Raw genomic sequence first — 60,948 nt, 5'->3', positions numbered from 1 at the left:
TTTTTAAGAATCAATAGAAACTGAATTTAAAAAAAAACACAAATAGAATTTTGGTTCATTTCTGCCATTTTCAAGACTCAACAACTGTCAAATAATATTGATTTAAACATCATAGTGAAGTGCAGTGTGCTGTATTCATACAAACAGATCAGGGCTCTGACTAAATATTCTCTTATGAGAGAGAAAGAAAGAGAAAGAGAGTGCATTCATACAATTAAATTTTGCAGATGGATGTGACTTTAAGATACACATTTTGCAGGAAAAACAAAGTGTCTAGAGGGATTGTATTGTTAGTCATTGTGAGTTCATGATCACAATAAACCTTCACTCTTCTGACCCACCTATTGACTAACACCACAAACACAAATTTCACTCAGAAGCATTTTCAATACACACTTGCCTGCCACTCGATCTGCATGATTGATATCGGCTGTATAGATTTTACTCACCCTCTTTGTTACCAGGTCCTGAGTTGGTTTGTCATACACTTAAACATACTAACTACCCTCTTAAATGGGAGGCCAGTTAATACAGGTACACAAGGACTGTGAGTCTGGTTGTCTCACGGCTTCTCTCTCACAAAGATGTTTTTTGACTGATGTTGCTATTCTCTTCTCACATCAGAAGAGGATCGTACGTGAGTAAGCCTACCTGCTTGTATTCATTATTTCACTTTATTTCATGAAGAATTCTTCTGTGATATCCTGTGCCAAAATATCCAATGCAATATGATATTTACTTATCAAAGCCTCTGGGAACTCCACTGAGCACACCGTCTTGTGGATATTAGAAAAGTGTGATTAATGGGAAATATTTATGAGAGATGGCAGAAAAATCACGATCACTTCTTTCTACACTGACAATGATCTGTTCCGTGTTGCCCGATCATTAGATCGAGCTCCGTCAGCTCGGCCCTCTGTTATCTGGAGATTCAGCACAGCGTCATCAATACATCTTTGGCTGACTCTGATCTGCTTTCTGCTGTGCTAATGAGCAGAAACATCAACAGGGGAAAAACATAAGAGCGCAGGGATCAATTAATCAGTGCTTAGGAGTAATGACGACGCACTCTGCATGTGTCTGTTGATGCATCCAGCAGATATGAGTTGCCAATAAACATCTGTTGATCCACATCTACACAGTGATGTTTCCACTCTTTGATTCCACCTTGAAATGTCAGAGGACCTGATGACTTTTGTGCAGGTGACCAGTTAGTGCCAAAGAGAGTTTTATTCCATCTTTAGGCGGCTCAAAGTCTCCGTGGCAAACAGATTCTTTAATTTTCACATCAGTGCCTGGGTCAAAACACTTATTTTTGCATCTACTGAACTCCACTGAAACTGCACTGGTAAAGTGGGCATTGGCAAGAACAAAAACGGACCAGTTGAGTAGACTTCACATGCTTGTGTAGATCAATGTTCTGTGATTTTTTGTCTTTTCCTTTTAAATGTATTTATTTTTAACCATCCACATTTGCCAAAACAAACAAAACTAAAACCAAACTCCACACCAACACAATGACACACAGTGGCCATCCTACACTGAATGACTCCCTGGGCAAACCTTCCTCGCCAGTGCTGGCGCAAAAAAAAGAAAATGCTCGGCCCCTTTTTTTTTTCTTTTTTTTTTACGTGGCACATACCGCCTCCCCTATAACGCCACTGTGTGGCTGCCCGGTTCACCCGTGCCTAAAACTGTCACTATTACTTGTGATCTTCACTAAGATGGGATTCTTCTAAGAGACTTCTATCGTCCATTGATCATTTGTCGAAAATAAAAGTGTGTAACCCATCTGGGGACAACTCACCAGTGGAGGGCTGTGCATTTTACACATAGGCCTTCAGTCAAGTCAACTAACCAAGTCCATCTGCTCATATCTCCGGAATCCGAACTTCAGTTCCGCCAGCTACGGACTTCAGTCATTATATGGTGTTTCTTCTGGCAGAAAAAACACGCGAAAACCAACATGTTCAAACCCACCTCTTTGATGTTTTCACTTCGTTTTAATACATTTCATCACGTGAGATTTCATCATTAAAAAGAGATCATTAGAAAGAAGGCCACAGTTTACTGAAGAAACATGTCACAATAGAATCACACAGCTGCACCATTGTGCCCCGTTGTTAAAATGTTAAACGTGGACAAAATAAATATCTCAAACGTTAAATTTCTCAACGGGCTTTTGATGCCAGCGAAATGCAGGGGCGGAGAACAGCACAACACGTGCTGGAATGTTACCAAGCATCTGTGGTTTCATCGCTCTGAAGCTAGTTATGAAAATTCCCCCCAAAAAAGCCATAAAAATCCATATATGTTTAATCCTCAGGGTTCCCAGAGCGAGAAAAGAGTAGCAGTTAGTCCTGAAATGACGGTATTAGTATCCAATCACAGGACGCGTACACGTCACGTTCAATATGAGGCCAGCGAGAAGGCCTCGGTGACCCCAACTCATGATCTGATTGGCTATCGCAACTATCCATCAACTATATGTGTCCGTTCCTCTGAGGGCTCCTGCGCCTGCACTGTTGCTGCTGAAGGCCTTGGACATGACGACACAAGCTCGCTGAATTCTGATTGGATGAAAACTCTAACCTGGAAAAACAACACTGAGATATATACGATGACATGAGTATGATTATTATATATACTATATATAATATATTTTGGGAAAATACATGAAAAATGAAATTCACTTTTGTCATAAATATGCTCATGATTTTTCACCATACGTACACTTCAACTATGAGAGAAAATGAGAAAAAAATCCCGAAAATGTAATTGGCTGATCTTTAAAGAAAGTTTTCGCAAATGGGCAGTGGGTAATAAGTATTTGGTCAGATACATGCAAGCAACAATATCTGGCTCTCACAGGCCTGTACCAGCTTCTTAAAGAGGCTCCTCTGTCCTCCACTTATTACCTGTATTAATGGCACCTGAACCTGAACTTGTTATCATCAGTATAAAAGACACCTGTCCACAACCTCAAACAGTCACACTCCAAACTTCACTATGGCCAAGATGAAAGAGCTGTCAAAAGGCACCAGGGTGGAATAAGTGACTCTGCAATTGGTAAGCAGCTTGGTGTGAAAAAAATCAACTGTGGGAGCAATTATTCGAAAATGGAAGAAGTACAAGACCACTGATAACCTCCCTCGATGTGGGGCTCCTCACAAGATCTCATCGTGTGGAGATAAAATGATAAGAGCAGTGAGCAACAGTCTCAGAACCACACAGGGGGACCTAGCGAATGACCTGGAGGGAGCTGGGATCAAGTTATCAAAAAGAAACATCAGCAACACACCACGTCACCAGGGACTCAAATCCTGCAGTGCCAGACGTGTCCCACTGCCCAAGCCAGCACATGTCAAGGGCCCTCTGAAGTTTGCTCGAGACCTTTTTTTGGATGATTCAGAGGGGGATTGGAAGAATGTCAGATGATAGGATGAAACCAAAATAGAGCGTTTTGGTGAAAACTCAACACGTCGTGTTTGGAGGGAAAAGAATGCAGGTTTGCATCCAAAAAACACAATACCTACTGTGAAGCCTAGGGGAGGGAACATCATGCTTTGAGGCTGTTTTTCTGCAAAGGGAACAGGGCAACTGATCCGTGTCTAGGGAAGAATGAATGGGGCAATGCATTGAGAGATTTTCAGTGAAAACCTCCTTCCATCAGCCATCTGTCATTGCCAAAAAAGGCTATATGAGTAATAAGTATTATATCAATATATAAGCATTGACATGGACTTTTGTCAGTCGACAAATACTTGTCGTGATGCGATGATTTTCCGTTTTTTTTTTGTTAATTTTGTCTCTTAGTGCACCCATGGTGAAGATCGTTTTAAGAGGGAGAACATGATGTTTGACTAAATGCTATTTCTCCCCACTGTAGTACATGAGGCTTGATATCCCTGCATCTACAAACACGGTTTTCATGTACATTCAATTTCTTTGGTAGGCTATTATATTTTGTTTCATAAACTCCATACACTGTTTTATTTAACACAGAGTATAGTGAATATATTGAATATTTTATATATAGTTTATTATAAATATATTTACTGTATGCTGAGAAGCCAAAACAAACAAACAAAAACAGAGTAGTACTGCAGCGTGCAAAACTACTTGGGCAGTAAATAGATTTATTTTAATATATTTCCTAAATCTCAATTAATCACACTAAAGCTGAGTTAACTTGTGATTAATGGCAAATTTATCACACATTTTGTTCTTAATGTAACTTAAAGGAAGAAATGTTGTGTGTTTAGCATGTTTTTGAGCCTTTTAAGTGCTTCTGAAGTTATTCTAAAGAATGTTATTGACAGTATCTGTTATTGTTGGCTTGTTGGAGTGAATCAATGTTTGCATGAAGAATGCATTAATGGCCACTCTGGTGTTGATAATGTCTTTATATTTTTTATTTTTAAAGTACTAATGTGTAATGACAGTTGTATTAGTTTTACAAGCGGCAGTACAACACTAAAAATGCTCATGGATTTAATGTCAAACTATGATTTCTGAAGGCATCTTGCAGGTTAACTAAATGTCTCAACATCCTCACAGAAGAATTGAACATTATCATTTTTTTAATCGTAGAATAATTATATTTAAAAATATGGTAGGTTCCAACTGGCTCTCAACAGTCATTGTTAATATACATATATTTATTCACTCTTTTTAAGTGTCGCGTGACTAGAATGTAGTATGCATGTAGGTTCCCACCTTTAGTAGATTAAAATGGATGAACAGCAGTAAAAGAATTACTGTTGGTAATTTCAAAAAGTGATTTCAGATCTTGTTCTCTCTGATATATTCCAATCATGCTCGGGGATGAGAGCGTAAAATGAAAAGGAAGATGTGTTCGTCCCAAATATAAAAGGGATGTGCAAGCAGGACTTGATCAACTAGAAATATGTGCTAATCCGGACGACACACTACATTACCATATTTCAACATCAACTCGATACTGCTGTCACTGAACTGTTGATGTAAGTAACCACTCAGTGGATGACTTTCAAGCCAAAGAGGTGGTGTGTGAAAACAGGATGATAATAAAAAACAGCCTCCAGATATGAAAACAGGGAACAAAAGATGGATTATAAAAGGTGGCACAAGAACACGGCTCAAAGCGACTAATCACAGTGTAGTAAAGATGAAACCTCCGTATTGATGAAGTATAAAAAAATGGAATGAAAGTCCTTGGTTTGATGCTGAAGGTAATCCTTGGAAGATTACCCTTTGCATGCACACGGTAGTGCACCTCACCTGGCTGTGTTCCACCCAAAGAATTATTCATGTACTAATATAATGGCGAGAGCACATCCTCTTGATTGACAAGGCATATGACTTTCATGCATCCGTCTTCTAAAATGTGTGCTTTCTACCATGATCCATTAACAGTGTTTATTTAACAGCAAATCAACAATAAAATAATACAATAAAATCCTAATAAAACGTATACATTTCTCTCATTACCAGGTTAGTTAACCACAGCCTGAATCTCACCTTCAATATCTAGCACTCCTTCCTGGGCTGCTAAGGCAACATTGGAAAAAATGCGCACCTTTTCCCCTAGAGCAGTGGTTCTTAACCTTGTTGGAGGCACCGAACCCCACCAGTTTCATATGCTCATTCACCGAACCCTTCTAACAAATGGTACAACAGGACGCTTTCAATGACTAACTAATGCCCACTAACTGCAGACTAGACTGAGAGGTGGACCTCTGCGGCTCCACCGAACCCCTGAGACCGACCCACCGAACCCATAGGGTTCGATCGAACCCAGGTTAAGAACCACTGCCCTGGAGCCAAGGTATGGCAGCTGTCATATCTCGCCAAACCCAACGGACGACCTGATGTAGTTCCTTGGAATATTCATCGGCCTGCTCACTTCCTTCCGCTTTGAGGTAAGGCCACCCTTTATTTTGAGGCTAATACAGGGACTCACTTTTGGGCACTACACCTGTTTCCAATAACACTTTTTTTTCAATTTCTTGACAAATTTGTCTAGTCATCAGCAATTCGATAGAAGGTAGTCAAGCAAAACTCCAGAATGAAGGATTAAACCGTTCTTTGTCATTCGACGTCTTCTGTGGGGAGTTGCTCACCATCATCATTAGCCTTCTTCCCTGTGATCCTCTTCATGTCCTCCTTTACTGCGTCCATTAAAGAAAGCAACTAAATCGTGGTTGTAAAAAATGCTGTGGGCTGGACTTGTGCTGTGTCTATGCTGCCTGCTGTCACTCATAATTTACTCCCTGAATGATGTGTTACCAAATTATGACTCTACTTTTGTTTTCTTTTGTTTCCACCAATTCAAAAAGATACAAATATAGTCCTTTGTCATCAGTAATATTTTCACTCGAAGGTCTGTGTTCTCAGATGGCCAGTCAATGTGGAGTTAGAGATTGTTTGTCAAGAAAAGCATTGGAAATAAAGCTGATAAATGCAGTCACCAGGTAGATCAGCACACATTTCCATAGCTGCATGACAGGAAGAACAGATCACGTTGCGTCTGGGGTGGAAAAATGTCAGATATTAATCCAACCAAAATGCAGAAAAATAACTAAATTAATGAAGGAGAACTCAAACTTCATATAGCCATCAATGTCTGTTCTTTGTGTTTAGCCAAGTGGTTGTGTTGCACGGCACAGAATGTATTTTAACTTATCCCTTTCTCGTTTTCATGAAAATGTACCACCTGAACACATCTGGAATCTTGACTGGGATGGACTGGAATATGCAGCTGAGGACAAAAAAACCCCCAATATAGCAGTAATAAAACCTGCACAGAGGAGGACAGGACTCAATAAAATGGGTCGTTTAAATATATTCTTACCATGTTTCAAACAAAAGTCATCCGGCTGTAACGTCATCTGACAAAGCATGCGACAAAAACATAGTCCAAACACTCTTGAGTATACTATAACGTTTATTGCACATTCCTGTTTGGTCTTGCAACAAACTTCACCTTTTTGAACTTTTAAGATCCCGGTCTGGACCAAACACTCAAGTCAGCAGTAGGATGAAGCCGCGTATCGTAGGTCAGATGTGCACATTCCCTTAACAAGTGAGATTTGAAGCATCGAGAGGTCACACTGGTTCAGAGTGAACATTTGAACCTTCAGCAAAATACATCAACAAATCAGGGCTCAGTGGGAGGGACAGCAGTGACATCATGAAGGGACTCGTTTCAGGTGAGAAGAGCGACTTTTCGATTGTTAAAGCTCTCGTTTCCTGCTGAGATAGTTCATTAGTGTCTTGAGGCTTTGAAGCTTTTCGTCCCATCAAATAAATAAACCTCCCCCATCTGTGAATTTTTTTTTCCTCACGGCAATACCAGCAACATGCTTCAAACCTTCTTTTTGGCAAACAACAAATAAATTAAAACACAAACATTCATAAAAACACTGACGTTTTTTTTCTTTGCGGACACTCAGAAAAAATAAAATTATAAAGATACATATAGTACAGAACCTTGAAAAAGGAGATCAAAACAAGAAAAGAAGCATTTTGCGTTTTTTTCTTTGTGTCATTTCTTGCTTTTCTTAAAAATAAGATATACAGTAGCTAGCTATCAATCACGTGTCACATGCAGATATAATACAACATAATCAGTTCACCCAGTTAGTGACTGCAACTACCAGTCTAAACTAGATCACAAAATGATTCGCCTGAACGCGGCGAACACAAGTCAGATATTTTTGACTTCACAGTAATCATCTGTTTACAGTTTGATTGGCGGAAAAGCCGAGAAAACACTACACCACCGATCCTGAAATGAGGAGCCAAATTGAAAGCAAACTAACACTTTTGCACATGATCACGTACCAGATGGACTACTCTTTAAAATGGCCACGTTTGTTCACGCACGCACACAGACAGACCTTTTGTTATCGATGGTAAACTTTGGGTTGCAAATCGCAGCACGCCAGCAGCAACGTGTCAGTGGGTCCAACATCCTGCTCTGGGAAAGACTGCTGGTACCTGCTGAGTGCTTCTTGACCCGACCTTCTGCTCACATCCTCCTGTAACCCTCATTGGACAACAGTGTCACAGTGACCGAAAGGTCAGGGCGAAGCAGGAGCTTTGACATCCACCAATCGTTCTGCTTCTCTCTAATGACGCACCACTGAAATGTCAGACCAATTAGCAGCTTTCTCTCCTGACATTTAACTGGCAGACAGCAAACCGTCGTCCGCTGCAATTGGACCGGACACGTAATCATTCACTACTACGGTGCCCATTTCCGACTTCGCAATATTATTTCGTGGTTTTATAAAGGCCATCACTCCAGTACTGCATCTGTACGGAAAAGCAAATAATCTCTATATTCAGCCACTTCAACACAAACCTGACATTTGGAAAAGAGTCAGCCACACATGATCAAAGCTTTCAGCCAAACCCACTTCTCCATCCACCGGCTTTCAACCTTTCGCTTTCAGCGGACATCAATTGAGCAAGCAGCGACGCAGACACCCTTTCAAAGCAACCCTCCGGCATTCTCTGTATCAAGACTTTGCATCCAGACACGGCTTGAAAACATCCCTGTTGGCGCGGCGTTCTTATGAATGCACCCGAAACATACCAGATGCTTTCATCAAAAGAAGACTGAAAGTGACTTGTTTGATTTCCTAGTTAGCACAGTGAGATTTGTACAATGCACTTTTTTTGCCAAGTTTTCTTTTCCCAATTAATCGTACTCCTAAAGTCCTGCGTGCTTCATGGGTGACAATTTAAAGTCTACTATCATAGCCTCATGGCCCAGAATAATTCCACTTTAATTGTACATCACACTGTTATGTGACTGATATTCACTGGCGACTGCTGTGTCCATGACCTGTTCCGACCCTTATATGGGTTGTCCAACTGCTTGGGTGTATTTACAGCAGCAGAATCTAGCAGCATTGTGACAATCACCCCAATATTTACTGAGAAAATACTAGAAACTGAAGGCTGTCTAAATAAGACACTCAATGGAGTTTGACTTCAACTGTTATTAGCAGAAGTCTTGTTTGTTCAGATCATTCACTCTAGAGCTAAAATGCTCAGCAATCGCTGCTGTTTGAATCCAGACAGTGACATTAATTCTGCTAAATTCTTTCGTTGAATCTGCCTGAGTTCACATAACATTTGTGAGGGAGTGAGATTGCACTGACGTATAAAGAACATAAGAACAAGGCCATGTTCGAGTGATGAGGGATGTCACAGAGATTGCTTAAACCAGCGCACGGTCGCATCTGCATGTGGAACTTTTTCTGAGATCAACGAGAATCAAATGTTTTTTGACAAAATCATGTCTTGATTTTGTCCCTTGTGTGGCGTGGTCTGCTTCTGGCTTCACATATTTGGAACGCTCTTAAGGAAATGTGACCATTTGTCTTCTGTCATCAGTCCCAGCCAGACTACTTTAGTCACTTTGCTAGGAGCAGAAATGCATCACAAAAGAAAGCGTTTTTTTTCAGTGGAAAAGCAACTATTACTGCGGCTCCTGTTGATCACCTTCTTCTATCTGTGTTGCATCCATGGCTTCACGTGTAGTAAGAAATGTCCACTCACAGACGCCTTCACTGAAACGCTTGAGTGTTACAGAAGTGCAAATGTACCAACGTCTGGGTTCCTTACAGGTTTTTGGAGTTATAGGTTCAGGTCACAACCGTGAAGTTTTAACAGCAAAATAATAAGTGGTATAAACGCTCCCTTGAGACCTTGAGAGCATTCACAGTTGGACACATTTAGAGGGTCAGTCCCCTTCCTCACACACATATTGGCCTTTGGAAGTACCATCTGGTATCAAAATCATGTGACTTGCGGTCTTCTTTCTCTCCAACACATACATACACACGTGCACACACGCACAACACACTCTCCTCACAATCGTGTCGAGCAGGGAGAAAGAAGAGTAGCGACTGACTGTCATTCTATCATACATCATCACTGCATAAGCAACATGTGCCCTTTCCCTTCCCAAATAATCAATATTCATCTACGCAACACTGAGCGCTAAAATTAGCCACAAGAGACAGCGAGAAAGAAAGAAAAACAAAGTGATGGAGTGAGCTGAAGAACGACAAAAATACAAGGGAGCACAGCTCCATGGAAATTACAATCTTCATGTTGCATTGAACTGTGAGCGTCTGCACAGTCAGAAAGAAAGAGGAAATGAAGGTGGGACGCAGATATGCTGTCGGTGTATGAAACATTAACAGCTTTATATATATGTAAATGACCTGACAGCCATGGGGGGAGACGGCGGGTGATGTGGGTGTAATGGGGAGAACAGGAAGGACAGAGAGGAGAGCTGATTTATCCCCCATCATTCAGTAGTCTTTCACATTGGTGGAAAAGTCCTTTTGCACGTGCATATTGTGCATTCAGGAAATAATACCTAAAAAACAAAGCGCTGTCTGGACGGCAAACTGTGATGCACATGCCTCAGCTCACACTAGACACACACACACACACATATATATCTCCCTCTCTATCCTGTCCTATTTGGAGAGCATCCCAGTTTTTGAAGCAGAACAACCAAAGAAAGCAGTCTGATCAGTGAGTGTGACTGCTCACTGAAAGTCCCAAACTTATCAGCCAGACGTACGTCTGAGTGGAAAAGCAAAACGGTGGACATGGAATCGTTGAGTTAGTGTGGCATGTTGTTTGTAGGGCTAGCTGGGGTTGCTTGGCCAGCGCTGAAGCAGTGTTCTGGCCGACATTCAGCCGTCGGACACGGGCGGCGACACCCAGCCGTATTTCTCGTGGGTCTTCACCAAAGACTTGAACGTAGCCTCGGCTTCCTTGCGACTGAAGGCCTTCTTGGACTTTCCTGCTTTCCGACAAATGCGACCCTGAGAGAAGAAAGAGGCAGAGGAAGAGGAGAGAGACAAAAAGGTTATAAGCTTTCGTAGTAGAACTTTCAAAGAGCTGAAGACATCTAGGCTAGTCGACAAACAACTAGATAAGAGTAAACAAAGAGTATTGCTGTGTGATTTATAGTGCACAATGAGTGGATTATGTTCATCCCTTGATAGCACTGGAAAGTGAATTATGTGGTGGAAACTAAAATAATACGTTTATTTTATTGCATATACACAACAAAGACATTATGATTTTCTTTTACAAGTCTTTATTTTTTGTATATATTTATATTTTAATAATTGCATGATAGTTTTAAATTGTTTTTGTTGTTCTTATTATCACGATAAATGATAATCACATTTTTTTCCTTTTTTAAAATTTTGATTCTGTTACAGACAATGTGACATAAGGATTTCACACGTTGAATGTGTGCCTCTGTTTGTAGCACCAGTCCTATTAGAACATGGCAGACGGAGGAGTCGGCTGTGATGCTGCTGTTCGGCTGGGAGTGGGAGGGTGAACAATAGCCGGAGACAAACCCCTTCACATCAGAAAGCCCAAGACTGAGTCAACCCAGAAGAAGACACCGTGAGTCATGCTTGTGTCACTTAAGTAGCTCCTTTACAAAATCATGGCATAAGAAAGGTGAGTTGAAAAGTCAGAAGACGGCCAGCGTGTACTGTCAGATGAATGGGCGTCTGTGGACTGAATAGATGCTGTTGTGCATCACTATCTCTCTATTTTATTTTAAGAAGAAAAACATGTTTGTGACAAATCATGCACTGTACTCTTACAAAGTTGAAATAAATTGTGTAACTTTAGACCACCAGAAAGACTTAATATCCTGACTTAAACACTGAGGCATGTAGGAAATAAACAGTATCTCTTCTGCTTATTATTTTCTGCCTGTTGACTGTAAAATTGAATCCACATCTAATGGCACCCCCGTAAAAGACATGTTCATAGCCTTGACTGAAGCCTGCTTCATGCTGCAAAGACGGTACCCAAGAGGTGCAATGTTCAGACCGTTGGGAATGAACCACCAGTGGCAACCTGTTTTCTACCCTCAGGTGAGTCTTTATGTCCAGCCACATACAGCAGCATCCAAGTTATAATTCTAAATATGAATAATTGACATTGACTGTGCATTGATGCATTGATGACTGTTGAATGGAACTGATACTACTGTTTGATTAATGCGCAGTGTACATTGACCAAACTGTGTATTTGGACCAAACTATCTGATGTACATTGCAACAGTTTCTTTTTTAGGGGCCTGAGGTTTGGGATTGCTTGATGAGCAGGTGACGTGGTGTGTGTGGATCTATGTGCGCAAGATTGATTTTTTAGTATCAAGGTTTATTTGAGCTTTTGCTGAAGATGCAATGTGCCCTTGTAAGATCGGTACTGGAGCTGACTTTGCAGGTCAGCCTGTCTTACTGTGACTTCATATACTCATTTCATGAACACGAAAAATAATACACAATAATGATATAAAAATAATGATTTGGGGTGGTTTAAGGAGAGAAAAAACATAAAGGAATGATTCTGATGCTTAGGAAAAGAGGGAAACAAGAGGGAAATGACTTTGTGCTCCCAGTCATCAGGGAGAATAGTGGCGCCGAACGCACTCAAGGCTTCATGGCAGAGAGGAAAGAACATTTTTGTCACGAGAGCAGGAGAAAGACGCCTGCAGGCCACACCAGCGCTGTGTGGCTGGCAAGTCTGCTCCATGAGCGGCGTACACTCGTGTAAAGTGGCTCCTGGATACGTGTGTGAATGCACATCAGTCAGCGAAGAGAGAGCAGGGGGCCCTAGTGCATGCTGGGTATTGGCTGTGAAGACCCAGGCCTGGGGGATTGCATAATAAAAAGAGGTCAGGAAAAAGCAGCAGAGATCAATGAGTTTGTCATCACCATCCTCAGCAGATCACTAACCAATCCCCCCTCCCCCGAACGACAGTGGGGGTCATGAAAGGATAATTATACTTGCATTAAGCTTGAATGGACTGTTTCGGTTTCCTGTTTTAAAAATAGCAACACAGGAGATCCTGTGTAATTAGTGAACTAGTTCACCGTTGGTGGTGATTCTGACACGTCACCACAGGAGTCAGAGCTGAAACTAAGGTGTGCAAGCTAATCAGACTGGGCTTCCTACGGATCCCTTTGTCTTCCTGTAAAAGTCAGATAACTCACCTGGCTTTAGAGGTCACGTGAGTTTTGCAGTGGAAGTGGGACACAGCTGCATCCACCCTTTCTCATGCACTATACACTAGAGGGAATAGGTTTTGTCATGACTTCTTCTATACATTCTCCATACAAAACACAAGATGTGCGACAGAGGAGATGAGGTGCCACACAGGACAGGAACACCTTCCCAACCCTTCTACTCTAGGAGACCGTGGCTGGTTTAAAAAATGGACGTCAACCAGCAAGTAGCAAGATGAATGCCAAATTTAATTTTGCGTTAAAGGTAATAATAAACATTGTAGTGATTGGTAGATATAATAAATGCATTGCCCCCATCAGAAAATTCTAACTTGCATACTCAGTGCAGCAAATATATACACATGCCATTTTGCCCTTTTGAATGATGCAAACCATTGTGCTGTTTCGATGAATCACTTAGTTCTTTTTTAGTACCAGGGAGCACACTGCTAGTAATTCTGCGCAACAGAAGTCTATATGTCAGCAGGCAAAGCAATAGGTGAGACATTTGCAGTTACATGTATATCTTAATTTAATTGATGTACATTTCATGTATATTTCATTTGAAAATGGACCATTCCACTCTCCATTTCATTTATTACAAGTGTTCCATTCCCTTTTATAACTAAACCACAGGTTTTGGTCGATTATTGACGTCTCCCATTCATTCTTATTTTCATTATTTTGCTACTTCCCAGCTTGTTTGCTCCATGCTATTGTCAATTATATTTTTTCACAGTGATAAACTCTGGGTTTATCACTAGATGCGCAAAATGATGAAAGAAAAATCGATTTTCGCTAGTATGTGGCCGTCTTGTCTTTCATTTAAAGAGGTAAGGTTCTTCAGAGACACAAAATAACTCATGCAGAATGTTGTTTAAAGAAGCTTGGGATGTTCACAGGATTCCCAAAAGTGGTTAGGTCTGTCATTTTAACTTTGCTCTTTGTAGGAATTACTTGTGACTTTACAGTACAACTATTGTTTACACCATGCTTCCATTTGCAATAAAAAATGGTTTGTTATGAGATAACCAAAACCTCACAATCTGAGTGTGAATGAGAGTGAAAAAAATGTCATTGATAAAATGAATTTACTACTTCAGTTAAGTTAAGATTCCTAAATGTGAAGAGAACATGTCTCTAGACTGGTATGGGAATGCATGCATGCAGGATTCAATTCATACTGTCATTTCCATCAATCCACCGCACAAATAAAATCTTGGGAAATCAAAAAGGACAATGTTTTTTTGCAGACATTTGTCTTCAACCAGATGTGCTTACAGACTGAAAGATGTCAGACGACAATCCAGATAACTAAAATAAAAACAATCATATTATTGTGAAGACAGAAAATATCATCCACTCCAACACCCATGTGTCCGTGCCAACTCTAAACACAGTAATTTAATAATATGAGTAAAAAGAGCTCAAGTCTTCAAAAAAAAAAAAAAAAAAACAGCAATAAAATCAGTCCATTCAAGTCCATTCCTTCAGTCTCCAAAAGTTCGACACCAGTGAGCTTCTTATCACACCTCCACTGACCAGCCAGATATTCAATGTGAACTAGTTAAAAGACAGACAGGATGCATTGACCTTTTGTGAGGGCACAAGCAAGACCGTCGCACTGCTGCAGACAAAGATAACACTTTGTTTTTCCCTCACAAACGTTTTCTGGCCACCACCGATGAAAACGGTCAATACCAACAACACAACATTACTCAAGATCTGTGCATAAAATTAATATCATACCATTTGTGTCCATCAAAATTAATTTCTTTGTATCATCAGTCAGAAAAGAGCCAATGGTCATTGCATCGGTTCCAACACCTACAAAGTAGACGGTAATGAGTGAGATGAAAACTATATTCATACATTTTTGAGTTGAAAATGGCTGGTTCCTTCACCCAAATATGTTTCCAATCTATCCATCAAAACAGGCCAAGTATTGTTAGGGACACATGAAACATTGGTCAAGAGGTGGTGACATGTGTTTTATGATATTGTTTTCAAATGAATATAAACAGTTGCGGTCTCTGTTGAGGCACTTAAAAGCTAGTTTTTTAAGTGCCTCAACAATAGACTAAGGGATAACAGCTAGTTTTACCATGTTTTAAAAGATGGGTGATTTAAGGAATGGGGTTAAAGCAACAGCAACTGGAGAACCTTCTCTAGAGACGTTTCCAAGAAAGGGATGTGCTGCAGGACTGTTTTCTACTTTTTACATTTAATTATGACTCAAATAGACAGGTCTGCTAAATAAAGGACCTCATATTAAAGGGAGGTGCAAGCAGCGTGGAACAGGTCTGACACAAAGGCAGGCCGCAGAAGTTGTAACCGCTCAGGTTTTCATTGGGAGCGACTAGGAAGGACAAGAAGTGGGAGGCCAGACTCAACCAAGGGGGTTCATGGATGCAGTAATGCTGATCGGAGGAAGATAGGTGCGATCAGAGAGGAAGATCAAGACAGGGCGAGGGCGAAAGAAGGAAACAAAGATTCAGGTTTTGAGATCAATCATTCTTCTGATTGAATCAGTGACTTCAGTGATACATTCCTCACTCAACAATATTGTTTCAAAATTCTACAGGTAGCACATTTTACATCCCCATTTAACTAAAAACAAAACAAAACAAAAAGGCATTCACCTCTCCAATGTAAAGTAATTTTCAGACTAAAAAAAAAAGAACAACCTAATACCATGGTCATGATGAAAGTTGCAAATGTGTGTGTGTGAGTGTATGTTTGAGAGAGGAGAGACAGAGCGTGTGGGTACATGGTGTCACCCTTACACTAAAAATAGAAGGCCTCTAAACAATCCAAATGATGAACGTGAAAGTGGCACTGATGGATGAACAACACTCTAGTGGAGGACTAAAAATAGTTATGTGCATTAATCGGTTGTATCATGAGACAAGCTCTTCAAAAGTCTAGAGATTATGGAGTAACTATTGTTTCCATGACCAGCGCAGCAGGGTCATCATTAGGGAGTCGACTCAACTGTCTAACGTTGGTTACAGATAATTAATGGCCGTAGATGACTGAGAACTAATGTGCCGTTACATCACCAATGACAAAAACGCTGCACACTGGGGGGATGGGCGGGAGTCTCCACACAGTTTACATAAGCGACAAACCGTCACAGGCTGACGTCACGACGCAGCTCATCGATAACAGGGAGTCACTGGTGAAATGTCTGGAGGAAGATATGTTGACATGGGTTTTCTGTGAGCGAGAGACGGAATGTGACGCGCGATCGGCAGTGGAAGTGCGGAGCTGCTGCTGATGCTGCAGTGCACTGAGGATGGGAAAACAGATTTGTCAGGATTACATAATCCAGACCGTCTAAATCACCCAGGACAACCAGGCTAGCTGCTATCTTCCATCATCACATGGATGTTGGATAAACACTGATCATACAAATACAACAGTTCCACAGCTCAGGGCGAGCTGCAAATGTGCCGTAACTCATGTCGTTCTTTGTTGTCACTGGATGTGGATTAATGGAGGTGATGTGACAGAGGAGGCCTGGACTGCCAGGAAGCCTCATGGAAATACTGAATGCAGCATGAAATGGCAGCTAGGAAGACACTCACGGTGATAACAATTACAACATTACCAAAAACTGTGTGGCCGCTTTAAGGAAAGGCATCATTCTGTCTTGTCTCAAGAAGACATCTAGGCTTTGATTCAGTACAACAGTGTTGTCCTCATTCATATGTAGCTGACTCTAACATGCTTACAATCACATTTTCCTCTTTCCTACATTATTTTTATGAGTACAATTTAGCTTCATTAGAACTGAATTAGTTACTGGGCAGCAAACATGGTGTCACATGTAACAACGCTATCTTTTTCAGAAATATGAACCGATTTCCTTTACATGAGGTGACGTCCAAGACCTTATGCTAAAGCTCACCTTATCAGCCATTAATGTTTAATCATAACGAAATGAATTAAAAATTTAATCTAATGGGGGCTAAAAGCCGTTTCAACAAAGTGAAATCAACAGGAGAGGCTTCCTTTACAGAAACAACGAGCTGTGTTGCTTGAAATGAGAAAAGCGAATTGGTTATGCCAATCGCCAGTGTTTGATTTGAGAGATTTAAAAAAGTACATCCAGTGGCTGGAAGTGAGAGGGGCAACACAGCGAACCCGGATTTGTCAGCTGGTGGCCAGACATGCGTGAACGCTGCGTTAATTACGCATGACGCGTGGATGCACAGATGGATGGCTCACGGTTTGACATTTAAATGTGAAATGATTAATACGGCGTGACGATGATAGCGATATAGCAAGCATGAACGCAAGCCCACCCCCTCCATCCTCACCTGTCCTTTGACGAGGCTGGCCGCGAACTGCCTCATGACCGCCTCCACTGTGTAAGCGCTGGACCATCCTCGGGGGGTCAACAGCTCCATGCAGATGGCTCCGCCGTCCAGCACGTAGCCGTTCTCCAACCTCGGAGTCAGCACGCGCATGAAGGGGGGCGAGAAGGGGAAATTGTCGGGAAAGGTGACATTGAGCAGGATGAACTCGGTGCTGGTCTCCTTCATGTCCTGCCACAGCGCCGAGTCCTTGTCCACCTGGTGCAGCTTGACGTTCCAGTCAAACAGGTTGTCCTCCACTAGCTCCACGGTGATGAAGTTGTCCCCGAGCCTTCGGATCTCCTGCAGCTCTTTCATCAGCCGTCGCGTCCGGACTTGGGTGCAGTGTTGCCGGTGAGGCGCCAGCGGCGGGATGGAGGAGGTCGCTTTACTCCCCCCGACACCTCCTCCTCCTCCGCCGGTCTGCTGCTTCTCCTTCGCATCCTTGCCTTGTTTATCCTTCCCGGACGGCTTGTCCTTGCCGAGCTGGTCCAGTTTCCTGGCCTTGATCTCCGGGGTGCTCAGAATGTTGCTGTCGTTCGCGGTCTGGCAGTGTTTGTTGTTCTTCTGGTTCCCCTTGGTGCTCTTCAACGAGCCCTGGTGGTGGTGCTTGGGGTCCTCGGTGTCTCGATCGTGCAGGCGGATCAGACCGATTTTCCGCAGTAGTGTTGCCATAGTTTCTCTCGAACGCTCTGTTTCTCCTCCAACCCCCTTCCCCAGAACCGGGGCGAGTTCTGCTCTTCTGGCCGGTTCCGCTCGGTTAATGATGCTGCGGGTTGTTGTCGATCACTGCAGCCTCAGGATGTGCGGCTCTCTCCACTGTGCACCATCTCGATTCAGCCCGTCTGCGGCTGTAAAAGCGCACAAAACAATGAACAAATGTCTCTCGTTTCCACATTAAATATCGCTCATTTGGACCCCGGTGACTGCAGCTGTCAGACAGTAAAGCCACAAAAAAATACATAGATAGCGATTATAAAATATGGATTCAATAGAATAGAAGGTACATATATGACACACACACACGCCACTCCACACTATGATAGTATATACGTACAGAGCGTTTTCACCTTCCACACACATCAAGCAGAATCTTACCGAATCCAACGAATACGCGGCTTAAATGTACGTCCTGTCTCTCTGAAGAAAAGAAAGAAAGAAAGAAATGGATCCGGAATCCAGTAGAAAGGACGAGAGACGTTCCTTTGATGCGTGCGCAGATGCAGCTCGTCCGGCGTTAATGCAGGCGAGGACGAGTCAGCCAGTAATCCTTCTTCTTACGCACCCCGCTGTCACAGGGCTGCGGACGCGCTTTTCAAAATAAAAGCGCATCCTACACGCGCAATGACGCAAGAATATCCGTTATAGACGGAATGCAAATCCGAAGAAGTTGTCAGAGTGACGTGAGGAAGCGCAGAGGCGACAAAATAGTCAACTTGAAATTAAAGTACGTTCATTCAATGTCTGATACCTGCAAGGAAATATGGGGTGCATTAAAAAATGTTTGACCTAAGGCGTCGATTACCACTGAGTGCAAAAGAAAAAAAAACCCTTGTTTTGAAGTGACTTCGTAATATATATTCCTTAAATGGTACAGAGACTGTATGGGCTGCATGAATACTCATGCAGACAACACAAAACATATCACCAACCAAATGAACCCCCATGTGGCTCCTTCACTGCCCTTTGCATACTGCATCAAATAGTAGCTTGCATTTGTATGTTTCGAATGTCATTTTCCATCAATAGATTGCTGTTATATACAACTCCTACTTCTTCTTCTTCTACTACTACTACTACAACTACTAATCATCACAATCATAATACATAAACATAAACATTTTGAGTAGCCTATGATTGTGACTATGACCTTGTGAGAGGATGAGTCTGAGACCACCATGTCATGCATACATGGTGGGACAATCTACTTTCACAGTATAACTGCAGGCATATCTCTTGCCTTTTTCATCTGCTTCAAGAATGTGTGTTACAGAGTACAGAATGGATAGGTGTGGTGTTAACCCTGGAGTTTCCTCCAAGCTGGACAATCCTGGATAACCTCCAAATGGAGCATGGACAGGTGGCATCTTTAGCACTTTAATTGGCTTCTATCTGAGAAGTGAATCCATCCCTCTCTGGGGAAGGACAAAAACTCATCCATTCATCCCAGCCAACAAGATCAATTTTCAGACATATAAGACGAGGTTCGCATTTTATATTTTAGTCGTATTTTTTGGACAACAGAACTACTTTTCAAGAGCAGAAGTCATTTCCAGTAGGAAGGGAAAAAAATCATCACTCACCTTAAGGACACATCATTGAAATACATTTTAAGAACAAAAAAATCAGGAATAAATATTAAATTATTTATTTTTTATTATTAAATTAAATTTAAAATTACATTAAAATTAAATTAAAATTTAATTAAAATTATAAAATTTTACTGTCGCTTCGAGCAGCCATATTGCTCCAACACCTCAGTGGTCTCTCCACCCCTATTGTTCCACCTTAGTGTAAAGAACTATGCTGTCTCTTAGTGACACAACTAAGACGAACGATGTCACTGAGACAGCAAAGATGATCACAGTCACTTTTGATGAGCCAACCCGTCCCCTCACCCCTCTTTCTCTTGACATCATGGAGCAGGACGTGCTCACTCAGTTCAGGAAGCTGAACCTTCGGAAGGCTGCAGGTCCGGACAGTTTCCCCTGCCATCCTGAAGCATTGTGCTGCTGAGCTGGCTCCAGTGTTCACGAACATCTTCAATGCTTCTTTGGAGTCCTGTCATGTTCCTGCCTGCTTTAAGTCCTCTATCATTCCTGTTCCCAAGAAGGCCAGGCTCACAGGACTGAATGACTACTACACTACTGGTGGCACTGACGCAAGGTGCCTGGTTCTCTCTCACCTGAAATCTATCACTGCTTCTCACCTGGACTCATTGCAGTTTGCCGACAGAGCCAACAGATCTGTGGACGATGCAGTGAACCAGGCCCTTCATTTCGTTCTGGAGCATCTGGACTCCCCAGGAACCAATGCCAGGATCCTGTTTGTAGACCCCAGCTCTGCTTGAAGACAAGCTTCGCGAGCTCAACGTGCCTGACTCCCTCTGCAGATGGATTACAGACTTCCTGACCAGCCGGAGTCAGCGTGTGCGGCTGGGGACGACTGTCACCGACACTCGGACCCTCAACATCGGGTCTCCTCAGGGCTGTGTTCTCTCTCCATGGCTCTTGTCCCTCTACACCAACTGCTACACCAGTTCGTGAAGCTGATCAAGTTTGCGGATGACACCTCCATCATCGGGCTCATCTCAGATGGAGATGAGTCGGCTTACAGGAGGGAGGTGGAGCGGCTGGTGTCCTGGTGCAGCCACAACAACCTGGAGCTGTACGTTCTGCTGAGGTGATCGGTTGCAGCCGGCCAGCTCTTTAGGACCTGTATGTCTCCAGGACTCAGAGACGTGCAGGTCAGATCAGAGCCGACCCTTCTCACCCTGGACATGGACTGTTTGTTCCTCTTCCCTCTGGCAGGAGGCTACGGTCCATCCAGACCAGAACCTCCCGTCACAGGAACAGCCCCTTAGCCATCAGACTGTTAAATTTGTGATCAACCTTTGTTTTATTTTATTTTATTTTATTTTATTTCGAAGCACTTTCCTAGTTGGTGGGACCCCTACTCACCATCTATTCTGATTCAGAAATAAAATATTAAATATGAAATAAATACATTTTGTGACATGCTGTTTCATGAGCATCGACGAAAGTTACCAACTCATTCAAGAAAAAGCAAAACAAAAACGAAACATACATTGATTTTTAGGTCCCAACTAATGAGATTTACTTATAATCAATGATGTATTAAGATAAACTCAAGCTAATGTGTTTTGAATATTACATATTATGTTGTTTAACACTCAGACAAACACAGAGGGGTACACATAGAAGAAAGAGCAATGGCCCTAGATCGCATTTTGAGCAACAATATGAGCAATTATTATCATTCAATGCGTCACGTCGTACTCACAAAGAACAGTAGCCGAAGCACGACATCCAGAGTCGAATTACGTCTTCTCCTGTCGGAGGTTGTCAAGACAACGGGGGAGGCTCAACAGCGATTGGCGTATCTAGTGCCGTAAACCTGTGTGGTGCCGTGGAGAATGAGCTATCGTCAAGTAGCAACAAACATATGTATGAAGACGAGTTGTTCTTAAAATTCCCCTTTACCAATTCCTGCACTTGTATACATACGACTTAAAATGGCGGACAAGTTCGACAACCTCGAGGAGCACCTGGAGAAGTTTGTGGAGAACATTCGACAATTAGGAATCATCGTGAGTGATTTTCAGCCCAGCAGCCAGACAGGACTGAACCAGAAGCTGTGAGTTACATTTGGCTCTGACGTCCTTACTACACCGGCGGGTGTGTCAATCGAACTGGGGACAATTTACTTCTTTTTGTTTCAGAAACTCGATGATAACTGGGCTTCAAGACATCGAGAAGTGCCGTCAGCAGCTCCATGAGATCAATGTTCCGCTAGAGGTGTTCGAGTGAGTCACTTGCTCTCAAAAGTCTCTTTGTGCTTCTGTTGAGCTGATAATGCTTTCAGTTTGATTCAAATATAACCATACACATCTCAGAACCTGTCGTTCACGGTCACGGAGTGTAGCGTAGCATAGCAAACAACTTTGGTTTGGTTGGAGCACTGCTTTGCTGAACCGTGTTTTGTGACAAATGCAAGTGTTGGGAAACCTATGTGGTTGTCCGTTAAAACTACACCACACTCTGGGATGCATGTATTTTTTACATGATTGGCATAGTTTTGATACTTTAAAATTATTGTGACAAAGTCGACCAGAATGTTTTGGTTATTGCAAGGGTATATGCAGCATATTGTGCGTACGTAATTATATACCCTGTTTAAGAAGCAGAAATCCATCCTGGATGAGACTGAATACACACGTTCACCAAGTTAGAACACATATTTTGTACACACATAAGCTGTCAGCAACAAGATCCAGCATTGAGGGTGGTTAATGATGAAAACAGACTGCAGTATTCTGATCATGCATCATGCTGCGGCAACAATTAGGCTTGTCACGTCTTGCCAGGCATAATATTGAAGTGCACCTGTGACGTGTCGATGATTGCCATCATATAATTTATTTCTTCTGCATATTGTCAGATAGCCACTAAAACACAACATAACTGAACCAAACCCTTCTGCATTACTTCCACCGTTGTATAAGTCGTCACTTTGGTCTTGAACTCACCCTGGTTGACAGTGATCCATGTCCACAAGTTGCAATGAGATATTACTGATCACATGCAAAAGTAAACATGTACCATCTCAATGAATATTTAAGTTTGTGAGTAAAGGAGATGGACCAAAGGAATCAAAGAAACCAGTTATGCTTGAATAAACCAAAACCAATATACCAATTACAACTGAGATTCTAAGATTCCATCAATCCAATTCTGCAACTGTATTAGCTGCTCACGTTTTTGCAAACTAGTCTTGCCTTCTTGGTAAAGCAGCTTTTTGGACACACAAATCACACGTTTACAGACTAGGGCTCATTGTGCCTTTGTTCACCCTGTGCCGCATTACACATGTACTGTTTAACCTGTTCACCTTATCACATACACATCTCATCCAAGACACAAGTTTGACCCACACTGGATTTTCGATATCTTAAGCAATTTTTTTTCCCTTTTTAATCTGTCGGTGACCCCACACATAAAGACGAATAGTCTGCTGTTTGTTTGTGGTGTACCCTGATAGTCCCGTCATCGCACCAATTGAGAATCTCGTCCGCCAAAAATCTGGCGAGATCACCTGAGATTAAACAAAGTGGAAACATCACATCAAACGGAAAGTGCAGCTTGCAACGTGAAAGGGCATCAGATATTAGTGGTGTTGTTTTTATCACCAGTAAGACCCACAAAATGTCGCTTTGGGGGTGGCTCAGCCAGATGAGCATTTCACCTTAAATCCGAAAAAAGCTATTTTTTTAGGTAATACTGCAGCAATTTACAAGAGACAGCATGTGTATGATAAAATGAATTTTATAGGTACTAAAGCTATTTTGTTTAAACAACCTCAAGTCTTCCAGAGTTTCTTGTTGCACTTATATTATAATATATATATTGTTAAAATACTAATAAATATAGCAACTTTCTCCTAATAAGGCCATCATGCCATCTGATGTGATCTAATCTAAACAAGTCCGATTCAGTAACATTTTCAACTGACCAATCAAATGATGAAGATGATGATAATCCCAAAATTTCGCCCGAAAACACACATGGCGCCAGCGATCACAAAGCTTCTGTCCTCAAAGCTGTGAGAACCGCTGAATTTCGATCTCGTGAAGTTACTGGGGAGAAACACCCTTTTCATGGAAACCATTATGCTGGCACTATACAGGCACTAATGATCAGAGGTTTAGATGCCCCTCCAGCTAAAAGCCTGTTCTTGTTTGGCTTTTACGATTGTCAGTTGCCAGCCGTTTTCTGAGTTTTGAGTGTCTGGAACGAGTTCATGCTTAAAACACCACAGACCTACAGATTCTCTCATTGGTTGATCTTATTAGAGGCACCATAATGATGTGCTTACCTTCCTTGATCGTGAAAAATTGTCACAAAAACAGCCCTATTGTTGTTGTGTGTGGCACTCTTTACTCCTCATCTTACCTTAAGTATGTATCCCTGTTTTGGTGTCAGTAAATGAATGAACTGAATATTCTTAATGCTGTTTTTTTTTGTCTGACTCTTTTCTATTCTGATTAATGTTGTCAATAATCAAATGAACACAAAGAATGTAATATTTCTTATTTTTTCATAGAACATGCTCCAACAGGACAATGTGGACTGTTTTACTCACTGAAGCAGCAGTAGTGATTTTGTTCTATTTTAAGGTACATTGACCAAGGCAGAAACCCACAGCTGTACACCAAAGAGTGTCTGGAGCGAGCACTGGCCCGCAACGAGCAGGTCAAAGGAAAGATAGACACAATGATGGTGAGTGAGTTCCCATCTATCTGGAAAAAAAACCCAACAACAGTGTTTTTGTCAGTGTTCTGATGCAGTCCCTGCTCTGTCTTTGTGCCCCATTTCAGAAATTCAAAAGTCTTCTCATCTCTGAGCTGAGCAAAGTTTTTCCAGAGGATATGGCGAAGTACAAGGCTATACATGGTGATGATGCCCCTTCCTTGTGACTGCAGCACTGTGACCATTCTAACCAGAGACCCTTAAACTAGAAGTCATATCAGGGTTTGTCCAAGATGGATGTCCTTTCATTGGCAGCAGTGATAAACTGCCATGTTCCAAGACAGTTTTAGTGATGGGTTGGACGTAGTACTGTCCTGGACGGATGACTCTACGCCAAACAAGGTTACTACCCACGATTGGACCTTATATAACGGATTGCTGTGGTCCAGCAGTTACTTTTTTAATGCCACAAAATCTGTCCAAAATGATTCTTGATACGAAATTTAGCATGTTATATCAAAATAAAATGGTCATGTTAACGTAGCCTTGAATGGCAACAGTCCAAGAATCAGTGCTCTTAAGAAGTGACCTAGTTGATTCAACTTGATTCCACTCTCCAACTGTCTCTCTAGAAATATTTGCTTTTGAGCCTGGATTTAAGTATTTGGATGGGAAATGTCTTTGTACTGCCATATTTTTAATAAATTATTCTTATTCTGCACATGTTGGTCTGCTTTGCTGCGTTTTTTTAGTACATTTATTCAATGGACAGTATATAATTGTATAAGTATAGCTCCGAACACCAAGCACTGCCATGCAGCCTAATGTGTAACCAGCTTGTATGTGATGTGGTGTTGCCTTTCACAAACCATTCTGATGACTGTTTTGTAGCAAAAGACGGACAAGATGTTTTGTGCTTGTGTACATACCTTACCTTACTATGCATGTTTAGTACTAGTTCAGGTTACGCCTGATACTGGGGTAAATGTTTCAGTGTGTACTGTAATGAGGTCATTGAGTTTGGATGACTCGACTTTCATTGCTAGAGTGATCTGGTTGCCTTGAATCCTTCCTGTGTATGTTGTGTTCAGGTCTTTGTCAAAGCCCAAGATGTCTCAAGTTAAACCACTCAGATGGCACTCCTCTGTGGCTCTGCATTTTGATGCAGCTAATCCAGCATAGGTACTGGATTAGAAAATCAAAAAACTGTTCTATTTATAGTCGCTCTTTTCAGAAACCCATTTGTTTTATAGATTTGTTAAACAAAATGATGATTTAGCAGTGCACCTGTGAAGATATGTCTATTTTTTTATCACTTTCTTTAACTGTCTCTCTATTTATAATATTTTTGTTTTCATGTAGTTTTATATTGTTTTGGTGTTTTTTTCCTGCTTTTATTTGTCCTGTGGTTTTGCTCTATTTATTCTTCTTACCTGGTGGCTTTTCTGATCCTCACTAATTTTATGTTTTTTCATTTTGGTAAACGCAATTCCTTCACCATTTTCCATGACAGGTTTCCTTAGCATGTCAGCCACTTTCACCTCAACCTGTCTTGATCATCCTCCCTGGTCACACCTGTATCACCTCCATGCATCTATGAAGCTCAGTCATTGTCTTTGTCTTCTTCTTTTGCCTGGTTCCTCCATTTCTGACATTCTTCGTCCAATGTGTCTCTCCCTGTCCCTCAAATATATTGGATTATAGTGTTGTCCTTCCCATTCACTCCCAACGAAAACCGATTTTATCTTTGACATGTCTAACTTGATTACTCCAAATATGTATTATTGTTAAATGCTGAATCTCATAAGCAATCTCAGTCTGAAATGGCCGCTCCATCTGTACATGCTACATCATGACACCTTTTGAAAAACACGACCTCCACTGACTCAACAGCTGCTTCCTTTAGTCCTGGTTCCAGTCAAGGACACATTAGGAATCTAATAAGAACCTGATTCCCACCAATCCTATTAAAAAATATATTCATCCAGTTGATGTGGGGTAGTCTTTTCCACAGACTGCCAAGACGTGAGAGTGTTTTATTGTTCACAAGACGCGAGTTGGATGATTCATTCAAGGTCGCATCTCCGCTATAATTGTGCTCGGCAGGCAGGCAGGTTTACGTCTTCGCTTCAGCTTAATATGCTGAGGTGTGTCAGGGGTGTCAGCAGTTGTTGAAGTGACTCATGCGGAGGTGTTCTTCTTAATCAGTCATTTTCAAAACCACAACAGAAAGAAAGTCTTCGTCACCAACTTACTTCAAGTTTCCATGGAAATATTGTGGTGGAGTTGATGGCTGACCCTCATGCTGATGCACGTGGATGGAATGTTTTCTATGACCTCACATTAGCACAACAAACAACCAAGTTGAGAATGACTGACATCCAAAATCGATCCATTAGAAGAGATACAGGCCTTGTGTTTGAACAATCAGCTGTCCTCACCACGTAAATAACCATAAAAAAAGGTTGAATTTGGGAGCCAAATCCGAGGCTATAAGCTGAGCCATGGAGGCTTGTGTGCACAACATGAATTCACTTACTTACTTTCATGTTTTACAAGTGTGTCAGGAATAGTTATGCAATCTGGATTGGCCTCCCGCTGCTCTGATGCACCTCCGTCAGAATTAAAACATCTATTTTCGCAAACATCAGGTCCATAGACTGTGATACCACTTGTCACCTTTCACTGTGTTACACCATTTCTCTCTCTGCCTTTGAACCTCTGGCCTGTTCTCAGCTTCGGTATTTGTAAGACTTTCCCCACTTTAATACTGATGGGGAAAGGTTCAGAGTGAGAATGTAAAATTCTTCCCTGCCCTTCGGCTCGAGCAGGAAGCACAAAGGCGAGGAAGAAAGCCTTTGATGCTATTAGCATAATGTCTTTTTCATGCTAATGCTAGGCGCTGAAGACTGACCGTGCTAGTTCTACCAACCCACATTCGGTGTGTGAGATGGTCTTACATGGCCGATGATCACCCTTCCCCTCTCTCGGCCAACATTATCGTGACCACCTCCTTAGCTTAGCGACATCCTTTCACCATCTCAATAAGGGTCAGGAGGCGGACCCCTACTTCCTTCTGCCACGCTGGTCTCCATGGAAACACCCCTCCCTGTCCTCACCGTCAACCCTCTCGTGCTCCTCTTTGGACAATGGTCTTTGTGCATGGCGATGATATTAAAGCTGTCATTGACCTCCAGCACTGATTTTTGGCAAAGTCCTGCCCACCCTCCAGAGCTTGGCCACCATATCTGTCAACCCAACACGCACACTCACATGATCGACTGACAGAAAGTTGACCACTTTGCCAGCCACACCCTGATCATGAACATCTCTGATTTTATATGTTTATCTTGTTGGTTTTTAAATTATCGTCTGTAAATGTTTTCTTCTGCTTCAAAATCTTCACTCTAGAACCACTAGCGTAAAGATGGACGTGGCAGGACCCAAATTCTTTTGACTTAAAGTCATTTTAATGAGAGGCTTCATTTGTTGCGGAAGTCATGATGGTCAGTCAGACAAAAAGTCATAAGTGAGGCAAGTTTTCAGGACGAAAGTTTTCAGTGCTATAGCTCGCAGGCTGGACAAACAATTGCAGGTGCAGAACCATAACAGATCGCACTGCTTGGGTGCCTTGGTCCTTCCTAACCATGATCACAGTGTGCAGTGCCACTTCAAGTGCGTAACGTTCCTCTCAACCAGGAAACCCATTCTATGATATGATCACTTCTCTCCTATTTGGGATGTGCATAATGATGATCCACTGAGAAATTCCAACTCACTTTTCATCCGAATTTAAGAATGCTACTTTAACTGCTTGTATTTGTGTGTGTCAGCCATGACCAGCGAGAACTGTTAACCAACGTGTGTGTCGGAAGCAAGCCATTTCCACATCTGTAACCACAGAAATGATGAATACAGCACTACAAGAACACAGCAGATGGATGTAAACGCTTGGAAAAATGGAACTTTTCATCTCTCACTTAGGGCTCATGTCCCCGCTCTTCCTCTCCCTCTTTGGTTAAAAAAGAGTGGGAGTGAACAAGACAGACAGAACAAAAAGCTCGATGTAGTGGTAGCCGTGGTGGGGGATGTTATAATTTCCCTCTGGTTTAATTATCTCAGTCTTCTGCTTTCTCTCTGGCCGTTAAATATGAGAGAGTGAGTGTGTAAGAGAAATTCCCTGCATGCGCTACAATGCAAAAGCAAGAAAAAGACTTGTAAACGGTGTTGTACTGGAATCATACTTCACCGCTGTGATTTCAAAAAGGCCTATTGTTTCTGGCAGTGTGAAGGAAATCATGTCAGAATCACGTCCGCCACATCAGAGAGCCACCAGTCACTGAGACGATGATGCACACTTTAGGGAATATCCACTGTAACGTCCTCACCCGCAATAGAGTCATCTGATGTTGCTCTAATAAATAACATGGGAAGACCCGCTGTGGTGATTCTCACAATTTATGTCGAGCTGATGTTTGCCGAAGGCTGTTTTGGCCTGAGGCTGTGTGATCTTGGGCAAAATAAAGAGACTCCAGGGCACAACAGCTTTATTATAAATGAACCGCAGTTTAAGTCTTTCTCCAGTGAACAGTTGAACAGCCCTGCTCAGCAATGATGGGATTGCGAGATAATGTTTCACAGTGCCCGGATAGTCTCCATAAAGTCAATCTAAATGTTCACTCATTGAAGAATTAGAAGTTTACAAACCAATTTTCTTCTTTGCTCCTGAGCTCTGCACATTGTTCTCACTCAAAATGTAATAAAGAAAATAAAGCCTTGGTGTTTTATTTATTTTAAGCAGATGCCATTGTCCCCCTGAATGTGAAAAAAAAAGATAATAGCATTCATGAATATTTTTTGACTGTGCTTGCAGGTGCGTTATTTAAATCAGGGCTTGATCTCGGGGCCCACCTTTCCCCGAACAAATGTGCCTGGGGTTCAACTGACTCTTGGTTTCATCTGTGATCAATAACCATATTTAACCTACTTGCACGTTAGCAAACAAAACCTTGTGAAATGACATGAAACCATGTGATCATCGCAAAGATATTTGTCATCAAAAAGTCCAACCAGCAGCAGAACCAGGTGCAAGTCATATTCATCAAATTTACTAAAAAAAAAAAAAGAAAAAATATACAAACCTTTGAGAACATTGAAAAAACGGAATAAAATTCTGAATAAAATAAATAGAATAAAACCATGTCTAAATATCAGAAAATAAAATATATTTTATTTGAACTCCAAAGAAGATACGAGTGAAGTGTTAATGACACTATCACCATAAAATGTTCTAATTAATTTTCAAAACTGCTTCAACAGGTGCTTTCATGAACAGTTTTTTGGGGTGGCATCTCTTTCTTTAGCATTTTTTCACGAACCTCTCCATAGTTGTTAACTATCACAGATTTTCAGCTCAATTCAGTGACGCACTACTGCCACCATATATGTCTAATGTATTAAAACTGAGCGTCTCGCCGCTCTCACAGACCAAAGGTGTAAAACAAAAAAACTTTAAGCGGCCCTTTAGGAGGCCCCCGCGGCCCAACCATGAGCCCCAGCCCTATGGTGAAGAATCACTGATTTAAATCACTTTGAATGTGTTTATTTGAGTAAGCCATTTGATTTTGGATTGAAAAATGAATCGCAGAAAAGGAAATTGTGAAGACATATCCATGAATGAATTCTAAATTATCAATTCAGGAAAAAGGGGAAGTATTGTCGCAGCAGCCAATAAAAGTAGGAAAGCACTCACAGTGCGGCCCTCAGACAAGCACCGTGGTGGTCTACAGTCAAATGCAGTCATAGTGTGCCGTGTGAGCGAGTCAGGGACCTTCCTTTATAAATCTAAGCGTCACGTGACAATTGCGTCTGACATTTATTTACCAAACCTGCCTGTATTAGGATTATTCCTCCTGAGGTCAGTGGCGCCACTACCCTTTGTCCTTTGCAGCCCCCACTCCACCAACTTCATACGCGCACTGCCGAAATAAAGGAAGGCCCCACTTATACATCAGCGTTTGCTATCAAGCGCTGTCCTCCAGCGTGACCCTATCAATGGCTGCCCCTCCCATCTCTTGCTGCCCTCCACATCCAAACACAAGGTGTACTGAGAGGTTGATATTTTATTTTTCAGCCTTATGCTCTGCTAGTGTGCGCTGTGTCAAAAGGACTGAGGACAAGGCATTTCATGGTTCTCAAAGTGGATGCATGTTTCAAGTCAGGGGAAGAGGAAAAGAGTTCGCCACAGCACAATGAGAGTGGTAATGTGTTTGTGAGTCTGTGTGTGTGGGCGGCACCCTCTCAGTGTGACTGGTCACGATACAATAGGTTGAGTTGCCCGTACCGTTTATGGCTCGTGCTGAATGCCCCACGGCAGCAGATGTGGCGTTACCAAGCAATAACCCCAGCTCATTAATCACTGTCTACTCTCCGCTGTGTGCCTTCTTTCCACACCCAGAGGCACATCACCCGCTGCTCTTGTGGGCTTGTGTTCGTCATAACGCCTGCTTATATTTGGACTTCAAGTTACACTATTTTCCTTCAACACTGAGCGAGACCTCTGTCTAGCAACCTCATGGTGCTTGAGGGGTCTGAGAGTGCACCCAAGGATCCAGGGATCCATGTTGTCGTGTCTCATTTGTTACCACAGAACGTATGACATATGAGATTAACCTTTCTCTGACCTGGATCGCTGGGGTGCCACACTGAAGCGGGGCCTACAGACAGGTGGGTAGTGCTTCGGTCGACAAGGCACACTTTGTTTCTGACATTGACATGAGCTTTTGGCTAATGACAGAAATATTGTGCAGGTCCCACAATTCTATTGTTATCATATATTACCATTTGTGATAAAGTGAGAAACTAAGTTGTCCAGTGTAGAACTCCACCACATTAGGAGAAGCCAGTTGAGCTAGCTGAGAGGAGGCCCAGACACCACTGGATCAGCATAGCAAATTTAGCAAATTAAAGTAGCAGTGTGATAGGGAAAGTCAACTAAATGATTCAACTTTTTCCTAGTGATGTGCAGACCGATACTGAAATATCGATACCTCCGATACCAGATCTTGACTCTCTAAAATCGATTCTCAAACCAAAATATCGATACTGAAGTACACATCGATGAGGTCGAGGGAGGACTATTCAGCGGAGACATTTCGTGCAGCAAGCAGGTAATATCCAGGTAAAGTAAAGTGATAAATAACAATATAATAAATAATAATTATCAAGCAATAGTATGTGTATCGCTGAAATAATCTCACCCATCCTAACTTTTTGTAAGGATATGTAAGGATTCCTAGGTAGATCACCATATAAAGTGGATCTTTTAAATTATACGGTGCAATAACAATAAAACAGCCTTGCTGAAAAATGTACTGGAAAAGATGAATGAAACACACGTTTAGCTACCAAATATTATTATTTTCAATCAAACGTTATATATTATAACTTAAATTAATACTTTATATAAATTTAACAGTGCAATCGTTGTGGTATTATTTGTTTGAATATTTTACTAGCAGTTTCAGTGTTGAGTTGCCAGTATAATAATTGTTTGTACCCCCTTTTTGTGGATAGTTGAACCTGATAACATTAAGTATTCAGTGCTGAGTAGTCCCACAATTTGTTTTTCAGTGAGATACCTGGGAATTACTGCCACTTCTGTATCGGCAGAGAGAGCCTTTTCAAAGGCAGGAGAGTTCTGTGCAAAAAACGGACCAGACTAAAGGGGGAGACAGTAAATATGCTATTGTTCCTGAATAAAAACCTGTGAGTGAGGGAACAGTGATAATGTTGGCTGCTGTGTCTATGTTTTCAGTGTGTTCATGTTGAATTACATTTATAGTTAATAATTAAAGACATTAAAAATAATGTTTTATTTTTCAGAGTAAATAAATAAATAAACAAGTTACTCATCCGTGTATTCAAGGAAGCGATGAGCTATAAGTTTAGTCACATACACGTAGGTATCGGTATCGTTATTGACGAAACCAGCCTGAATATTACTCAGTATCGAATCGGAAAGGAAATCCGTGGAATTGAACATCACTACTTTTTCCACGATGCGTCTTTATACAATGTGCTGTCTATACAAGCACATGATCATCCCATAATATTCTCTGTCACTGCTTCCTACACTTCCTGGTAGGGTATGCAGCATGTGCGCTCACCCACAGGGCAGCCTAACCTCCCCCTCAGTCTCCCTTCGGGAGTGGGACATGAGGTTGACTGCCGCCAGCTGGTTGTGTGGGCAAGAGCCTGCAGTGTTAATTTGTGTCTGTTTTCCAACTGATAGTCCTGAACCTTTGTGAAGGGCCACAACATGGAGGAAATGCCCCCACTGTCCAGATTATGCTTAATGGGATAGAGATATTATGGCTATCCTGTCAGTGCCTGCGCGCTGTTTGCCTTCTGCTGTTCCAGTACAAACAATTTGGGTGAATTGTCAATTTCTTTGTTGTAAGCGATTGTCACTTTCATGAATAAAAGTAGCCGCATTGTTAATTTCTCGAACATCTGTCTCCCAAAAGCATATTGGAGAGATCAACAATCATAAATAAGCATTAACAAAGCCATGAAGAAAAACAGGCAACAACAGCAGAGCCACATGTCCGTGGCATATATGAGGCTTGTTCAATGTCACTTGCATTTAAGAGTCCACGGATTGTGAAATGTTTGAGATAATCTAACCTAAACACAGCAAAGAGCAACGGAACACTGCATTCCCAGGATGAATGCCTGCAGTCCCTACCAATGTCTCGGTACCACAATTTGCATAAAGACTGATGAACTTGTGCAGCACTCCTGATGTATTCATCAATTATTCCCATGTTCTTGTGTCACACTCCAGCTGCTGTGCGTATATGTGCATGTAGCGCTTCAGTTGCCCACTGAAAAGGTGTCTCTACTGAGAGTCTGTTTCCGGATGACGTGCAACGAAGCACAACAAATTTAAATCTGCACATGCACATTTATTGATTATCCCTATTGTTCAGTTTACTCAATCAGAAGATGAAGATCTGAGGAAACACGGTCAAAATATGACATGAAAAATACATTAATGGTGACATAAATTAATGATATTTTACTGGTCATTATTCTTCCTTTATTAGACATTTTCCAACATCAATGTAAAGTTAAGATTTACATTGGATTATTTATAGGGTTTGTTGGTCTGTTCCTTTTATTTTACGTACCTTCAATTATGCTGCTACCAACACGATATTACAGTAGATAACGTCTGACCCCTTAAACAATCAGGGCGAATCAAATGTAGACATTGTTTGTCTCTCTGTCAAACCATGAGTCAGCGTCTTTTATTACTAATCCATCTAAGTGTCTGAGTCAAGATGTGTGCTGCAGCATGGAGAAGGTTATGTTGACCTGACCACTGGAAAAAAAACTCCCCGCGGAACAAAATGCCCAGGGATCTCTTATGTAACAATGCAAAGTCATCATTCACTGGTGAGTCTCTCCCTAAATGGTCAGAGTCTGAAGATGACACAGCAAAAACTTTCCCCTTGTTAGGTCATTGGTTTGCTATTTAAAGATGGCACCCAAGAAGGTAAGCAACGCTTACGTGACCTTATGTGGGGGCCACATAAGGGATTATTAAAGAGGAACTGACAACCAGTCTCTGTCCGTGTCTTCCCGTCTCCCTGCGATGCTCCCTGTGGTCGTGCATTACTGCACCGCCACGTGTGCTGCTCCTCGCGCTCCGCTATGCCTGATCCACTGACTGATCTGGTCCGACGGAAATTACGGTGCTGGAACCCGGAAGTTAGTGACGCACATGCGTGAGTTTTACTGACTGACTGGTGAACGCATGCACTCATGGTCATATCGTGCAACTTTCTGACTTTATTTATTTAAGTTGAGCAGTGCATGTGCTTACCAGTACACGTCAGTTGGCAGAGCTCGTGCATGCACGTTACCAACTTTAGGTTCCAGCACCAGAATTTCTGGACTACATCAGGCAGGTGGACCAGATCAGGCAGTGGCATCCACACTTTTTTTTTCTCTCCCATTATATGCCCACGCGCGATGCTCCATGCAACCCTACGCATCGCATAATGCACTGCAGAAGGAAACCGTTCTCTCAATCCATTGAAACAACTTGTGCGTGACATTTTATGCTGACGGCTGCCAGAATAGTATGCAAAAATCCACTTTCCCAATGTCAATATATGACGCCACGGCAGTGAGGGTGGGTTGACCTAGCAGTGACTGAGACAAATGAGAATCCTATATGCCAAGTACGATGCAGGGTCCTAGGGTCTTTTTGGTTATACTTCCAGCATATTGTGACATTGCTGCACAGTCGATGAATGTGTCATTTCTCTTCTCCATTCACCATTTAGTTTAATTTATTTCCTTTCAGTCACAGAGTAAAATACTGCATGACTTGCACTCCACCTCATTAACATGCTGTTCGGTGCATCTCCTGTTGTCACTCCAGCAATCATTCGGGGCGACATAATAACTGGAAGAAATTCATTTTTTTCAGTGAAATTTGCTCTTACAAAGATCTCATCACTATACCGAAGAACATTATTGTCAGTAGTTAGAAGTTCCGACCTCTAATCATGATGGGAATGATCTGCAGTGCATTTCTCCACAGCAGGCATGTTGACATGTCGCGCAATTCACGTTCAATTCATGGCGTTTGCCAGTGTATTGTTGTTACTCAAGCAGCATTTTCCGTTACTTTGTTACTTACGTCACTTGACTGGCATAGAGTTAGATATGGTCAAAGAGAATTATTTTTAATGAGCACCTGCTCTATATCAGAGTCTGGAGGCCACGATGAACAAAAACCATTAAAACAGCGCCATGAATTATTACCTGTTTTTATGTGCACATCGCCGCAGACCCAACATGGGGAATACGCTGAATTCTGCAGTTTTTAAAGGCGAACATGTCGGGATCTATTCATAGACTCTAGCCATAGCCCCAAGCCAGAATGAAAATGATATTAAATTACCATGTACCACCTTCATATGTCTGCAATTAACATACATCAGATCACACGACGGAGACCCCTCAGTGATTATGGATCAGGATGCATGTTCAGTTTCACCACCAATTATCATATCATTACCATGAGAGGCGTTCCTCGCCTGCTGCGGAGCTAATTTAGCACACACTGCACTCAGGGGAGCGTGAGGCCCCGTGTTTGCCAGACTAACTGTCTGCTGACTTTATTATTCCGTCAGTCTGTACACTTTCTATCTCTGTGCCCTTCAACACATCACTTGCATCACTTGACTCACCCACTTCCAGTAGCGCTTGGGTGAGAGGCTCTACCACTGCTGCAGCTCCCCCACCTAGAGAGAAGCCAGTTGAGTTGGCTCATGCCTTCAGGATGCCTCCTTGTTGCAGTATTATGTCCAGCTAGGAGGAGGACCGCCGAGCTGCTTCCCCGGAAGATGTGCCGTAGGTAGCTGGGGGTGGGAAGCATAACCAGCTCTCATGTCATCATTGATACCAGGTGAGAAAGCTAGTTGGAGAATCAGGTGGCTGCAGTGGCTTCTCTCTGGTTGTGTCCACTTCTCAAGGCCTGCTGGGAGAGTACTGGACAGATACCCCATTGCCTGTGAAGTTTGTCAAAAGGAGTCCTTGTCTGTGGGTGGATGCTACTCACTCTAAGTTGAACAGCGTATGTACCATAACAAACCCAGCCTTGTTGTCTGGCTAAAGATAAAGGAAGGTCCATATTAGAACATGGGTAACAATAGATTGAGAAAGCTAAAAAAAATGACCAGACAAAATAATTCTATAAACAAATAAATAAAAAATAAATAAATAAATAAAAATGTAGAAAAAAACTAAAATTGTTGACTAGAATTTTGTGCTACATGATTTGGCATGGATGGTTTTATGTCAGATACACACCCCCACTGTGGTGACATGAAACATGAGTGCAATAGAAAATAGACTTTGGCAACTCTAACACATCTTATCTGGTATTGATGGCTCAAATCAAAGCATTCCTCTGCAGAGTTTATGCTCAGATCCCCTTGAGATTGCATCAGTGCGATGGATGGAGCAGGGGAAGAGTACAGAGCTCTATAACGCTATTCATCCAAGCGTGTCCATAGAGTTCTAGGTGAGCAGCAGGAACCCAGAATTCAATAAAAAGTTTGGTGACACTTTAGATTAGGTGCATATATTACCATAAATAAGCTGCTGTTTCAAACATGTACAGCATATTAGCTGGTAAAGCTATGAAGTACAGTTGCTGAAGATTCTGAAATGATTCATTTCTGAATTTAGTGTTTTCTGAATTTTGAGGAGTGAGTGTTTATGCATTTTTATGGTATATTACTTTAGGTCTCCGTAACTCAATCAATTCTAATTCCTTCTCAATCACCAAAACCTGTGTTTGTCATCATAAGGTTTGTTTACACTTCATTTGGGGCAAAAGGTGGATTGCGTTCCAACTTGATCCGTTCATCTTGAAGAGTCACCAACATGGCAGTGGAACTCTGAATAAATATGCACTATAAAATAAACAACTAAAGTGTCACTGAACTGGGAGAAATAAAAAGAAAACCGAATCCAAAGCGTCACCGAATAAGTCAATGGAATAAGTCCAACAAAGGGTGTCACAGAACCTGGAGAAACGAATGCAAGCAGAGTCTGTAAAAAGCGAGAACAAGCACAATGAATAATAAAACAAAAACTATCAAGATTGTCAAAACGAATTCACGAGCTAGGAGAATGACAAGGAGAAAACCAGGAGGCCACAGGGAGCAGACAGACAAAGAAAAGGCAAAATACAAAACTCAGAGCACCTTGGTTGACTTCATGTCGGTGACCCATGGTCAGATATTTGAACTTGTTGCCATGTCTCACAAGAGCCAATGAGATTTCTTTAACCTTTTGACCACTTCTTATGCTTATTCTGACAACAAAACTAAACTTCCTCCACCTTAGATAATTCATTACCTTTCTCAAATCACTTTGGTTTTGATTCTCAACCTGACCTTGAAAATATTTCCACTTTTCTTAGCATTGAAGCACCTCAATTCAACAACTCCATTGCAGAGTGTAATAATGAATGCCTCCTAAGAAACATTGGAAACACAACTGACGCCTTTGTTCATCTCACCGTTCTGAGCTGCTCATTCATCTGTTCATTGAGCTAATGAAACTCACCATGAGATCCAAGCTATTTAAGGATCACTGAGATAAAACTGAGAAACCTGTTACAGAGGCTTTCTTTCAACATCTGTGTGTGATTGTTTGGTGCAGGACAAACAATCTGCTGTATGTCAAGTCATGTCATCAGTTATCAGAGCTTGTACAATTGCATTATTCATATGCTTTTGTTCCGTTCCCCTTCCCCCTCTCTGCAGGAATAACAAATGCGGGCAAGTCTGTTAAAGAAAATCTTGGAGGTCATAAAGGAAGGGAAGGTTAATGAAAGATTCTTATCTCCTTATCGACTTTTCCGATGGTCTCTGTGATAACAATGCAGTATGGGCTCTCTGGCTGAAATGACAAATCTGCACACACTCTTGAAGCTGATTCAGAGCTGCTCGATTTCCATGACTCCGAATAAGATGATCACGAGGTTTAGCAAAGTGGACGTGATACATCTGCCGTGGACCTCATACACACACAACATGACTGTTCCTCCAGGGGAGAACTTTTCAATTTGATTTTGTTGAATTCAGTGAATGCAATACACACGTCTTTTGATAGCGGCAAAGAGCTCACAGCATCCAGGGTGTTTTATACCTCCTCAGGTGTCTGTTGAGCCGTTAGCAGTTTCAATTTTGCTATAACTACATTTTTCTTACTCGGTGGATGTTTTGACAACCCCATGTTGTTTTGCGTGTCTGAAAAAAGCAGTATTAGATTTTGTCAACCTCGTACTTGTGGTCGAGATGCGGAGCGGAACCCAATTGCAGTAATGCAGGAGTCAAAATTCAATGATTTAATAAATCATACAAAATACACAACAAAAGGCGAAATAAATGCGAGCAGAGTCTGTAAAAAGAGAGAACAAACACAATGAACAATAAAACACAAAATAAACGAACGCACAAGCTACGAGAAGCAATAACAAGGAGACAACCAGGATGCCACACGGAGCAGATAGACAAAGAAAAGGCAAAACTCAGAGCACCAGGTTTTAGAAGGAGAGAACAAGAGGTTGTCGGTGTATATCAATATGTCGGTTATAGGAGTCGCAGGAGTCAGACAGCTGGTCAAAATACAACAATTTAATAAATAAAAAAATAACAACAAAAGTATCACAGAACCAGGAGAAACGAATGCAAGCAGAGTCTGTAAAAAGCGAGAACAAACACAATGAATAATAAAACAAAAACTATCAAGGTCGTCAAAACGAATGCACAAGCTAGGAAAAGCAATAACAAGGAGAAAACCAGGAGATCACAAAGAAACAACAAACAAACAAAGAAAAGGCAAAACTCAGAGCACCAGGGTTTAGAAGGAGAGAACAAGAGGTTATTTGCATCTATTTATAACTTTTATTTCCTTGTCATAAAGCAATCAAAAATGAATGTCTTAAAATCCCAGTCCCGATGTCAAAAAGGTTGGCATTAAACCAAATATATTCTTGTACCTATTCCTGGCTGCTGAGAATATATATTTTCTTTTCAATTTGAGCTTTTATCCTCCTATTCACATATGATGCCACTTTTTATGGCTTTAATAAAAAAGCACAATATTACTTCGCAATATAAATTTTCTTTCAAGACCTTCAATATCCACCACCACACTCTGACATGTAGGTGTACATAGAAAAAAAAAAACAACTCATCACCTCTCTGCCCACAACCACTCCACTGACAATCACCGTAAGTCTCTTTGAGACAAACACACACAGTGTTTCGTTCACTGAATCGTGATCGCTGTTTCTATGGCAACACAATTTGGTGTATGGGCAGAGGAGGGCAGATAAATGAGGTGTCCCAACAACTCGTGACCCCATGATCCATGCCTGCTCGTGGAAATGCAGAATAAAATGGAAGCATGGGTTTGGACTAGACATCCCTCCGATTTGCAACTCACAGCTGGCTGCTTAACACACATGGGAACATAGCTGGACTCGGGTGTTTGTGGCTTCTCCAGGTGGCTTCCTGATGACAGAACCATCATCTATCTGGCCAGTGTCATCAGTGAGGACAGCAGGGTAACAAAAGACATCCAAGCAGGCTGGGAGAGGCAGGCTTCTCCCAATGGAGGGGTGGAGCTGAGAGAAGGCAACTTCGGGGTACCATTAAAACAATACAATGCTGTGTGTTTGAGACAGTGGGTGAGTAGTCCGGGCAGTCATTACTCGGCCATGTGTTGAAACAGGATCACGACCGCCTCACAAAAATCTCTCTCAGGTGGACACCATCAGGTAAAAGAAAGCCTGGGATGGCCAGGACCATCTGGTGCAAAACTGTGACACCAGTCTGGAACAGATGAGCCTGCCATGGGGGGAAGACCAATGTGCTGCCAGGGACTGAATGCAAGTGCTCACTGAAGCTTTTGAGGAGTCACTATGAGCAATCAACTGCCCTCAACCTCACCTTTTACCCAACAGGGGACTCCATCTCAAACTTTGAAAGCTACTGAGATCACTCTATGTTGTGAAAATGTTTTTTTGTTTCACATCAGTGCCATTCGCACAGCTGGACTGGGGACAGGCAGGAGTTGCCAAAATGTCTGGAGAGCTGAAGTCCCTTACACTAGTCTGAGGAATACTGGGTGTCGACACAACATAATGGCAGTGATTCCAAATATCTGGGATCCTCTGGAACCATCTCTATTTCTTCATGCCAAAAAAAGTATAAATGAGAGAACTTACTGAGAGGCTGGCAGCTGATGGAACTCACTGTGACTTTGGTGATAAAATGGGAATCACACATTCCAGGTGTGACTTTATGTCCTACTTCTGTCATAACACTGTGAAAACACAGTTTTAGCACAAACTATGTTTATAAGCAAAAAATAAACCTTGACTGTGTGGACGATTTTCCAGTCATTTTAAACTCTGTTTTGCTGTCACAGAGCCAAGAGATCAAAGTAACTGGTCAGGAACGATGCATCCAATCCCCCAATGAAGAATAGGATCCCAGTGTTCCGAGTAACATTTAATGTACTGTCATTTTAAAATATCCAAGTTTAAGGATGCATCTGGGAACTCATTCAAAAAGGAGCAGCTTTGATGTAGACAGCTTTTATAGCAAGTACTGAGACATGCAAATACATGTCCAGCCAAGTTTGCAAAGATGTGACAGGCAGACCTGGACAAAGAAGGTGAATTCATGTTGAACAGAACAGCGTTGCTGACCTGAAAAGGGGACAGCGTCCCTTCAGGTCGTGATACACGCACACCCAGAAGCTTTGATTAATAACCAGAGTGATTTTTGTTCCTTTTATGTGGAAGCTGGTTCCCCTGCTTCCTCCCTGCCCCCATCGCTCTCTCAGCTTCCAAATCTAGGTCAGCAAGATACCCAAACAGTGGAGCAAGAAGTGTTCCAACTGTTGAAACTTGTCTCTACAGCATCAGTCATAGATTGGACCTTTCACATACATATCTAACACCTGAAAATGAATGTCATGCTTTTTAACAGCTATGGAAATTTACATTTTTGTGAAAGAAAAGAAAGAAAATCAAGCAATTGTGGATTGTATTTGTTTGTAGTCACAGAAGACCATGTATTCATTTATTTTATTACTATTACCTTTTTGTTGTTGTATTCAAATATATGATCTGAAAGGGAACTTCCATGGTGCCCGCATCCTTCACTTGTATGCACGCTAGCCCCAACAAATGCATCCTATTTTCCACATATTCTCGCTCCCAAGGCTGTTTACCTTGAGCTGTCTTCCCATGGAAACAAATGTCTGGGTATAGTGAATTGTTTGTAATGGTGTCTGTGTTGGCACATATTTGTGTTGGACACACAGCCGTCCACTTCCTGTTGCTTCTTTATGAGAAGCTTAACAGTTTAAATCTTCCTCAGACTCCATGATCATAATGGAATCCAATGGAGTGCTGCATTCTCACCTTTTGCTCTTCCACCACAACAAGAACACTCAAGCGCTCAAAAACTCACTCGAGTTTTTGGGACGACGCTGACTTCATTGGAGTTGGATTGCCGATGGATTAGCGTTCACCTACAGATCCAATATGGATTAACTGTTTCACGCTCTGAAGACAGTGAAAATGACTGTGTACTGTCGGAGAGCACCAACCAAACCCCAACAGCCTGAGCGGGTTATACTAATGTGTAGGTCAGTCCATGTCTTCCCGACCTGAAGAGGGAGATGAACCGAGGATCCCTTGGGAAGTGGGTCAAGAAGACATGTCATATCACCATAGGAGGCTTTACCGTCCTCATTTGATGTCAATACTTTTCTTCACTGGACTAGCCTTTCTTTGGAGAATATGAATGAGTGCCTGCTTTCACCCCTGCTTGTCCTCCACATTTCCAGAACATGATGGATGCTGGTTGAACTGAACTATATGACCCTTTGTGACCTGGACACCATACCTTTGAACTGGTTCTCTCAGGCAGGTCACTGAGAAGATAAATGGGCAGATAAATGAGGTGTCCCAACAACTCGTGACCCCATGATCCATGCCTGCTCGTGGAAATGCAGAATAAAATGGAAGCATGGATTTGGACTAGTCATCCCTCCGATTTGCAACTCACAGCTGGCTGCTTAACACACATGGGAACATCGCTGGTCTTGGGTGTTTGTGGCTTCTCCAGGTGGCTTCCTGATGACAGAACCACCATCACAGAACTGGTTCTCTCAGGCAGGTCACTGAGATCATTACGGATCAAAACCTCATGTCAATGTAAGGATAATTTTACCTCTGTGGTCTCCTTTCCTACACAGCTGTTGTTCCATTAATACTTTATTTATTCATATATAATTCATGTGTCGAAACGTATAATTGCTGTACCATTGATAACCAGCATATCTTTAACAGGATATGAGCGGTGCCATTTACACGGTGTGAGAAACAGCCCCCTAAATCTGACAGCTTTTGAAAATGGAACTTGGTGACAATGCCAGATTCATTGCCGTGTGAACGCTCCACTGAAAACGATACAGGAGCCACAGTCCCAACAAGCTGTTTTAATCGTCCTCTTCATGTGTATCATTGCTTCATTTGTCTGAACATACAGGGAGGCTGGCAGGGCTTTTCTTCCTCTTACTTATAGACCAATCAATGTCAAGGCCTGGTTACTACACCACCTAATTCTGCTGCGATGACCAGCACCATCACTGTGACATGGTTCCACTGGTAGTGAAGATTTCAGTGGTGTCAGCGGCATGTAAAGGTAGCCAGAGTCTGATAGTGACATCAGTCTGATGCGCAGTCTGACTTAATGTCTTCCTCCACCAAACACCCACCTCATAATGCAAAAGGCTGTTGAAGTTTTTCTTTGTGTCTTTCTTTTATTTGTGTGTTCGTCATATCTTTATTTTGTTTTCTGTTTTCTATAGCCAGTGGTTTTGCATGAATTTTTGTTTGCATAAGCAATTTTGAAACAAAAAAAAAAAAAGAAAAATGACAGAAGGGTTCGGTCCTGATGTTAAAATTGATATTCTATTCTATTAAAACCCCTTGATGGTGGATCTGCTTCCAAAGCAATAAGCCTGATGATACCGTAACACAGTGAAAGCAATAACAAACAATTCTCAACGTGCAGCTGCCAAAGCAGATGGCGGCTCACTTGATGATTCAGCTCTTTCAAAAGTCTCATGCTTTCAATTCTCCTCTACCATGCTGCTCAGTGGTGTGTTGCATTATGCTGATGTTGCCTAGCGAAATATGATTGACATCCTGCCCAGCACACGGTGCTGTGGAAATCGTCCAGTTCGTACACTGACGCATGTACTTAAAGAGAAGGTTTTGGTCTTTACTGTTCCTTTACTTTACTACTCCATCAAATAGAGGATCCATTGGTGGTTTGATGCTGCAGGCCCATTGAGTGTAAGGTTTTAATGCTCAGGAATGCTGGGAGGTGAGTACACATCTGGACAGAGAAAGGAGCTAAAGGGCATGTCTTGCTTCTGTTCCCACTGGAGGTTATCATCTCTGTGCGACGACAGAAAAAATTGTCGATACAATTGAGCTGATGTTATTTTCCTCAGGCATGTGGCTGGCGTCTCCTTAAGATATACACATGACAATTGCTGTCATTCATCTGAGACAAGAGTAGAGAGATGACCGGCTCATGCACTGTAGAAAGAAGATAATAGAGATGGTTCTTGTGACTCCTTCTTCAGATTTTTCAGTGACAGCTGGCACAGATGATCTCTGATAGGTTGTATAGACTCAAAGTGTCCACTGTAGGGTTTAGTCCTGGAAAGAATCACTAAGAAACAATCTGCAAAAGTGTCCTGAACTACTGATGTGTAGATCTGTCTCAATAAAATCTCCAAATCCTGGAGGAAAAGATAACTCAGGTTATACTTTTAAGCATTGTTCTCCTGGAGACCTACCATGGACCAGGTGGGACATTGAATCCCTTGACCACGTAGAACCAAGTTTCTTCCATGCACATGAATGACGAACACATCTCATCAATGCATCATTCTAATTGCATTCTTTCTAAATATTCTCGTGATGTCCGGTCTGCTGGTGAGTCACGGCTTCTTGGTCACGCTCTGCATTATTGATTTCAGAGTCTGGTGACACACACACACACACACACACGCACACACTCCCTCCCCTCTCCCTCCCTCCCAGTACATTTATTTAACAGCAGTTGTGCAGTAGAACACATCCTAATGGCACTGAGTGACATCATCCCATCACGTCATCTGAGTTGAGTCACACATAAAGGTCGATAATAAGCTATTTGAGTTACATTAAAATGCCAGGCATCTTTCTATTTTTCTATATGCATGTAGTGTAGTGCTGTCAGATAAGGATATTGACTATGGCTTGGGCATGCGGGAACACTGAGTCAAATCACGATGAAATCACAACATGTATTCTTTTGGGTGCATTTATGCTGAGCGAGGGATATTTTCACATTTAAACCCATATATGCACTCAGCATTCGTTTTTGTGCAGTTGGTGTAACGCTGACACAGTAAAAGACATCTGCTAGTAGCATTTGATTCGTCGTATTTCGCTGACCCAATTCATTATCGGGGCTCATCCCAAACAACATCTCCCAACTGTAAACACTTTGAGCATAGTTTCCAAATGCATAACAATTCCAGGAAATTCATCACAAATCATCCAGTCATCATACCGAAACTTACACAATCATCACTTCAATTATTGTTGAATGAACTCAAAGCATGCATTTCTTTGATCAGGAAAATTCTGTGAACCACGTTGGGTCCAATCCCATTGTTCCAGTACGCCATCTTTGCTTATACCCCTGTTTATTTGCACCTTGGTTTTTGGTATTGTTTCGGTTCATGTCCAGGAACGTATTCCTTGGCATGTGAAATGTCATAAATGGAATATGTTTTTAAATAGTAAAAGTACATCACGGTTTTCTTCAGAGTATTTCAACTTTCTCCCGATTGTTTCCATTTTCCCATTGTTCCTGTTATCTCCTGATTCCTGTTCCTGGATCTTTTCTTCCATTTTTTTAATCGCCTTATTTGGGTTTCACCAAAACCTTTGAGGAATTCTTGTCAAGTCAAACACAGCGACTTCATCTCTCTGCTGCCTGTTTGTCCACCAGTTATTGTTAACAGTCAACTATATTCATGACTGTTGATGCTGCAGAGAGTATGCCTCCTGTCAAGGGTTCTTTTGCCTCACTGTTTAAAATGCTTGATATTGTCACCTGTTTTTTTTTTGCAGACCAAGGCGATGGCTTTTGTGATGATATTTCTGTGGTGCCACCGTCTTTGGCGAAAATGTTGCTACTTGGACAGTGATGTGCTGCGCTTTAAGGTGATAATAATCATGTAATGATTTACGTAAGGGTCCGGGCGCCCTCCCCAGAGGCCAGAACGGGAGTGATTTATGGAGCAGGATTGTGCGATCAAGTGAGCAGTTTCGGCACCTGCTGCAGTCTATGGACAAACATTAAGCCAAATAATGAATATAGCATGGAACCAGAGCGTCACCCAGCATGGCTGAGGACCAGGGTTTGTGGGGAGGTGGTTAGTAACGTTTGTCATAAGACACACAGACGTTATTTGTGTGTGTTCCCAAAACTGTGGCCCTCTCATTGAGTGCAGACTGTCGTGTCTGAGTAGTACATCTGCACATAATGCAATCACGTTCACATTCACAGCATTAATGGTTTGGAAGAGGTCTGTGCGACTGTCAAGGGACCCCCGATCCATGTGGGGGAGGTGCCTGGCTTCAGAGACAATTTGGACACAGATGTGCTCACAATGGTTATTAAGCAGCATTCAAAGCCATGTTCCCACTTAACCCGCTCGCACATGTGACAGAGCCCGGCAGGTTACTGGAAATCTCTCATTCCACATTGCATCTCTTCCATTTGTGTATGACACATTGTGCCATTGTAACTGAATCAGTGATTCAGTTTGTTGGTCTTCAGATAAAAACACCAAACTGTTGTCCACCTGGAGGCTCTAACATTTTCAGAGCCCATCTTTTAAATACAGCACCAGCATCCACCCCCTCACACCACTCTGGGAGACATAAATCCCCTCACCCATCACCACTTCCTTGTGCCCCACTGCCCCCTCTCCACTCCCTGCTGGGAGCTGACATCACACACATGCACACTTCCAGGACATGGACACTCATCTCCGAGGGGGTGCCAGACATCCACATGTCTTGCTGAGATACCGATCTGCTCACAAAGGTGAGGGGTCTTCCATCCGTCTCCCGTCACTGTGCCCATTCATATGTGAAGTTCTGACAGAGGAGGAAGTGTACCGACCAGGATGGGTGCGGCTGTTGATTGGATATTTTAAAGACAGAATCTGCGATGTTGATTTGGGGCCACAAAATGTGAATCATAGTCATTTTAAAATTCTCAACCAAAGGGGCGATCATTTATCTCAGAGTTGTGGAGGTGCAGCGTTTTAATAACAGGCTTTCTCCATTAACACCTATGCAGATGACACTCAATACATTTCTTCATATCCCTGCTCCGAAACATTTGCGGCAGTACACAGCTTGTTTCTCTTACAGTCAATCTTTAGATGACTGAGATGCTGTTCCTTCTAAATAAGGACTCCAAAGGTTTAATGCATATGAGCATTGATCTGAACTCATCAGAGTGATATGTCTGTCAAAGCACGCCTTTTGATGCTTAACTACATTTATTTCCAGATCCTCATGTCGTCGGTATTAATAGTAACGTTCATCACTCACTTATTTGGACGCCTGCATTTAAATGTGCATCATCAACATCAGATGTAATTGACTTGATAACAAATGCTGTACTGGAAGCCAGCAGGGCACCGTAGTAGGTTTCTCTTCATAAAATGCACCACACTTCTCAAACTATGAACAACACAACAAAACTGCTTCAACTCACACTTTGAACAGAAGAATAAATGATGACGTGTGTTGTCATCCTCCCAACCATCCGCTTATCCGTTGCCGGGTCGCGGGGGCAGCAGCTTCAGAAGGTTGCGGCAAACACCTTTCTCCCAGACAATATCCACCAGCAGGAGCAGGATCCCGAGACACACCTAGGCTGGAGAGGAGATACAATCCCTCCACCTGGTCCCGGGTCGACCCTTGGTCTCCTGCCAGCTGGCCGTGCCTCAACCCAACTCCAAAGGGAGGAATCTTGAGATGCTCGAACCACCTCCACTGAGCTTTTAACACGGAGAAGCAGCAGCTCTACTCCGAGTCTCTCCTGAGTGACAGAACTCCTCAACATATCTCCAATGGAAACGCCTGCCACCCGTCGAAGGAGACTCATTTCAGCCGCTTGTATCCGGCATCTCGTTCTGTCTGCTGTCATGGCCCAAGCTCATGTCCATAGACGAGGGTCTGGATGAAGATTAATACAGGCTCAAATATGATATGTGAATATGCATCAGAAAATCAAACAAATTTAGGAGCAATATCAAAAGATTCCCTTCACTAGAAAGTGCAACATGAGGAAATAGGAGCAGGAAGCTGTGCACAAGGACACTGTAAATGATGAACAGGCAGAATGAAGAATGAGTCTGGTTTTATTCACAAGTTAATGTTTTGCTCATCTAACACCCCACAGTTGTTTATTCAAAACAAATCTGTGTACAAATGAAGCCGTACAGTCCACGGTTTTGTAAAGGAAGAAGTGGAGCTAAAGTGCCTCTTGCCTGCCAAAATGACATGTTTGTGGCGTGTTAAACCTTTATTGCTGCTGCTGTCATGATGATTTGAGCAAAGTGATTGGCTCTTATTCAAGGTTTCAGGGGTAATAGCCCTCAAATGATGAAGCCGTCAGGATTGTGCTTGGATTCAAGCCTCAGACCATTCAGTGCTTCTCTGATAACAATAGACTATAATGAAAAGCCTGCTTCTTCTCTCCGTCCCAGCCTCTCCCAGTCAAAGTCAACAGCATTTATCCCTCCTTCGCTTTCATTATGACTGTTTAGTTCAGCACCACTTACTACGGCGCTCGCTGATTATGTCCTCTCAGTTTCCATAGTGACGCTGCACTGAATTATGGTCATAAATGGGACACAAGAGAGAGGAAATCTCTCTGCCCTCATCGTATGAATCATACTCGCCAACCCTTTTCACTTAATTGTCCATCAACAGTCCAAATACGCTTGTGTTGCCGCGACCGAATATGTGGGTTGGAATTAAATAGGGACCACTGCAGGGACGCTGGCTCAGAATGATGTCACCATCCTTGTGTCCCATATCTGGAATTACTTCTCTTCAATTTCCCTTATTGAGGTTTAAGGGTCAAGGTGCATGTGACAGTGTCATATGTTAATATCTACAGTGTATGAGTCAAAGTGTGATAGTACCAAGCATAATCACATCAGCAATACTCCACATCATGCACATAACTTCAGTACCAAACGTGACACTCTGGCGAAGTGAATTGAAAGGCAAACAACACATTTTACTGAGGAAATTTTGCGCTGATCCTTCATAAACTTGAAGAATTATTCTTCACTGTTTCTTGCAAGTCTATCTTTAATAGATGATTGAAGGTGCATGTTGTGCATGAGAAAGGAGAATGGCTTCATGCACAGTGGATGGGATGAACTAAACTATGACGGCGTGTCGACAGTATTGTAATCAGGTAGCATGTGTACTTCATTACACAGGCTCTCATAACAAATCCTCATACGCCTTAAAGCCGCAACACTTGATTGATGTGCTCCATTAGTGAGCCACAGTCAGACAATCCACTGCACCTGCTCGCACCACGCTGGTTAAAATGAACATGATGAATTTATTTATTTTGCTGCCTCGGCTGGAAAAGAGTTCTTGAGTTATTTTCCCTCAGATCATGTTATTTGTGTTTTATGTATTTTAGGGAGTGGCCTTTACTGTAAGTAGATACACCATCAAGAAATGAAAGCACCTGACCTTGAAAATGAAGACACCTCACTACAAAGCTTGCATTTACTCATTCCACGTAAGTTAATCCCATATTGTAAAAAGCATCCTCACAGTAGTTCAGCCCATGTCAGAGCTGAAAAATCTCTCGGGTTAATGGAAATGCAGGGAGGAAAAACACATTTTCATTCATCCATTTTTGTGTTACAAATTTATTTCAAGCCACTACACACACACACAACAAATAAATTCTTTAAAAAAATGCAGAAAATATGTAGTATCAGCTGAAAACAAAGACAGAAAAACAATTTAAAAAAATGGCTGTAGCATCACACACTGCCTCTGTATTTTTAATAAGCCAGACAGAGTTATTATGGTGGAACTTTCTCCAGTCACTTTTAAGCAAAATGGATGAGTTGTGGGGGAGCTAGTGCCTTCGACCAACCGGGAGGTGCGTTCACACCAGACATGATTTAGCGACAGTTGCTTGCACCAGAGTGGTTGTTCATTTCTGGCAACAAGAACAACCTCCTGCTGTTTCTGAAGTCAAAAAAGTGGTTCAGTATGCCGTGCATGTCCCAGTGACCTTTCAATTTTGTACCTGCACCACCAAGAACAATGGTCAGGAAATTAACATAAGAATTGGACAACTTACCAGGAACGTCCACTGTTTCGATTACAGTCAGATATATTCGACCTTTCCTGGTAGAAGGGACTTTCCAGGGTGTTGAACTGATGTCTCCTAAAACATGTTGCCATAAACGCATCAGAGCTTCAACCCTTTCCCGCCAAAAGTGGTCGCATGCCTTTTGTCCGTATTGCTGCGCAACAGTTTGTTACATGTAATAGAACATTTACGTCGACTTCAGTCGCATCTAAAAAAATCTAACTATAATTAGTTAGCTATAAAGAGTTAAGTGTGTCATGGATGCGTATGTTGCTCTTTCCCAGTTGGTGGAGCGTGTATTTTACAAAGTCTCAGGTTCAGCGAAGACATAAATTAACAAGTGCTTGAGTCATAGGTTGACGCTTGTTTTGGTTGTGAGTGTGTCAGATGTTCTCTCTAGTTTCGATCTCACATGTCGTCATGCCTGTCGTGTCCGGTTGCACCACAGCGTCTGGAAAGTAGCTCATCAGTTGCTCCTTTGTGTCTAAGCTGAAAATAGCACACACTAGATACGTGCTAAAAGAGATGATGAGGTGCAAACACACTGCCATGTGATGTAACATCAGTTGTCATCTGAAATGCAACGGTTTGACAGGTTGAAAAGGAGATGCATGTGGGAACAGTCAGGGTGACATATGGTGGTGGAGAGACATTCTCAGCTGGACATGTTCGCTAGTGGGGAAAAGATCTGTGTGCTTGAATTTCTGCTCATGCACTGTGAAAAATGGCCCCATCTGTAATCCACTCTTCTTTCAGACGGGGCACCCAAGGGTCATGCTTTGTTTGAAGGGCCTTGTTAGCGCTCGAGATGAAGTAGCTAATTGTGTCTGTGATTCTGTTATGTTCAGTCATCGGGACAGGAATCATGACTCGGCTTGTCGTTTTTCTGAAATGTTTGACCTGTCTACTATGTAAAATATTTATACTGTATCAAATTGTTTAGATAAAAGGAGGCTTTTTTTTATGAGGGAAATGTGTGGTGTAATTATTAATAAATAACCTAAGAATAAAACATTTTAAAGGTAAACTGACTGTATATGAAGATTTTTAAATATTATTAGACAGATCAATTCAGAAGCTTTCAAATAAAATAATTATCAAAAATACATTTTAGAATTGTGAAAACAACATGTACAGCAGTAATTGTTACATTGCGTATAACTCAACATTTCTTCTTACATGATACATAGACTGACTTTTAAAGACTTTTAAATAAATAAATTTATCAAACAATAGCAAATATATATATATATATTTGCTATTGTTTGATAAATGTATTTTATATATGTATATATATATATATATATATATATATATATATATATATATATATATATATATATATATATATATATATATATATATATATATATATATATATATATATATATATACACTATACTTTCAGTTCAACCTGTGTACCTGCTGCGAGGAGCTGCCAGTATACACTCCATCTGAGCCTGCTGAACATGGTTCCACCTCCCACTTCCATCTTCTCTTTTGTACTCGGCAGTGACTTGGAAGCTCCGCGAGTGTACATGTCTTCCTCTTGTGATTATCACGACTCACAGCAGTCTGGGCTCCAGATGGACGAGCATCACTCATCTCTCCTGTGTTTTTGCATGTCTGTTACCTCATGTGTGGGTGGGAGACCATGTGTGCTTTTTTACATTTTGTGCGTGTGTGTAATCTTTTTTTAGATATATTTTTTTCGAATTCCAAAACGCTGACGCAAGTGACACTTTGAATGAGATAATCTGTCATCACAGAAGCCCAAATTTATTCTACTTCTTAAATGTTATTTCATCATTGCCTTGCTGAAGTGGCAGAGATGGGTGATATTAAAGTCATCGATCTTGTACAGTATGTGTTGCCATGGTGCTGTGAGAGCCTGTCTCAGTACCTGCGCATGGCTTCATGGTTTTACGTTGAAAACACGCAGGGGCTCACTGTTTGCACCTGCTTAAAGGTTCTTGATTGCATTTTTTTCCTTTTTCACAATAATGTCAATGTTAGTAGTCATTCACTTATATTTACTTTAAGATTTCAATCTGTATGCCTCGCCGAAAATGACATTTAAAATGGGAAGAAGGTCTACAAATGTGGCTAATGCACTGTCCTAACAAGCCCTTCAATCACTTGCCAATTTGTAGCAACTCTTCCAGTTTTAAGTCATCCAAAAATATTCAAGCATTTAGATCTGCTTAACTGAACCTGTTATGAAAACAAATCTGACCCATATGTCGTGTCGGTAAGATGTCGGTTGCTGCAGTTCAAGGTGATCTTGAAAACCATGTGATGAAACATCGACTCTGATTTTAGGACATTGTTCTTTCACATTACACTGTGTGGAAAATCACTTAATATAGTCATAGCAACTAAGGAAGATGAAAAAGGGTTCATCTTATTCTGGATATCAAGTACAATTATGACATCATATATTTTATTATTGTTATTATTATATATTATTATAGTATTAATGATAATATATTGTTATTATTATTTTATTATTGTTGCTGTTAGTAGTTAGTAGTAGTAGTTAGTAGTGTATCATTATTATTATTTAATGTTTTACCATTTAAATTGCAAAACAACTCTGGCCAGGACATGTATATGTAATGTGAATTATAATGTGTTAAAAAAAAATTACAATTTCAATTTGTTTTGAGGGCCAACTCATAATCAAAAATCGAAACAAGACAAAAGTAATTCTGAACAGAACACCAGAAGCTCACACATCAACAGAAGCACATTGGCCTAGAATGATCACATGACATTTTCTTTGTCATGAATGCACTGCTTGCTTTACAGCAGAATAGCGCCGTGTTTCAATGAACTGAAAATTGAAAAGAGATACTGAACTGATCTGATCTGGGGACTGTGATGCCGAAAATGCCTGTATGGACGCACACATTAAACATTGACATATATGACTATGTCTGTCATGATGAGTTTCTGTGTCCACTGAAGGAAGGCTTGCATCACAGTTTGTTTCTGCTTGTAATGTCTCCACAGTGTGTGAGGTTGATTTGACGGACAAGTCAATTGTAGATAAGACAGGATTTGGTTCTCCAGTGAAATAGCCTGTGGTTAATGGATTACTGTGGAGATTTGAGTCTTCAGTTGCTGATAAAAAAGTAATTTCCTACAAGGTGTAATAATAATAAGTTTTCTGAAGTTTATAATGGTGAAGTTTGTGCTGGCCTTTTTTTAGCTAGCCAGGGTTTTACCGTACATCGGGTCTTCCTTCTCTGACGATGAGATTTGCATGACTAGATGCCATCAGCAGATGCTCATATCTGTCTTGAATCCATTTCATACTGAAAATTCTCACCTTCCTTCGTGCAGCATTTGGACGCGTTACCTGCCAGAAAGCCTGGGTCTTTGCCACCGTCGAGATGCTGCTTGCCTCTCACCCCCATCTTGTCTCCATCCTTGTATGTCTTCAGTGTGATGGCATGAATTTGAGTGAAATGTGTGGGTGAAGACAGGATGAACCGAGGAGGCCGACTGGGAACCTATTTGGTTTGACCTGGAAGCAAGTCCCAGATCAACCTAAGGTTTTTGCCCAGTATTAGTGTGGCTTTCGATTTCAGATCAGGAGAAGGAGATTGGTTTTCCTAATGCCTCTTATCTACACCCCAGTGGTGCTGGAAATTTGTTTTAGTCAGGAGATGTCACAGCATATTGAAGAAGTGTGAGGACATGAGCTCCACACATCCATCTAGCACATTAATGCGGCGGGACTCACCTCTGCAACAGAACATGTCACTGCATGTCAATGAGTGACACGTGGCGAGGTAGAGGACCGAACACATGAGTGAAGAGCCGACATGTGCGGTGATCAAACCAGACGGAGAGGCTCTGGAGAAGAAGCGAAGGGAAGGAATGAAATTACCGTCCTCCTTTAGATCCCTCAGGGTAAAAAGGCCTGAAATGAATGGGTGAATAATGAGAAGGAGGCAGGGGGACTAGACTTTGGGGGAGGTGAAAGAAAAGAGAGGGTTCATGATCCTTCTTCTAGCACCTGACACCAGATCAATAGTCAGGGAACCACGGCAAAGCGCCCCACATCTCTCACCGGTTCCCCTGCCTGCTCTCTATCTCTCCATCTCTCCCCAGAGTCGATGCCTCTGACCTCCCTCACATCCCTCTTTCAAACCAGACAGTCTGATTGCTTTCCTTTTTTGTGAAGTTCCTAAAAGCCGGCACTAATAGATATCAAGGACGGCCTTTCTTACCTAAGAGCTTTTCAAAAGAAGAGAAGGAAAGAAGAAGAAGCTCTTTCTTGTACCCCAAAAAATAAATCCCTCCCTTCACATAAAGAAAGGCTGCATGCTTGACAGCAACAGCCAGAATATTGCCTTTATTATGCAATTTCTCACAGTGGATGGTGAACAAATATAAACTGGGGTTCCTGGGTGAAATTTCAATGTTTTCTTGTCTATATTTAAATGCAATGAATGATTCATTCTTCTCATTACAAATTCCTCTGGCGAATACAACAATTAATTGAATGGTCTGATGACATAAAGCATAATCATGATGCTCTTTTCTCCAAAGATATTTCTACTTACCAAAGCAGTCAGAGTGTTTCAGCACAGATGACAAATATCTTCTGTCAGTTACAAAGACTTCATGGCGAAGAACACTTCTCTCGGTAGGTCTGAATAAAAAGGTAACCTTTACATGTTGCTGTTGAAGATCTCAAGTCTTTCTGATTTTGATCCATTTCTGATTCTGGAGGTGAAACGTCTGTTTTTGCAGGTCATTTTCCACAGCATAAGATCAAGTAAATATCAAATTTTTACATATGCTTATCATGTTCTTTGTTTCGTTGCTCACGTGTAAATAGTGATCACTGAATAAATCAAAACTGAATATGTTTAAATGCACTCGAGGGCGTGCATATTCAATTTTTCTCTTTTCCTCAAACACCTTCACACAGTGTTTCAACAAACACTGGTTTATGGAAGTCTTTTAGTCACGATATTGAATCTCAACCTCCATCTACTTGTAACCCAGGTCCATTTCTGGTAGGCACATTCGAGTTTTCCTGAAGGCATCAGCGTCTCTCTGAGCTGATATTGAACTGCAGCTCAAAGTGTGACTCTGCACCTGAACCAGACACAGCTCTAAATATATTTTTGCTGTTTTTCCCCCACATACTCTACTGCACTGCTGTGCTAGCTCCAGTTGGTGGGTTAATATTGAGCAGACCATTCAGATTCCCAAGAACTTCCTTGATGGACACTGTTATAACACTGTATCTTGGACGCTAATGTCAGTTATGGTTACATGGTGAATCACTGAGGATTGAATGGCTTCAAAAAGCAGGAGCTGTTTTAAGGACTCAGAATGGAGTTTGCCTCTAATTCCACTTTTACTAATCCCTTATGCAACCAGTCTTTTGCATTTCAACAAAACACACTAGTTCTTCTTCCAGTGAAGCTGACGCCCGAAAACAAATGCCGTTCACTCAACACTGTCCTCAAGTGGCCTTGGAACAGCCTAGCAAAGACAGAATTTTGGGAGCCGGATTGAACATAGTGAAGAAACGGCCCATGGTGTTTCATAAAGCACCAGATGCGCCATCAAATTCAATTAAGAACCTCGCCTTTGCCAAATGACAGGGGCTTAGCTTGCAAGCAGGCGCATGAAGGAAAAAGATGTTTATTAATGAAAATCCTGGAAATGTTTCCACTCACCCCAGAGTGACACCAGCTTCCGCCCTGCCCCACTTCCATTCCAGATATCGCTGGAGTAATGGACTTTTAAGAATTGATTATGAACCCCGACTGCAAAGGCTCATTCGATTAGCAGGGGCAAGCCTCCCTGCACAAACACCATTATTCGAAACCCATGGGAGACACCGCGCAGCCTGTTAACCTAATCTCCAGTCATCATTTGCCAGTCAGTATTTTGGAAATTGTACTGCCATGGTCTAATCCCACAGTAACTCCATCACGCCCACGGAAATCAATGCTCTCGCCATTCACCCACTTCAACCAACCAGCCAGCAGTTCGGAGCTTTAGTTTTTGGTGGACTGTGAATGTGTTGATGGTCTAGACCCTTCGAAAAGTAAACAGGATACTATAAAAAAAAAATTATATTATTAACATTGCAAAACATCCAGCAGGAAGAGCCATCCACGGGTGTTTCTTTCTCACTCCCAAGGTGTCACACATTGACTACATGCAAGTGAACCTCTACATCCAATTCTGCCGCCAATGTTTGTCTCCTGCTGTAAGGATATATCCACCAGGGGGCGCATTCCAAAACCAACATGGCAAATGTGGAAGTATTAGTCATGCACCTCTTGCACAAAAGAGGAATATGGAGGCAGCATTGTACAGTAACAGGCGGTGGCTGGTGAATATATCATGACAGGAGGACGGAGAATGTGTTGTGCCCATTGTTATGTCTTCTCCGTATCCCATTAGAGCTATGTATCATGTTGGAACAGCAACACTGACCCCACAGTTTCCAGTGATACCAGTCCGTTTGGTCCATATCTGTAAGCTTTGTGGAAGCGTGCAGAAATCTGGACAAAATTAACGCAGAGCATTGACAAAAGAACCGTATGGAACATTGAGCATGAAAGGTCCGTAATGCGTCAACATGCAATGCAGACAACTGTCTTATGCATCATTCAAAAAAAGTCCATTTGCAGATAGTGGCTATTGTAGAGACAAGGTGGGAGAATGTATTGCATTTGATCCCATTTACATGCTCCTCCTCCTGCGGCATCTGGTCCTACTTATTCTGATTTCGGTAAGACCCAGCTCACATGCCCATGCCCAAGTTTGGCCAACTGCCCCGAGACACCAAACCCACTGCCAGAAATCTCTGTGCACTCTTCGACTTGGCGTTATCAATTGACCCCCCGGCACACACACAGAAGAGCTGACTCATCACATTCCCCCGTGCAACTCCAGTGTGGGTGGATATAAGTAATGCTCTCAAATCAAGTGTCATATTGACTCACAGACCACAATATATCATGAGCCAAATCGGAATATTATGTCCTTTTTGCCTCAGTCTTTGTTGACATTGGCTTCATCATTCACCTGTACTATGAAGTAAAAATCTACCAATCACCATGTGAACTCAATTCTGGCTGCAGAGTTGTCACTTGTAAAGACTGTACACCACAGACATATGCAAATGAAATGTTTCAGGGACCACATCAGCGGTCTGTGTCCTCAGTAAGACGGTCAACTGTGACACTATTTCAGGTTTAGCTTCGGACACAGGCACATTCATTTAGGAACAAGTCTGGACCATCCCTCTCCCTGAATAAAGACATTTCCTGTGACTGTCTGCTGTAAGCTTATAGACAGCAGCAAGACAGCGGTCTATCACTTCATTTATAGCCCAGACACTTTCTTCAGAAAAGCTTTGGTCTTAAGCATTGAAAGCATTGAAATGCCTCAACAACATGGGTGCAGATTACAAAGGAAGGCGTGAGTCAAATGTATACTACAAGTAAAACCCTCAGATGAAGATCAGGTAGCTCACACGACGGAGCTGAAGGCGAGGGCCCTCCTGTTACGCAACAGAGGAAAGGTGAGGTGGTAAGAACACATCAGCCATTTCTTAACTAGAAAACATGTCATGACTGTTGACATTGTAGCCATTGTATGTATCGTGGACACCATTATGACTCTATGACATCATGAAACTATAAATTCAGACAGGAATTTAAAGATAGTTGACCTAAAATAGTTTATATGGGATGATTTGGAGTGTTCTTGTGACACGTTTTGGAAACCATCATGTTAAAAGTTCTAACTATCCAGGAGCCATGACATTTCGTTTTGAAACTCCTGATGAAATATCGTCTGCTGTCTCAACAAGGGGCTCTTTTACGGTCCGTTCACCTTGGTGGGACATTTTGTGCTTCATTATAGTAAGACTCATGCGGAACAACGACCCAGAGCCTGCCTTTGATTTTCAGCTCAGCGCAGACTGCTGTCCGAGTGCAAAATGTACTTCCCTTGACTTTATCTTTCAGAAGGAAATCTGCCAAGCTTATTTGATGAAATGTCTACTTTCTGACAGGTCGAAGAGGAATTGTGGGGAAAGGCTGGTGGCTCTATTTGGTCTGTCTTTCACTGGCATTTTCCGTTTCCTTCAGATGTTATTTCAGATTTTCTTCATATGATCTTGACAGGTTTAAATCCAGTGAGGTGCATGAGCTAACTAACAGTTGTCATGGTGGCAATATCTCTGCCTTTATTCTGCTGTGCTGCACACAGATGGACCCTGCTCTCTGCAAGTCATGATATAATGTAGAGTGCTCAGTGGAATTCAGAACAGATAAATTGGCACCTGGATGATGGAGGATGGACAGCAATTGATGACATGTACTCGGGATGGAAGTCTTTTGGACAATCTGTGTGGTCACTTCACTGGACATAGGTGCTGTACATCTTTGCAAAGATGTAATGTCAAATCAAATGATGGACCCATATGTACATTTAAACAACAAAATATTGTTTATTTTGCATCAGTTTGACAATAGCACAATAAATCATGATGGTTACTATAGTCACGTTTTTATATCACCTTATTTAAAGTAAAGCTCTTTCAATGTCGTGAAAATATTTGTGTAAGAATATCAATTTTATAAGAATTCCAAGTACATTCAGAGTGGTGGAAACCCTGGCTATTGTGTAGCGAAAAACATCTCTGAACAAATGCAAACAGATGCTTTTGTTTGCTTTGGTTCAGGGATTCCTCCATGTTTGTTGTAGTTGTTATCATCCTAGCTGCCACGTGTCTTGTGCATCAGTGTGATCAGTGGACCAGGAACTCCTGCACTTACAAAGGTTCCCTGTTGCCTGGAGAGCAAACTGTGTGTGTGGTAGATGCAGGATACACTGGAATATTGAAGAGGCTTACTCACAAACAAACATTCCAAGTTTGAGGAGTCTGACCACCAAGGTCCTGTTAATAGCATAAATCTGCCTGTTCATTGGCTTGATGACGTCTGACGTTCCTTATATGAACGGTGTGAAATGTTTGTGGGGTCTTGTATGAACGTGGGGAAACTGTTGTCGTCCATCTGTGAGGCTGACAGCTTCACTGAAATTACAGCCTTGCTGTCGTTTGCTGGTAAAGCTTTTATGGGATGTGCAAGGAGTCACCAGAACCTTCACTTCACATTTATCTGAGCACCGTTTTTGTCATGTTGAGAGGTTTGTGTTTACACTAAAATCGAGCGTTCCCTGAGGGATTTGTCAGTGGGACTGCATGCTTTGGTGACACTGGCAGTATGTGATCATTCTCCAATCAGACTCCCTGTTTAAATATTGCGGAGTCGGTGGCGTGTCAGAGGGAAGAATGAGGCCAGTTGGTATTTTCCTCCCTTGATAAGGTCCTACGAAATCAGGGACCTCACTTCGGCTAAATATCTCAACCCAATCCTTCTTAATCTGCATCACACTCTGGCTACTATGATCGTAGGTAAGTCTTGACCATCAACTCATTTCAAGGGTCTAAATATTTTTATCTTCATGTCGATGGAGTGTGAGTTTAGGTATCTCGCCAGCAGTAAATCAGACCTGTTCCCGGTGCATGTTGGTCTCCGCCAGGGCTGCCCTTTGTCACCGGTTCTGTTCATCACTTTTATGGACAGAATTTCTAGGCGTAGCCAGGGGTCGGAGGGGATCCGGTTCGGGAACCACAGACTTTCATCTCTGCTATTTGCGGACGATGTTGTTCTGCTGGCTTCATCGGACCGGGACCTTCAGCATGCGCTGGGGCGGTTTGCAGCCGAGTGTGAAGCGGCCGGGATGAGGATCAGCACCTCCAAGTCTGAGGCCATGGTTCTCGACCGGAATAAGGTGGTTTGCTCTCTCCGGGTCGGTGGAGAGTTCTTGCCCCAAGTGGTGGAGTTTAAGTATCTCGGGGTCTTGTTCTCGAGTGAGGGAAAGGGGGATCGTGAGATTGATAGACGGGTTGGTGCAGCGACAGCAGTGATGCGGTCGCTGTATCGGACCATCGTGGTGAAGAGGGAGCTGAGTCACAAGACGAAGCTCTCGATTTACCGATCGATCTACGTTCCCACCCTCACCTATGGTCACGAGCTTTGGGTAGTGACCGAAAGGATGAGATCGCAGATACAAGCGGCTGAGATGAGTTTCCTCCGCAGGGTGGCTGGGCGCATCTGATCCGGATGCCCCCTGGACGCCTCCCTGGGGAGGTGTTCCGGGCATGTCCTAGCGGGAGGAGACCCCGGGGAAGACCCAGGACTCGCTGGAGAGATTATGTCTCCGGTCTGGCCTGGGAATGCCTCGGGATCCCCCGGGAGGAGCTGGAGGAGGTTTGTGTGGACCGGGAAGTTTGGGCTTCCCTGCTCCGAATGCTGCCTCCGCGACCCGACCCCGGATAAGCGGTAGAAGAAGGTGAAGGTGAAGGTGAAGGTGTGTATATATATATATATATATATATATATATATATAATTACCAATGTTTCACATAATTTATAACTACATGTTACGTGTAAATTTTCTCATTTTGTTAATAATATTGATTGGAAAAAAAATGACATAAAGACATCCAAATTTTGATTGTATATGGTATTAAATCGTTTTTTGACAAGATATGCTCCATTTAAAATTGGTTTTAGTTTTGTTTCACAGGGATACAGGAGGGTGAGGGGATGTGGGGGATGGTGTCTGTGAAGGAGATCAGTCCAAAGAGGGAAGTGTTCAGTGACAAGTGGAGGTCATGGGTCGGCATGACAATGTCATCACAATTATGTGCCACGTAGAGACTGAGAATTGGTTGAGAAGCAGAACCTTGTCCGTCAGCAGAGAGGAAGATAGAAATAAATGAAGCGTACTCTTGACAGCATATGGCTGTCAGGTGTCTTTATCTATTAGCGTCAAAACCCGTCGAAGGGAATAATGGAGTCATATTCTCCACGTCCCTTTGGGTTCTGAGTAAAAACGTAAAACTTATGTCAACTTATGTCAAACACAGAAGGGATTGACTTGTTTCGTTCAAATAAAAAAAAAACTGTAAACGTCTTCCATTGACGCTTATATAGTAATACAAATAACGATACAACTTACCAAAGGTGTGTATATGTACTTAAACCCAATAAACATGAAAAAAGAAAAAAGTATTATTTAAATAAATTAATACGTTAGACAGCGATTTATGGGGAGCCCATGCAAAAACGTACACGTTAAATGAGGTGGTAATCCCCCTCACACAGCAAGCCGAGTATACTTGAAGGATTATTTTGATTCAAATGAAGAGCTCGATACAACTGAATGTGCTCCACCATGCCACGATGCCAGGCAACCCTACCCTCCACTTCAGCAGTGACGGCAGCGTCTCCCCTGGTCCCTGAGCGGCCTGACTAAGCAGAAGCAGTTCAACACCAGTTAAAACTGT

The 60,948-nt window shown here is 42.1% G+C and overlaps 2 protein-coding genes across 3 annotated transcripts; one reads left to right on the top strand and one right to left on the bottom strand.

Moving 5' to 3' along the window:
- Positions 1–6,886: 6,886 nt before the first annotated feature.
- ube2ql1 (ubiquitin-conjugating enzyme E2Q family-like 1) lies at positions 6,887–19,925 on the bottom strand. Of its 2 annotated transcripts, none has more exons than XM_053863318.1 (3): positions 19,723–19,925; positions 17,384–18,270; positions 6,887–10,841 (listed from the first exon to the last, which is right to left on the bottom strand). In XM_053863318.1, exons 2-3 carry the CDS (start codon positions 18,092–18,094, stop codon positions 10,710–10,712), a joined length of 843 nt encoding a protein of 280 aa, XP_053719293.1. In that variant the 5' UTR covers positions 18,095–18,270; positions 19,723–19,925; the 3' UTR covers positions 6,887–10,709. The 2 variants fall into 2 exon arrangements, with proteins under 2 accessions (XP_053719293.1, XP_053719292.1); XM_053863317.1 differs by lacking the exon at positions 19,723–19,925 and adding an exon at positions 18,518–19,707.
- A 1,630-nt stretch (positions 19,926–21,555) lies between these two features.
- On the top strand, positions 21,556–25,726 carry med10 (mediator complex subunit 10). The gene is made up of 4 exons (XM_053862748.1): positions 21,556–21,796; positions 21,882–21,965; positions 24,336–24,438; positions 24,537–25,726. Exons 1-4 carry the CDS (start codon positions 21,675–21,677, stop codon positions 24,633–24,635), a joined length of 408 nt encoding a protein of 135 aa, XP_053718723.1. The 5' UTR covers positions 21,556–21,674; the 3' UTR covers positions 24,636–25,726.
- Positions 25,727–60,948: the final 35,222 nt, after the last annotated feature.

The sequence above is a fragment of the Synchiropus splendidus genome, chromosome 4 (genome assembly GCF_027744825.2).
Source record: "Synchiropus splendidus isolate RoL2022-P1 chromosome 4, RoL_Sspl_1.0, whole genome shotgun sequence".
Lineage (NCBI taxonomy): Eukaryota > Metazoa > Chordata > Actinopteri > Syngnathiformes > Callionymidae > Synchiropus > Synchiropus splendidus.
Note: the sequence above shows the minus strand (reverse complement) of the source record. Positions and strands in the feature narration are given on the sequence as shown.

Coding starts and splice junctions, on each gene's coding strand:
- ube2ql1 (XM_053863318.1), bottom strand. CDS start 18,094: ATGGCAACACTACTGCGGAAAATCGGTCTGATCCGCCTGCACGATCGA. Junction 10,842..17,383: donor CCAGCCTCGTCAAAGGACAG/GTGAGGATGGAG, acceptor TTCTTCTCTCAG/GGTCGCATTTGTCGGAAAGC.
- med10 (XM_053862748.1), top strand. CDS start 21,675: ATGGCGGACAAGTTCGACAACCTCGAGGAGCACCTGGAGAAGTTTGTG. Junction 21,797..21,881: donor ACAGGACTGAACCAGAAGCT/GTGAGTTACATT, acceptor TTTTTGTTTCAG/AAACTCGATGATAACTGGGC. Junction 21,966..24,335: donor GTTCCGCTAGAGGTGTTCGA/GTGAGTCACTTG, acceptor TTCTATTTTAAG/GTACATTGACCAAGGCAGAA.